The following is a 71,760-nucleotide window of genomic DNA, read 5'->3' as shown; positions in this document are numbered from 1 at the left end:
GATCCCAAATTAGATAACATAGCATTGGAACAGGTATTTACTTGGAAAAGTGAAAGTAATTAGCAGTACAACTAATGGGGTCATGAAATAGAGAAATAAAAGTAAGTGGTTGTTAATTATTGAATTCTTATTGTCTTCTGTCATTCTGTAAAATTAAAATATATATGAATAACCTGGATTTGTTTGGCTTATTGAAGGAAGTAGCAGAAAATCTGAATGAATGAGCCCCTGCTCACTGGCTCATTTATGCCCAAGACCTTCATGGAGGCTGTGCTCTGTGGAAGGCCCTGTGTTAGCAGTGGGGACACTGGGAGAAGCAGGACACCCCCACACCTAGAGCGATGGTTTAAGAACCGCAGTCACAGAAGGAAGATGGAGAGATGTCCCCTAACTCCACAGAACAGGGCTATATGGGGCGAGGTGGTGGGGCTCCAGAAGGAGCACTGGAGTGTTGGTGCCAGAGCCAGGGTGGTTTGGGGCTTTAGGAAGCTGGAGTTCCTGTTAGAGGTGACTATGAGAGGTGATTGTGATGAAGTTGAGTGGTGGCAGCCCTCAGGCCTGCAAACTGTGTGTCTTGGGGGTGAGGGGAAAGTCCGAAATGGATCATTGCTATGAGGTGTCCTTTTGGAGGGCTTCCTTGTGGCTCAGCTGGCAAAGAATCCACCTGCAATGCGGGAGACCTAGGTTCGATGCCTGGGTTGGGAAGATCCCCTGGAGAAGGGAAAGGCTACCCACTCCAGTATTCTGGCCTGGAGAATTCTGTGGACTACAGTCCTTTTCCATCCTGGGTAAACCCCAGAGAGGTCTCGTCCTGGGGCAAGAAGGAAGAGATCCTGGCTCTTGTCGCATTGCTGTTGACCACAGGGACAAAGTAGGTGTTTTCTACCCTCCATCTGCTAGGATTTCTTCTTGGTATGTGGTCACACTCCTTGAGAGTGATGCCAAGAAGTTCGTGGACAAGCACTGTTCTACCTGGTCTGGAAGAGCCAGAGTCCATGGCATTATTATTAGGTAGTCTTAAGAATATTAGGGGCAACCCTTGAGTAGTGTATAGATTTTTGGTGGAGGTGGAGTTAGTGAAAATCCTAGTTTGGATGGAAGAGCAGCTGGGAGGGAGAGAAGGAGTTGGTTCTTGACAAATTGTAGAAGCTTTGAGTTATGTCCAGCTGGAGAAGACTCCTCCATGCCTGAATTAAAAAGTAGATCATCAGGGAAGGAGATTGTGCTGAGTTTTATTGATAAAACAAAGCTTCTGGCTAAATTAGCATTCTCTATCATATTGTGTTGCATGCTGTCTGAGATATCTTAGGTAACAGCAAGAACAAAATTTCCCAGAGCCCAGAGTTGTGAAATTGAGATCCAAATACTAGTACAAATAACTGCTAATCATAAAGATCAAACCAGGTTCTGCATGAAGTGCTTTATTCATATCCGTGCAGTCGTACAGCCAGGGCTCCTCATACCTGCTTGCTTCACAGATGAAAACCTGGGGCCCCGGGGCTTGGGCATCTTCCCAGGATCACATGCTATTAAGGATCAGGAGGGGGTCAGGCTGCCATAACAGATTATCATAGGCTGTGTGTAGCTGACGCAACAGATGTTTATTTCTCACAGTTCTGGAGCCTGGGAAGCCAGAGATCAAGATGGCTTGATGGTTGCTACCGGGTGTGAACTCTCTACCTGGCTTTACGTGGCCACCTTCCCACTCTGCCCTCACATGGCAATAGGGGGAGGGGGAAGGGGAGGGGGAGGGGGAGGAGAAGAAGAAAGTTCTGTGGTGTCACTTTGTATAGGGGCACTGACCTCATATTGAATGTCCTACCCTCATAACCTCATCTAAACCTCATTACGTCCCAAAGGCTACATCTCCAAATACATCATATTGGGGGTTAAGCTTCAACATATGAATTTTAGGGAGACACTATTGAGTCCCCAGCATTTCCCTTGTAGATGAGGAAAGACCATGAAGCAAACATCTACTAAGGCTGAATTCCTAAAAGTCTAGAATATTCCTAATAGGTGAAAAATGCTTCCTTAAGGGACATGCCAGCTTCAGTTTAAAAGAGTAAGTAACCATCCTCCTTCTGTCTCTTGTCTGGTACATGCCTCACAGGAAATCCCTGATTTTCAGCGTGCCTAATGGCACCTGTGCAGCTGTTCAGGCAAGTTCAGCCATGTGGAGGGTAGCAGAGACTTGGGCTGAGATTGTTCTTGCATCAGAAGAAAGAACATTCTTGCTTAATGAGATTATAAACAGAAATTGCCATAAGTCAAGGCGCAGGCCTGACCCTGGCCCCTCCCATCCTTAGCAGCCTTCTTAGGCACTAGTCAGAGCTTAGTACATAGTAGGTACTGGTAGAGCTGTCTTTAGACTCTTCTCTGGAGCAAAAAAACATATCGTGACTCTAACCTCTACTTTCTGGAGCCCTTGTGCTTAAGGTGAGTGGGCAGGCACCTGGCAGGCCATCCCATGATATTTTCAGAGGATGAAGCACCTCAGAGAAAATCCCAAGGTTGAAAGTTATAAGAACAACACATAAAATTAACTGCAACTGCAACTTTAAAAATTAAAAATCAACACTTTTAAACACCATTTTCTGATGAGTTATGATGCATATTATTTACTGATTTCTTTATTTTAATAATTTATTTATTTTAATTGGAGGCTAATTACTTTAGAATATTTTAATGCTTCTTCCATACATTGACATGAATCAGCCACGGGTATACATGTGTTCGAATGCTGGGGTGTTTCACATTGTCCCAGAGGTCCCTAATGTTGTCCTCATTTCTTTTGATTTTTTCTCTTTTTTCCTCTCTTCTTCATTTCTTTCCACCATTCTATCTTCTACCTCACTTATCCTATCTTCTGCCTACGTTATTCTATTGTTGATTCACTCCAGAGTGTTTTTGATCTCATTTCTTGCATTATTCATTATTAATTGACTCTTTTTTATTTCTTCTAAGTGCTTGTTAAACATTTCTTGCATCTTCTCCCATCCAAGTACTAACCAGGCCCGACCCTGCTTAGCTTCCGAGATCAGACGTGATCGGGCGCGTTCAGGGTGGTATGGCAGTAGACTTCTTGCATCTTCTCAATCCTTGTCTCCAGGCTATTTATCGGTAACTCCATTTTGTTTTGAAGATTTTGGATCATTTTTATTATCATTATTCTAAATTCTTTTTCATGTAGATTCCCTATCTCCTCCTCTTTGGTTTGGTTTGTTGGGCATTTTTCATGTTCCTTTACCTGCTGAGTATTTCTTTGCCTTTTCATCTTATTTAGACTGCTGTGTTTGGGGTAGTCTTTCTGTATTCTGGTAGTTGTGGTTCCTCTTTATTGTGAAGGTTCCTCCCTGTGGCTGGGGTTGGACGATTGGCTTGTCAAGGTTTCCTGGTTAGGGAAGCTTGCGTCGGTGTTCTGTTGTGTGGAGCTGGATTTCTTTGTCTCTGGAGTGCAATGGAGTGTCCAGTAGTGAGTTTTGAGATGTCTATGGGTTTGGTGTGACTTTTGGCAGCCTGTATATTGACGCTCAGGGCTATGGCCTGGCGTTGCTGAAGAATTTGCATGGTATGTCTTGCTCTGGAACTTGTTGGCTCTTGGGTGGTGGTTGGTTTCAGTGTAGGTATGGAGGCTTTTGGATGATCTCTTATCAGTTAACGTTCCCTGGAGTCAGGAGTTCCCTGGTGTTCTCAGGTTTTGGGCTTAAGCCTCCTGCCTCTGGTTTTCAGTCTTATTCTTCCAGTAGCCTCAAGACTTCTCCATCCATACAGCACTGATAATAAAACTTCTAGGTTAATGCTGAAAAGATTCTCCACAGTGAGGGACACCCAGAGAGCTTCACAGAGTTACATGAAGAAGAGGAGAGGGAGGAAGGTGATAGAGGTGAGCAGGAGGAGAAAAAGGGGGAATCAAGAGGAGAGAGACAGATCTAGGCAGTACTCTGTTCCCTAAGTGTTCTCCGCAGCCCAGAACACCCACAGAGATTCACAGATTTGGATTGAAAAGAGAGTGGGGAGGGAGGAAATAGAGGTGATCTGGGGGAGAAAAAGGAGAGTCAAAAGGTTTGGAGAGCAATTAAGCCAGTAATCACATTCCTGAGTAAAATGGGTACTGAAGACTGGATTCTTAAATGTACAAAATTGACATCAAATACTAAAAAACAAAGGTTAAAAATCTGGAGAAGTTAGACTCTTATAAATACAATGTTAAAAAAACAAAAACATAAAATATAAGAAATATATATGAAGTTCACTTTAAATATATGGTCTTTTTTTGCAAGGTAATAGTGGGTTATAAAAAAATTAAAGGAGTAATAGAGGACTTAAAAAAAGAAGAAAATATTTTAATTAAAAATATAATAATAGTAAAAATATATCTAGGAATTTCTCTGGAGTTGTTGCAGACAGTGTGGGTTCAGTTCAGTTTCAGAGAGTTCCTTGTTCCAGCTTATACTTTTCAGTATCTATAGGCCCCTTCCAGTGTAGTCGGTGTTAACTACAGGTATTCTACAGGGATTTTAATCTGTTGCACCTGTCACTGCTAAAGCGGTTCCCTTTGTTTATTTGACTTCCCTTTGCAGGTCTCTTCAGTGTCTAATTTTCGCCCTGACACAAGGTGGTGAAGGTGGTCTCTTGTTTAGGCTCACTTGTTCAGCTGTGCTGTGGGGAGGGAGGGGCACTGCAGACAAATATCACCGGTGTGTGTGGGGAGTGCTCGCAGTGTCTTGGCCACACTGGGTTTGCCCCCACTCACGGCGTGTGTGCTTTCCCCGTCTACACTGCACAGGCTTCAGGTTGCTCTACAGGGAGCGGGCCCTGAGGTGTGTGCACTTCCCAGGTCTAAGCCGCTCAGGTTCAGGTTCTTGGGTACTCCACAAAGCCGCAGACTCGGTTGGGCCTCAGTTTTGTGCCCTTCTGGGTCCGAGCAGCTCAGGGAACCAGGAGCTTGATGAGCGCACTCTCTTCAGGTGCAGCGCAACTTCTCCCCTCCCCGTCCCAGCCTCAGTTTCTGCGCACGCCCTTGGGTGCGCCGTGTGTCTGTTCTGGGGAGCGACCCTCTGGCTGCGACCCTCCTAGCGGATGTCAACCATCCAGAATTCCAGGAAGTCTTTGGTTAGAAACTGGAAGCCTGTTTGCACTTTGATAGGGGATGCCCTCTCTGAGGCCAAGTTTGCCCCTTTCCGGCCTGGCGCCCGCCTCCCCCCTGCCTCCGGCCGGGGATGGGCCGGTCCGCAGCTGGCTAGCTCTTTGCTGGTATTGCTCAGTCCTTTGTTTTGTGAACGGGCCTGCAGTGCCTTACATTAGGGCTTTTCGCAGGTTAATTCTCTCTCTCTCTCTTGCTCTCCCACAGTTTAGGTTGCTATCTCACATTACCTCCCTCAGATTGCCCTCAGGGCACTCAGGCCCAGTCCTTACCCTAAGCAATGCTGCCTGCTCCTCTCCGTTCAGCCCCAACTTGCTGGTGGCGGATGCGAGCATCTGGGGTACTTTTCTGCTGCGAGTTGCCTTTAGGTATGTGATCTGTGGGTTTTATTTATTTATTTTTCCTCCCAGTTAGGTTGTTCTCTGAGATTCAAAAACTTCCCCCAGACCTGCCGGTGAGAGGGTTTCCTGGTGTTTGGAAACTTCCTCTATTAAGACTCCCTTCCCGGGACGGATCTCCATCCCTAACTCTTTTGTCTCTCTTTTTATCTTTTACATTTTTTCCAACCTCCTTTTGAAGACAATGGGCTGCTTTTCTGGGTTCCTGATGTCCTCTGCCAGCGTTCAGAAGTTGTTTTGTGGAGTTTGCTCAGCGTTTAAATGTTCTTTCAATGAATTTGTGGGGGAGACAGTGGTCTCCCCGTCCTAGTCCTCTGCCATCTTAACTCCCACTGCCTCTTTCTCTTTCTGACTTATTTCACTTAGCATAATATCCTCAAGGCCCATCCATGTTGTCTCTACATCTTTTTTAGCCAGCCATCCATTGATGAAAGCTTAGGTAGGTTGTTTTCATGTCTTGACTCTTGTTAATAATGCTGTGATGGACATATGATTCCATATATATTTTCAAATTATTGTTTTCTTGCTCTTTGGATGGGCTTCCCAGGTGGTGCTAGTAGTAAGAACCCACCTGCCAATGCAGGAGACATAAGAGACACAGGTTCCATCCCTGGGTTGGGAAGAGACCCTGGAGAAGAGTATGGCAATCCACTCCAGTATTCTTGCCTGGAGTATCCCATGGACAGAGAGGCCTGGTAGGCTACAGTCCAAAGGGTCACAAAGAGTCGGACATGGCTGAAGTGACTTAGCATGTTCTTTAGATAAATATCCAGAAATGAAATAGCTGAGTTATATGGTAATTCTATTCTTAACTTTCAAAGGAATTTCTGTACTGTTTTCCAAAATGGTTACACCAATTTCCATTCCCACCAACAGTGTGAAAATGTTTCCTTTTCTTTAATTCCTCTCCAACATTTGTTATTCCTTATCTTTTTGATAATAGCCATTCTAACAGGTGTGAGATGATGTCTCATTGTAGTTTCGATTTGCGTTTCCTTGATAATTAGTGATATTGAACATATTTTCATGTGCCTGTCACCATCTGCATGCTTGTCATCTTTGGGAAAATGTCTATTCAGATACTCTGCCTATTTTTAAATCAGGTAGCTTGTCTTTTGTTGCTGTTGAGTTATGTGAGTTCTTTATATATTTTGGATATTAACCTTTATCTGATATGTCTTTTGCAGAAACCTTCTCCCACTTGGTAGGTTGACTTTTCACTTTAATGATTTCCTTCATTATGCAGAGGATTTTTAATTTTTGTAGTGGGGTGCTCTCAGCTTTTTTATTGAAGTGTAGTTGATTTACAGTACTTTTTCCTTTTCTTTCTTTTCCTTTTTTAAAATTAATTTTTATTGGAGAATAGTTGATTTACAATGTTGTGTTATTTTCTGCTGTATAGCAAAGTGAATCAGTCATATATATACATATACCCACTCTTTTCTAGATTCTTCTCCCATATAGATCACTACAGAGTATTGAGTAGAGTTCCCTGTACTATACAGTAGGTTCTTATTAATTATCTATTTTATATAGAGTAGTGTTGTTATATGTCAATCCCGATCTTTCAATTTATCCCTCGCCCAACCTTCTTCCTTGTAACCATAAGTTTGTTTTCTACATCTGTGACTTTATTCTTGCTTTGTAAATAAGTTCATTTGTACCATTTCTTTAGATTGTACATCTAGGTGATGTCTGTATGTGTGTGTGTGTGTGCGCACGCACACTCAGTTTGTATTCCACTCTTTGTGACCCGATGGACTATCACAGGCTGCCAGGCTCCCCTGTCCATGGAATTTTCTAGGCAAGCACATTAGAGTGGTTTGCCATTTCCTATTCCAAGGGGACTTCCTGACCCAGGTATCAAACTCACATCTCTTGTGTCTCCTGCATTGGCAGGTGTGTTCTTTACCAACTGAACCACAGGGAATCCCTCCATCTAAGTGATATGATATGATATTTGTCTTTCTCTCACTTCATTCAGTATAACAATTTCTAAGTCCATTCATGTCAAAGCAAATGGATTTATTTCATTCTTTTTATGGCTGAGTAAAATTCCATTATATATATGCACCACATCTTCTTTATCTACTCATCTGTTGATGAATAATTAGGTTACTTAGATGTCCTGGCTATTGCAAATAGTGCTGCTATGAAAATTAGGTGCACGCAACTTTTTGAATTATGGTTTTCTCTGCATATTTGCCCAGAAGTGGGATTACTCAATCATGTGGTAGCTCTAGATTTGGTTTTTTAAGGAACCTCCAAAAATTTGGAAAGGAGTATGTCAAGGCTGTATATTGTCACCCTACTTATTTAACTCATATGCAGAGTACATTATGCAAAATGCCAGGCCGAATGATGCACAAGCTGGAATCAAGATTTCTGAGAGAATTATCAATGACCTCAGATATGCAGATGACGCCACCTTTATGGCAAAAAGCAAAGAGGAACTAAAGAGCCTCTTGATGAAGGTAAAAGAGGAGAGTGGAAAAGTTGGTTTAAAACTCAATATGCAAAAAACGAAGATCATGGCATCCAGTCCCATCACTTCATGGCAAATAGATGGGGAAACCATGCAAACAGTGACAAACTTTATTTCCTTGGGCTCCAAAATCACTGAGGACTGTGACTGCAGCCACGAAATTAAAAGACACGTGTTCCTTGGAAGAAAAGCTAAGACAAACCTGTTAAAGTGAAATTGTTAGTCTCTCAGTTGTTGCCCACCAGGCTCCTCTCTCCATGGGATTCTCCAGGTGAGAATACTGGAGTGGGTTGTCATTCCCATCTCCACGGTATCTTCCCAACCCAGGGATAGAGCCCAAGTCTACCACATTGCAGGCAGATTTTTACCATCTGAGCGACCAGGGAAGTCCATGACAAACTTAGACAGCATATTAAAAAGGAGAGACTTGACTTTTCCAACAAAAGTCCGTCTGGCCAAAGCTATGATTTTTCCAGTAGTCATGTACCGATGTGAGAGTTGAACCATAAAGAAGGTTTAGCATCAAAGAATTAATTCAGCTCATGCAGCTCAATATCAGAAAAACCAACAACCCAATCAAAAAGTGGGCAAAAGATCTGAACGGGCATTTCTCCAAAGAAGACTTACAGATGGCTACTAAACACATGAAAAGATGCTCAACATCAGTCATTATTAGAGAAATGCAAATCAAAACCGCAATGAGGTATCATCTCACACTGGTCAGAATCAGTTCAGTTCAGTCACTCGGCCATGTCCGACTCTTTGTGACCCCATGAATCGCAACATGCTAGGCCTCCCTGTCCATCACCAGCTTCCAGAGTCCACCCAAACCCATGTCCATTGAGTCGGTGAGGCCATTCAACCATCTTATCCTCTGTCGTCCCCTTCTCCTCCTGCCCTCAATCTTTCCCAGAATCAGGGTCTTTTCCAGTGAGTCAGCTCTTGCATCAGGTGGCCAAAGTATTGGAGTTTCAGCTTCAACATCAGTCCTTCCAATGAACACCCAGGACTGATCTCCTTTAGGGTGGACTGGTTGGATCTCCTTGCAGTCCAAGGGACTCTCAAGAGTCTTCTCGAACACCACAGTTCAAAAGCATCAATTCTTCTGTGCTCAGCTTTCTTTACAGTCCAACTCTCACATCCCTACATGACCACTGGAAAAACCATAGCCTTGACTAGACGGACCTTTGTTGACAAAGTAATGTCTCTGCTTTTTAATATGCTGTCTACGTTGGTCATAACTTTCCTTCCAAGGAGTAAGTGTCTTTTAATTTCATGGCTGCAATCACCATCTGCAGGGATTTTGGAGCTCAAAAAAAATGAAGTCTGCCACTGTTTGCATTGTTTCGTCATCTATTTGCCATGAAGTGATGGGACCAGATGCCATGATCTTAGTTTTCTCAATGTTGAGCTTTAAGCCGACTTTTTCACTCTCCACTTTCACTTTCATCAAGAGGCTTTTTAGTTCTCCTTTACTTTCTGCCATAAGGGTGGTGTCGTCTGCATATCTGAGGTTATTAATACTTCTCCTGGCAATCTTGATTCTAGCTTGTGCTTCCTCCAGCTCAGCGTTTCTCATGATGTACTCTGCATATAAGTTAAATAAGCAGGGTGACAATATACAGCCTTGATGTACTCCTTTTCCTATTTGGAACCACTCTGTTGTTCCATGTCCAGTTCTAACTGTTGCTTCCTGACCTACATACAGGTTTCCCAGGAGGCAGGTCAGGTGGTCTGGTATTCCCATCTCTTGAAGCATTTTCCACAGTTTATTCTGGTCCACACAATCAAAGGCTTTGGCATAGTCAATAAAGGAGAAATAGATATTTTTCTGGAACTCTCTTGCTTTTTCAATAATTCAACAGATGTTGGCGATTTGATCTCTGGTTCCTCTGCCTTTTCTAAAACTCATAATAAGCCTCACTTCATATTAAGCCTCAAAATTTCTTCCCTCTTTTACAGTTTTTAGCTATGGAGGTTCTATCCATTTCAATATGAAAGTTAGAATCAAACTGCCAATTTCTACTTATAATTTTTTTGATTTTTAATTGGGAATTGCATTAAGCTAGCAACAAATTTGGAAAGATTTTATATATTAACAATATTAAGTATTCTAAACCTTGTACAAGACATCTACCTGGACTTCCCTGGTGGTCCAGTTGTTAAGACTCCACACTTCCACTGTAGTGGGTGTAGGTGGGATTCCTGGTGCAGCAAAAAAAAAAAAAAAAAAAAAAGATATTTAGTTTATTAGTTTAAATTTTATATTAGTTTGACTAACTTATGTCTGCAATGTTTTGTAGTATTCAGGGTATAGATCTACATATTTTTTGGATTTATCTCTGAACATTTCATATCTTCTAAAGCTAATTTAAATTTCATTGTTGCTTATTTCAATTTCCAAATATTTAGGATAAACCACTAAAAAAAAAAAAAAAAACTAGAATGTCTAGCTTCCAAACTAGTAGGAGGGGCGAGGAATTAAAATTTTTTAAAAAAGGACTTAGATGACAGGAATGAAGGACAAAGATCAATAGAAAGAGCAAGCCCAAAATAAATAAGATGGTAGAAAGAAATCCAGATATACCAATAATTACAATAAATGGAAACAGAAGAAAGGCAGAGAGCAGCAGTTTCTCCCTCGGCAAAATCTGTGCCACTCCAGACCCGGTCTGTCATTCTGTAGTGTGCTAAGTCCTAAATCAATGTCCCTGGACACTGCTGCATGCTTTGCAGATGCCTATGATAGATCTATGAAGGCCAGGCTGTGGGGACTGATCCCCGAAACTTGCCTCATACCTTATTCTGACTTCCACCAGCAGAAGGGATAGAAGAGCATCTCTCTTCCCTGCTCTGGGCTCAGCCTACTTTAGCCCATCCATGATCTCCCAGGGTCCTGCCACCTGGGCAAGACTGCTCATGAGAAGGCAGGTGAACTGGGTTATTTAGGCCCACTGGTATGCCTCATGGCTGTCAGAGCACCTTTTACAAATTTAGAGGGCAGAAGGGACACAAGTTTAGTCTTGGACTTTATACTTTATTTGAAGCATGGCTCCTTATCTGTTCTTATGATTCTTCCTGTGTCAAGTAGCAGATTTTTGATACATTTTAGTTAAACAAATGGATGAATGAATGTAAATTCAGCCTCCACTGTCTCTATTTTGCTAAATAAAGTAGAGAGTTTGCAGTCCTTTCTCCATTGGATAATTCTGCAGAATATGACAGTGATGGCCAGAAATAAAAATCACAAAACTTGGCAAATGGTGTCCCTAGAAATGCGTGATTTGCACTTTCAACTGAGCCCACAGTGCTGGAGATAGGAAGCAAAGTTTCTGCAGGAGAGCCTGGGAAGACACGTGAGGCAACTGTCTGGATAAAAGGGAGCCTCTTCCTGAGGGTAAGGCCACATTAGGTGAGAGAAGTGGCAACATTTATATCTCCCCCGAACCTCCTCACTTTTAGTCACCTGATTGCCTCTGCCAATAAGGCCCTTGCTGGCCAGCACCCCTGCCTTACAGCAGTCTGTCCAAGGAGAGACTCCTTTGCTTTCCCAACTGGCCCTCTCAAGAGCCCCTAATTGTCCAAGCCCACTGGGAGCCCCCTGCCCTCCCTATGGTTACTAGTTTGCAACTGATGCCTGAACCCTGACTCCCACTTCCAAATCAGGAGCACAAGCCCACCTGGAAGAGGATGGCAGGCTGTGTCTCAGCTGGTGCCAAGTAAGCCCATGGGGCTGGGGCCTCAGTTCTCTTACCTGCCTCTAGTGGGGAGGGCTGTGCAAGAGCCTCACACTCACAGCCTGTATCTGTTTTGCTCTCTATACAGTCATTAGACAGATCTTAACTAAAAAATAAATTAGATAACATTTCTCTCCTGCTTAAACTTTCCCAGTGACTCCCTGCTTTCCTCAGAGTAAGTTCCAAATCCCTTCCTCCGGCTCACAGGGTCCTGCACCCTGAGGATGTTGGCCCCACAGCCAGCCTTGCATCTTGCCACTCTCCCCACTTGTTTGAAATCTGAGGCCAAGGGTCCCCCCATCCCTCAAGCAAGGCTCTTACCTGCCATGCTGGGGGCCTCTAGGGACACAACCTGTGTGCCCTTGAGCTTCTCTGGCTTGTGAGAGCAACCTGGTGCAGGCACTCCACCCTTCTGATGACTCAGTTGTGGAATTTGGGGGCAATGCCTCTTCTTGCTTCATTTCCCCAGGTGTTTGGCTAAGAAACCAATAAGGCTGCGTCGGTCTCAGCCCAGTCTACAGGACTTGAGGAGCTGAGAGTGAGAAGTGTGGAAAACCCGAGAGTTTCAAGTTATTGACAGATCCCTCAGGGCCCTCCAAAGACTTCCTTGTAGCAGGCATCCTTCTCTGATGTCCCATGAGGCAGTTGTGTTGTACAGTTTGTCTGTCCCAAATACTGGCTCACTCATCAGATTGCAGGACAATGAAGAGATGCTATTGATTTCCTGTTGGTCCGCTGCCAGGATTCATGGGTACCTTTTTCCCTGACAAGGCATTCTCAAATCAAGAAGCTGCCTCCTCCCTTCCCTCAAATGTTTCCAATTGTGGTAATATATATATAACATAAAATTTGCTATCATGACTGTTTTTAAGCATCCAGTTTAATGGTATTAAGCACATTCATGTTGTTGTTCAGCCATTACCACCATCCACTTCTAGAACTCTTTTCATCTTGCAAAATTGAAATTCTGTTCCCATTAAACACTAATTCCCCAGCCCCTCCCCCAGCCCCTACAAACACCGTTCTACTTTTCTGTCTCAATGAACTTGACTACTGTAGGGACCTCATAGAAGTAAAACTATACTGCATTTGTCCTTTTGGGCTTGGCTTCTTTCAATGAGTATAATGTCCTCAAAGTTCATCCATGTTGTAGCAGATGATAGAATTTCCTTCCCTTTAAGACTGAATGCTATTTAACTGTATTTATGTATCACATTTTGTTTATTCAGTTATCCATTGATAGTCATTTGAGTTACTTTCACCTCTTGGTTAATTATGAATAATTCTGCTAAGAACATGAGTGTGCAAATATCTCTTTAAGACCCTTCTTCCAATTATTTGGGATATGTACCCAAAGAGAAATTGCTGAATCAATATGATAGTTCTCCACATTCTTGCCAACACTTGTTATTTTCTTTTTCTTTTTTTCATAGTTGCCATCCTAATGGGTATGAGGTTTTTATTTGCATTACTCTAATGACTAATGATGTTTAACATCTTTTCATGTGTTTATTTGCCCTTTATATATCATTTGGAGAAATTTCTATTCAAGTCCTTTGCCTGTTTTCAAATTGGGTTGTTTGTTTTGTTGATATTCAGTTATAAAAGTTCTTTATATATTCTGGAGAGTAACCCTGTACCACGTGTATGATTTGCAAGTATTTTCTCCCATTCCATGGGTTGCCTTTTCACTCTGTTGGTTGCTTCCTTTGTTGCACACAAGTTTTAATTTTTTATGTAGTCCAACTTATCTACTTGTAATTTTGTTGTCTGTGCTTTTAGTGTCATATTCAAAACACCACTACCATATCTGATTTCATGAAGTTTCTCCTCTCTGTTTTCTAAGAGTTTCAGTTTTAGCACTTATGTTAGGGTTTTTGATCAATCTTGAGGTAATTTTTTATATGGTTAAGATGACAGTCTAACATTCTTTTGCCTGTAGTTACCCCATTGTTTTATTCCAAGCCATTTGTTGAAATTCCTTAGCTCTTAAAGGAAGCAGGGTATCTGAAGGTAAGTAGATCGCTGTGCTACTCACTTGCTCAAGGAACCTGGAAAATTTACTCAGCTCCTATTTTTTATCACCTGTTCATGCATTCATTCATTCATTCATATAGCATGCAGTGTTAAAAATTAGAGCCCACAGCCTAGTAAAATTTAGGAAGTTCTGTGGTATTAGATGGGGGGAAGAATATTCTTTATTTTCACTAGTGCAGACAACCAGCTACAGGAAGATTAGCAACTTTGTCACCAAGAGAAATACCTGGTATTTTCATATCATGTCTCCATGGCAGCAGCTCTCTCCAAACATTCTTTACACTTGTCACTACTTCCTAATTACAATAATTACTAGACCTATCATTCAATCATATTATTTAATGCATCAATGAAGATGCACTTATATTTTACAAAATCACAATTGTGTTTTTTAATATTTTGATAACTGTATTTCAATAAAATTGCTTTCCTTTGTACCCCTTCTTATTTTATTTAATACATTCAGAAACATTATTCTGAGACAGGTGCTACAGGCTTCCCTAGATGAGCAAATAGGTTAAGATGCCCTGCCCTACATAGGGCCCTGGGGACACAGTCTCAGTAAGATCCAGCCACTAGGAATGGGAGGGCACACAGATATGTAGATGCAACATACTATGCTGGGACCCCAGCAGACTACTTAACATCAAGTTGAGTACCATTTTTTGGAGGTCTGTGTAAAAAGAGAGATCAGCCATTTGTCAGTCTTGAGGAGTGATCCTGTCCCTGCTGATGACGTTTTTGCTCCTCTTTGTGCAGGTAATGAGATTCAGAAGAACGAGCCCAGGCCCCCTTGGCAGCAGAACATCAGCTCTCCTTTCTCCTCTTCTGCTGACACCAAATATATTCAGCTATGGAAATGGAGATGCTCAGTGAGCTCTCGGTAACTATGGAAATCCCAGGGTTTCCCTAGCAACAGCTCTAGTTCAGCCTTGTTGCTAGGGAACACTGGGATTTCCCAGGCTGCCACAAGAACAAGACTGCTCTAGCCCAAGGGCAGAGGCATGAGCACAGCTGTGAATCTGAGCCCCAGGAATGGATGATGTGTACCCCTTCACTCTGATCCTTTCAGATTGAAGGACCTGGCCAATAGCCAAGTGAAAGGGGGCTGCATACTGGGCAAGAGGTCTTGAGAGGATGATGAGGAAGGAGTGCAGTAGAGTACACAGACTAATGAGAAAAGTCCAAAATGAGCCCCAAAGATACCAAGAACGAGATCATGCTGGGCTTCAGGAAGCTCTTCAATCTTCAAGCCCAGAACTTGGCAGTTTGTAAAGCAGTTTCCCCAAGATGATAACGTAGTACACACCTGTTTGGGTTAAGGAGCAGGCCCAAGGTTAGAACTAAGCTAGTCTCATGGATGAGAGTGTACAATGTAGGTGGTCCCAAAGGGCCCTACGCTTAGAAGTGCTCTGCATGCTTGGTGTGATGCTCTGTTCTCACCATTTTGAAATTCAATTTTTAAAGAAGCAGCCCTGAATTTTTATTTTGCAATGTGTGTGTGCATGCTAAGTCACTTTAGTCATGTCCGACTCTGTGTGATCCCATGGACAGCAGCCCACCAGGCTCCTCTGTCCATGGGATTCTCCACACAAGAATACTGGAGTGGGTTGCCATTCCCTCCTCCAGGGAATCTTCCCGACCCGAGGATCAAACCCATGGCTCTTGCATCTCCTACATCAGCAGGCAGGTTCTTTACCACTAGCACCACCTGGGAAGCCCCCACAGACACATGCATACATAAACACATTTTCAGAGCCTTTTAATCTATAGGTGTTCCCTCTATCTCTTTTATTCCCTTCCATAATTTGTTTGTCAAAGGAATCAAATCCTTTGCCCTGAGGAGTTTCCCTTAGCAGCATTCCATCAATTGCATACTCATGTCATAGTTTAACAGGCCAAGTATCCTGAACATGTGTTGCACATTGGCAGTTGGATTTAGAGGTATAATCAGAATCAAGTTTGATATTTCATGGGGAAGACTACATTGTAGGTGGGACAGCATTCTTCATCAAGAGGCACATTGTATCTTGTTGTCTGTTGTTGTATTGTCAGTACCCACTGATTCTTAATGCTTAGATCTTTAATTTATTAGAGGTTGCAAATAGTAATAATCCAAGGCTATCTTACTCCTTCATTTCTTTGTTGGAATATTTCTATAAAGAAACTCTTTCCCTCATCTACAGTTTGTATAAGAAAGGACTGACAAATGCTTGAATCTTTCCCTTTATTTCCCAATTTCCAAAAGAATGTATTAATCTTCTAGTATCCTCCCAAAATTGTCATTTTAAAATATCATTTTGAGCTTGTATATTTAGACAAATTTTGTCCATCTTAATCAATTACAGTTTTAATTCTTACTGATCATGAATTGGTCTCCTCTGTGGCCAGTATGAGTCCCTTTCAGGTAGTTGGGATCTTAAGACTTTCGAACACCACCCTACTAATCTTCATTTTGCAGTATGACAAGATGTTCCATGCTTATCTGTTATGTTCCTTGCCCCATACTTGGAACAAGCTATTTTCTCAAAGACCTCCATTTTTGTTTTTGCTGTTGTTGTATTTTAAGTGGGAAATCGAATTTCAAGAAGGCTCATTGCTGCTGGGCTGATTTCTAGATTGCATCAGTGTTTGGTGCTAGGAATTATATACACACAAAGGTTAAAAATAAAATATCTCATAGTTCATAGTGATAATTTCCATTCATATTGAAGATTACAGAGTAAGTTTATTTAACACTTTTTTATGCACACACGTACACACATTGAATTAGAATATAACATACTTGCTCGTTTCTTTTATCCCACACTATACATTTGAGCAAACTCAGGGAAATAGTGAAGGACAGGGAAGCCTGGTGTGCTGCAGTCCATGGGGTTGTAAAGAGTTGGACATGAGTGAAGAACTGAACAACAACAACCTGTTCGCCAAACCCTGGGATGATATGTGCTCTAAGCTGAATTTCAGTCCCCCAAAATTCCTATGTTGAAGTCCCAACACTAATACCTCAGAATGTGGCTGGATTTGCAGATAAGATCTTTAAAGGGGTGATTAAAGTTAAATGAGGTCATTAGGATGGGCCCTAACTCAATATGACTGGTGTCCTTATGAGAAGAAGAGATTAGAACACAGACAGGCAGAGGGAAGACCACATGAAGACACAGGGAAAAGATTGCCATCTACATGCCAAGGAGAGAGGCCTCAGGAGGAACAGCTGTACTGACCCGTTGATCTCAGACTTCCAGCCTCCAGAAGTGGGAGACAATAGGTTTAAGTCCCTCAGTCATTGGTATTTCATTATGGCAGCCCGTTTAAGCCCCTCAGTGGTTGGTATTTCATTATGGTGGCCCCAACAGATAATAGGGGGCTTCTCTGGTAGCTCAGATGGTAAAGAATCTGCCTGCGATGCAGGAGACCCAGGTTTGATCCCTGGGTCAAGAAGATCCCCTGGAGAAAGAAATGGCTAACCACTCCAGTATTCTTGCCTGGAGAATTCCATGGACAGAGGAGCCTGGTGGGCTCCAGTCCATGGGGTCGCAACGAGTCAGACATGACTGAGTGACTAACACACACACAACAGACTAATGTGTCCTTCAATGCTCCCACTTGTGAGAGGTACAGACCACAAGTATCTCACAGAGCAGGTACCTGCAACTCAGAGGGATTAAGTACCTTGCTTGGGGTCATGCAAGCTACCAAGCAGCCCAAGCCAGGATTTGAATTCAGCTTAGTCTGACACTCAAGGCTGTGTTGATATCTCAGGCAGCCTGAGTGGGTTGCACTGCAGCTTATCCAATTCAGAATATCTGGATCTGTTTCTCTCTGCTGTCCCATGGGCAAAGGGTCATCTGACATGACTCTCCTGTCCCACGGCCCGTGACCAGCACATTTCTGCCCAAGATTCCAGTTTCTCAAAGCTTCCTGGTCGTTGGCACCTGTGCTCCAGGCTGAGATGATCACCCTGGAAAGATCCTTTCACAGAAGGACACTGAGGCCATATTGACATTTTCTGTCCAGAACACCAAACAAAAGAGTGGACATGAAAGGCCTTTGAAAAGTGTCAGTAGCAATGTAGCAGTCTCATGGGGTCCCTAAGCCCTTCAACACTAGAGGATACTTTTCTTTAGTGTTAAAGAGACTGTACCAGGAAAATGCAAATTCTGTTGCCTTCATGCAGGGGTGGGGGTGGCGTGAAATTCAGCTCTCTGTGACTCTCCCCTTTCATCCCCAAGGCAGCCAAGTATCTCCCTAAGCAAAGAACTACCTACCCAGAGAAAACCATGGCTCTCCCCTGGAAAGCAAATTCAACTGCAGCTGGTTAAGAGAATGGATTTTTTTGTTAACAGTGCTTTATCAAGGTACAATGTGCATACAAAACCACAGGAAAAAAAATGCACAGATATGGCAGCCTGGATGGAAGGGGAGTTTGGGGGAGAACAGATACATGTATATGCATGGTTAAGTCCATTCCCATTTACCTGAAACTATCATAACATTGTTAACCACCTATACCCCAATATAAAATAAAAAGTTTTTAAAAATTAAGAAAACAAAAACATTGCACAAATCAGAAGTGTAACACTTGAGAAATCTGTGATCATCAGGCAGGTCAAAATGATAGTTGTAGTTGTCAAGTGGAAATCCCCACCTCTCTATAACAAAATTTCCATGCATAGTGTGACAACTCTGATTGTGCCAGGTATTGGGCCCCAAGGATGCAGAGTTGAAGGTCAGTGGAGTAGATGACCTTGCTAACCTAGTAGAACCAGAGCGATGACAGAGATCAGGGGCTAGGGAAACACAGAGAGGAGCATAGATCCAAGTCAAGCCATCATGAAAGATTCCCTTTGAGTATGTGACAGGTAAGCTGGATCATGTAGGATAAGAATGAGTCTGCTGGGGAAGAGAAGAAATAAATGGACATTGTAGACATAAGAGTGTGTGGAGGCTTAAGGGTATCAAACAGTTTAGGAGAAAGACTTCAGGGTAAATACAGCATAGGATGGCTCACTTGGGGTCAGAAACAAGATATAATTATAGAGAAATGAAAGCAAGATTCTTGTGTGACATAGAAGCTGTTTCTGAAGCCAGAATAGTTAGTGCCTAATGTTCATGTCAGATTTTATTGCTGTGGTCAAAGGCTGTTACAGAATACACAGGGCGAAGAGCAGGGACTGCAGGATTCTCACAGCAACATTCAGAAAAAATGTGAGTCTCTGCCTGACAAGTGATATTGCAGAGCAAGTTATATAAATGGAATTACTCATCTAATCGATCACAGCACAAATTGATCAAGTTAGCTAAAATCAGCTCAGCACTGATGTTTAAAATAGTCAAAGATGTTTAAACTTAACAAACCTAAATGCATGTTTCGCCTCATTGTCCCAGCATATCATTTTCTCCTTCTTTAATCATTTGTTTTACTTTGTCACCAGAACGTATCTTTTAACTGTCCTTAAATCCTTTCTGAAAAAAGAAAAATAAACACCTAGATAGCCTCATACATATGTACATCAGAAACTGTCCATCCTTTCCCAGCATCCCTGACATAAACCAAACTGTTATATACACTCAAGTCTGTTTCAAGACCATTTCTTCTGTTCCAATAATCAATTTTTTTTTCCTGGTTTTACTTACTATGGTTATTTCCAACTAAATGTTCAAACATTCTCAACTGTCTCCCAGTAAAAACAAAATAATAAAAGTTCATTCCTATGACACTTCCACATGACCACTAGGTACTATCCTCCTCTTCTTATCCTTTTATAGTCAACTTTCTCAAAAATGTTATATGTACATTCCTCTACTTACCACATTTCACCCTAGGCACCCACATTTTGGTTTCCACAGAAATCTTCTTGCCAAGGTCTGTCTCCTGACACACCCTCCCCTTGCTTTTATGACATTTCATTCCCTTAAATTTTCTGTAGTTACTTTCCTTATTTTCCGTCTCTTTACTTTGCCTCTCCTCCTCTTTCCATTTCTTAAACACCGAAGCTCCCAGGACTTTAGTCCTGGGCAGACTTCTCTTAGCATGCACACTACACAGTCACCTTAGGAGGGCTCCCCACATCTATATTATCTGTGACACAGGCGATTCTACATGTTCATCAAACACCATTTCCTTTTCCTACTTTACTTGTGGCTAGGATACATTTCCCAGAATCCCTGCTGATTCAGTATAGACATGTGACTGACTTCTCACCAAATGAATGTAGGAGAAAGAGACTATGAAACTTGCAGGTCTGGCCACTCAAATCTCACACGTGGTCCTCCAAGATCTGTCTCTGTACTCATCTTCCAGCCATGTGCAAAGAAGTCAGTGGAGATTTTGAAGTGCCTAGGGGCCTCTGGAGCTACTGGACAGAAGGAAGTTTGGTCCCTGATATCCTGTACAGAGTCAAGCCTAGGCAGCACCCCAAACCATCTCCAGTGATTTGAACTATGACATGAGTGAATAATAATCCTTTATTGAATTAGCTCACTGAGACACAGAGATTGTTTGATATAGCAGTTAACTCTCACTAACTGATATACCATCTTTATGCTAACGACAACCAAATATATGAATTTCAGGCTTGTATTGATACTTCTTTCAGTGCATCAAATAATTGACAATTGACAATGGTTGCCCAAATGAGAAGACAATTTTTTAAGTTTATTAGTCATTTATTTATCATGCAACAAGTATCTATTGAATACCTACTGTGCACCAGCACGGTACTAGGCTCTACATTTGCAATGATGAACAAACACAGGTCCAGGCCTCGCTCTTAAGAATTGTTCTGGTTGCTTTACTGCAGTGAAATATACATAACATAATATTTGTCATTTTAACTGCTTGTAAGTGTACAATTTTGTAACATAAATAGTTACCATTGCAACTATCTATACTCAAAAACTTCATCATCACAAGTGAAAACTCGGCCCCCATTAAATAATATCTCTCCCTCCTCTCCCCTCAGCTCCTGGTAACTTGTATTCTATTTTTTCATGCTTGTGCTCAGTCACTTCAGTCATGTCTGACTCTTTGCAACCCTATGGACTGTAGCATGGCAGCCTCCTCTGTCCATGAGATTCTCCAGGCAAGAATACTAGAATGGGTTGCCACGCCCTCCTCCAGGGAATCTTTCTGACACAGAGATTGAAGCTGCATCTCCTGTATTGCAGGTGGATACTTTACCACTGAGCCACCAAGGAAGCCCATTCTACTTTCTATCTCTATTTATCTATTCTAGGTACATGATACAAGTGGACAAACACAGTATTTGTCTTTCTGTGTCTGACTTTTCTCTCTAAGCTAAATGTTTTCAGAGTCCATCCATATTATAGCATGTATCAAATTTTCATTCCTTTTTACAGCTGAATAATATTCCATTGTATTATATAAACCATGTTTTGTTTATCCATTCATCTGTTGATGGACACTTAAGTTTCCACCTTTTGGTTATTGTAAATAATGTTGCTATGAACATGAACGTGCAAACTCTGTTTAGGTCTGTATTTCAGTTCTTTTTGTGATACATCTAAGAGTGGAATTGTTGGGTCATATGGTAGTTTAATGTCTAATCTTCTGATAAATCGCCAAACTATTTTCCAAAATATCTGTACCATTTTAGACTCCTATCAGCAATGAACCAGGGTTCCAATGTTTTCACATCCTCCCCAACACTTGTTATCTTCCATTTTTTTCTGGCCATCCTAGTGAGTGTGAAGTGTTATTTACTAATATTTTTAAATAGAAAAGTCATATAAGATTTATACAATCTTGTTTTAAGAAATTCAAGCCCAAAGCACATTAAAAGGAAGAAGTCCATTTCCGTATAGCCCCCTCCTTCTTCTCCCCAGTGAAAACCACTGTTAAAAGTTTCGTGTGATGAGTCAGGTGCTCGGGCCTGGTGCACTGGGAGGACCCTGAGGAGTCGGGTGGGGAGGGAGGTGGGAGGGGGGATCGGGATGGGGAATACATGTAACTATATGGCTGATTCATGTCAATGTATGACAAAACCCACTGAAATGTTGTAAAGTGATTGGCCTCCAACTAATAAAATAATATTAAAAAAAAAAAAAAAAAAAAAAAAAAAAAAAAGTTTCGTGTGCATCCTTTCAGAACTTGTTCTCTGCATTTATATTCTTATATAGGCATGAATTTAAAATTATATATAATGTATATACACATTATGTAATTAATATCAATTTCCATCCTTCTTTCCACCCCTTCCAGTGTTCTTTCCACCCCTGAGATCTTACCCTATAGCTTACCCCACTGGTTATAAAGTGGTTATTGATGTCCTGGAAGAATAAGCTGTGTTGACTAGTTTTATCACTAGCAGCAGAATTTTAGTATCTTTCTCATGGAGAAGGAAATGGCAACCCACTCCAGTATTCTTGCCTGGAAAATCCAATGGATGGAGAAGCCTGGTAGGCTACAGTCCATGGGGTCGCAAAGAGTCAGACACGACTGAGCAACTTCACTTTCATTTTCATGCAGAACATATCACCAAGGAAGTCTTGGGTCTGTTTTGGAATTACCTTTCCCTATCACATATACTAACAATTCTTTATGCTCCTTTCCCTCTTTGAAATTGCTTCCTTTGTCTGGGAAAAAGAAAATAATTAGAAAGATTTTCTCCCTCTTAAAGAAAACAAATGTCCAACAGTTTCAAATGGGTAACAGGTAGTGCTTGAGAAGACATTGCCCTCTGCTGGCAGTATTAGTTGAGGTTCTCCAGAAGAGAAGGTTTTCTATATATAAATCATCTCTTATTGGTTTTGTTTTACCTACATATATATATATATATATATATATATATATATATATATATATATATATATAGAGAGAGAGAGAGAGAGAGAGAGAGAGAGAGAGAGAGAGAGAAAGACAGACAGGGACAGATTAGCTGGAAGGATTACAGAGGCTGACTTGTCTCAAGATCTGCAGGGTGAGTCAGCAAGCTGGAGACTCAGGAGAGCTGATGGCATAAGTTTCAGTCTGAGTATGAAGATTTAGAAATGAGGACAGCCAGTGGTGTGGTTCCAGTCTGAAAGCTGGCAGACTCAAGACCCAGGAAGAGCCAGAGTCCCAGTTCAAAGCAGAGATTCTTTCTCCGTGACTCAGTGGAATTGTCACCCTTTTTTGATCTACTCATGCCTTCTACTGATTGAATGAGGCCCAACCATGTTAAGGAGAGCAATCTGCTTTTCTCACTCCATAGATGTAAATGTTAATCTCACCCAAAAATATCATCATATAAACACCAAAATAACATTTGACACCCCATGATTCAGCCAAGTTGATACATAAAATTAATAATTGAACTGGTCATATGAACTGCTTTGGAGACCAAACCAATAGCAGGAAGCTGTGGTGTATTTAAGCAATTGTGCTGATAGATGTTATAAGCAATCAAAGTTTTAAGTAAGAAATTAAGAATAGAAAAACATGTTAATCAACCCAGAGAGAAAAAGAATAGGCTCAACCATCTAGTTTTCACTTAAAAGTATTTAAGCTAATTGAAACAAGGAGCATGTTGTCTTAGACAGCAGAGTGATAGAGTAGAAAGATCATGAACTCTAGAGCCAGAAACTCTGAACTTGACTCTTGGCTGCTGTGCTTAACCTTTCTAAGCCTCAGGTATTTTATCTGTAAAATAGGGTAATAATAATTCCTGCCCAATGCTGATTATTCAAGGATCAAGATTGCCCCAATTCTTTATGGTTTAGAAAGGACTAAGAGTTTGGGAAATCATGGGTCTGGGAGTTATAGACCACTGTCTGTAGAATGATTGATTAAACCTGACTATGGATGAGGAAATGACCAGAATTTGGGAGAAAAATAATAATGACATTTTGAGGTTTATAACAATGACAGACAAGCTTGGGTGGACATCAAACATGAACTTAGATTAGAGGACCTGAGAAAGCAGACTCAGGAAGAGAAAGGCAGAAAGCAACACAACACAATCTGCAGCACTACTGCTAAAGACTCTAGAAGGGAAGATGCCTCTGAAACAGGAGGATTGTAAAAAGGAGAAATCTGCCTTCATTACTTCAAATTCCACAGCAAAAACTATTCCAGAAATTTCCCAATCTCAGATAATCCAAATGAGACTTTTAAAAGTCAGCCATGTGGCTATGCAAGGAAGTGAGCTCATATTACAAAAAGATATATGCTTCCACCCTTGCTTCTATACGCAATTCTCAACACAGCTACCAGTGTGATACTTTCCAGTACAATGCAGGTTATCTTCCTGCTCAATTCTCAGTGATGACAGTCCACCATCTGCAAAATATAACCCTTACTTATGGGGTTTATGGGACCTTACCTTACCCAACCCCTGCCTTATGTAACCTGACATTTTTCACTTTGTTCACTTTGCTGTAGCCACATGGACCTCCTCATTGTTCCTCAGGCCTTTGTACTTGTCTTTCTCTCTGCTGCAGTACTCTTTCCCCAAATCTTCTCATGGTTTCAGGTCTTTGTTTGAATGTCATCCCCACAGTCAATCCTACAGGAAATCACCCTGAATATTCATTGGAGGGATTGATGTTGAAGCTGAAGCTCCAATACTTTTGGCCACCTGATGCAAGGAGCTAACTCACTGGAAAAGACCCTGATGCTGGGAAAGACTGAAGGCAGGAGGAGAAGGGGATGACAGATGATGAGATGCTTGGATGGCATCACCCACTTGATGGACCTGAGTTTGGGCAAGCTCAGGGAGATGGTGAAGGACAGGATAGCCTGGTGTGCTGCAGTCCATGGGGTTGCAAAGAATCAGACATGATTGAGCAACTGAACAAGAACATCCCCACAGAGAGTCCTTCCCTGACCATCCTAAAATAGCAACCCTTCATCCTTTTCTATCTTCTTTTCTCGCTTTATTTTATTGAGATCGTTTTTCTGTCTCCTTCACCAGATTTTAACCCCATGAGTCTGTTTACTTAAGGGCCTGAGTCAAAATAGATGCTCATTATTGCTGAATAAATGACATGTTGTGCTGTGCTGTGCTTAGTTGCTCAGTTGTATCCAACCCTTTGCAGCCCCCATGGACTAAAGCCCAGCAGGCTCCTCTGTCCATGGGGATTCTCCAGGCAAGAATACTGGAGTGGCTTGCCATGCCCTCCCCCAGGACCTTTCCAACCCAGAGATTGAACCTAGGTCTCTCACACTGCATGCAGATTCTTTACCGACTGAGCCACCAGGAAATCCCAAGAACACTGGAGTGGGTAGCTTATCCCTTCTCCAGCAGCTACCAGGGAAGTAAATAAATGATAAATAAATTGAAAAGATAGAATGAAATAAAAGATATACTGCTTGATTTTTTTTTCATAAAAGCAATGGTATGAATCCCAAAGAATCATTTCAGGAAGGCTAAACCTGAAAATGGATTGAGACTTTCAAAAATTGCTGAAGACAGATAAGTAAAAGGCCTTTTAATCAGTATCAGGTGGAGAAAGAAAAACTTCTTAAAGAAAATAAATTGTCTTTTGTTAGTATTTTCCTTCAAGAAGATTGACTTTCAAGCTAATAAAGGCTAAAAGGGTTGGGAGAGGAGGTCTAGACAGGGACAGAGACTGCGTGGTAGAGATTCCCAGACCCCAGGGTGGCAAGAAAGCATCAGTCTCAGGCTCTGCATGGAAATGATGCTGGAGCTCACCCATGTAAATACCAGGGTAGAACCAAGAAGCAGGCAGATTTCAGGGAATAACTGTGTGGACAGAGGACAACAAACCAGGTCTCACACACTATGACTATTACTACTATTACACACTGATCACTAAGTCGCTGAGTCGTGTCCAACTCTTTGCGACCCCATGGACTATAGCCGACCAGGCTCCTCCGTCCGTGGGATTTTCCAGGCAAGAATACTGGAGTGGATTGTCATTTCCTTCTCCAGGGGATCTTCGCAACCCAGGAGTCAAACCCAGGTTTCTCGCATTGTACTACTACACAATTAAGGGTTAAATAATCCAATACATATAAAGAGCTTAGAACAGTGTATAGCACATGGTATGGATTCAAAAAAAAACATTTAGTGAATGAAGAAATTCAACACAATGTTATAGGTTTATGTATTTCCCTCCACACACCAAATGGCAATGCCCAATTCTGAGGCAGTGTGTCAGAATCTCTTTAGTTCTGATGAAAGTTGCCCATCTGCCTGTACCTGCAAATCATGCATTTTATTTAAGAGGTTTAAGAACCTCCTTGGGGTAATTCATGGACCTCAGAAGCATAAGTGTCCCAGGTTAGGAATTCTAGTTCTAAAGGTATCTCCCTAAATTGTACCACTGGGATAAATGGTGTAACTACCAAACCCTATAGTTGAGGGTTTTAGCCAAATTCTGAATTTCCTTGTTCACCAAATGTTTTTTTGAATGCCTACTATGTGCTATGTATTGTTCTAAGCTCTTTAGATATATTGGATTATTTAATCCTTACAAGTGCCCTGGAGGTATATTCTATTAATTATCCCCCTCTGAACCCTCCTACACTGTTGTTAGGAGTGTAAATTGATGCAGCCACTATGGAGAATAGTATGGAGGTCCATTAAAGAACTAAAAATAGAACTACCATGTAATTCAGCAATCAGATTCCTGGGCATGTATCTAGAGAAAAGTATAATTTGAAAAGGTACTTGCACCCCAATGTTCATGGCAGCACTATTTACAACAGCCAGGATGCAGAAGCAACCTAAATGCCCATCAACAGAGGAATGAATAAAGAAGATGTGGTATACATATATGGAATATTACACAGCCAATAAAAAGGAACAAAATTGTGTCATTCGTAGAGACCTGGATGGAGCTAGAGACTGTCATACAGACTGAAGTATGTCAGAAAGAGAAAGATAAATATCATATGATATCACTCACACAGGAATTCTAATTTTAAAAAAATAATATCAATGAACTTATTTACAAAACAGAGACAGACTCACAGATTTTGACAATAAACTTATGGTTACCAAAGGGCAAACATGGAGCAAAGGGTAAATCAGGAATTTGAGATTGACGTATACACACTACTACATATAAAACAGATCACCAACAAGGACTTACTTTATAGCACAGGGAACTCTACTCAATATTCTGTAAGAATCTATGTAGGAAAAGAATCTGAAAAAGAATAAATACATGTATATGTATAACTGAATCACTTTGCTCTACACCTGAAACTGAAACACCTGAAACAACATTGTAAATCAACTATACTGCAATAAAATAAAATAAAAACCTTTGACAGATGAAACCAATGAAGTACTGATGCTCTAGATAACTTGCCAGAGGTCACATAATGGAATTTCACTTGTCCAGCTCCAGAGACATTTCCCCACTACTTCACAGTGCCCATCATGAGGTTTGTGTCTGTTCTCCTGAGAGCCAGATTCATCCTGAAAGTATTGCTCTTAAACTGGAGATAGCAGGTGAGAATCAACAATCCCAACAACATCTGAAATTCTGTCACACTGCCTCTGGTCACTCATTTTTCCTCAGGCTCAGCTTGTAATCATTGGACTTATTTGTATGAGGGATTACACAAATATTCACCCACGTACAACATCTCCCAAGGAGATGGACTCCCATACATGTACAAGCTTACACTCTAAATTAAGGCAGGGGGAGTTCCTGCAGGTGGGGGGTGAGGCTTCATACCTCCATGTCCAATTTCTGTTTCCTTGACACCACCATGTGCACTTCTGGTAAAGACACTTGGAGAAATAAAGGAAGTTTTTCAGTGAGAGAGACATGCATGAGCTTGCTGGGGCTGAAACAACAAAGTCCCACAGATTCAGGGCCTTAAACAACAGACATTTACTGTCTCCCAGTTCTGGAACCTAGAAGTGCAAATCAAAGCGTTGGCAGAACTGGTGCTGTCTAAGGCTGTGAGGAAAGGATCTAGTCCAGGCTTCTCTCATTAGTTTACAGATAATTGTCTCTGTCTCCTCATTGGTTTCCCTCTATGCATGCCTGCATACAAATTTCCAAATTTCCCTTTTCCGGTCAGATTGGATGGGGGCCTACCTTAGTGAACTCATTGTATCTCCAGATATAGTCACATTCTGAGGTCCTGAGGGCTAGGACTGCAACATATCTTTTAAGGAAAGACAATTCAGGCCATAAGAAGGCACAATGAACAGAAGAAAGCCACAGAATGTTGGAATCCTCAATCAGTTAATAAACCCTTGCTCCAGGATCAACGCTAGCAAACAAGGAGGACTGACTGTGAATAGAGCGTTTTGCCGGGCACAAAGCACGGCTATGAAGAAGCCAAAAGCACATTTGTGCTCTTCCCTTGAGAAACGTTCAGTGTAGCTGGGGAATCTCAATAAGGCCATGTAGGAGATAAACAATTTTCCCCGCAAACACTCAGAAATTCAAGCATGTCATTTTATTCTCTTTTAATTAAATTTACTCAAGTATCCAACCAGACAAGCTATCATCCCATCAGTGTTCACACCTGGTAGCTTTTCTGAGGGGTCCACAGCCCTGCCAGGATTCTAGACACTGTGGCATCCTCTCCATCACACTCCAAGGCTGGGTGGAACCACAGGCCTCTCAAGGCACCTGAGAAGATCCAGCTTAAATCATCGGGCTCCACAGGATAACGTTCCTTGGAGCCTCTCTGTCCTGGGCTCCACCTAGTGGCAAGAGACATATCTGCAAGGCTGTTGTCTAAGAATTTTATCTAGGAAGCAGCCCACAAGTCCTCCTCAATTCAGTTCCGTTCAGTCGCCCAGTTGTGTCCAACTCTTTGTGACCCCATAGACTGCAGCACACCAGGCTTTCCTGTCCATCACCAACTCTTGGAGCTAGCTCAAACTCATGTCCATCGAGTCGGTGATGCCATCCAACCATCTCATCCTCTGTTGCCCCCTCCTCCTGCCTTCAATCTTTCCCAGCATCAGGGTCTCTTCCAATGAATCAGCTCTTCACATTAGGTGGCCAAAGTATTGGAGCTTCAGCATCTGTCCTTACAATGAATATTCAGGGCTGATTTCCTTTAGGATTAACTGGTTCGAGCTCCTTGCAGTCCAAGGGACTCTCAAGAGTCTTCTTCAGCACCACAGATTGAAAGCACCAATGTAGGAACCCCTGCTCCCTCCTCTTCCCTCTTTTCCCCTCCCGCAACTCTCGTACAGCTCTGTAGTCCATCCTCCTGTGAACCAGTCTCTGTCAAAATCTTGTATCATAAAAATTCCACACCCACTCTCCCACAGCTCTCCAGTCCAACATGAACTGAACTCTGTACTCTATCCCTCCCCATCACCTCTGATCGCACTCTAGTTCTCTGTTCCAGCTGAACATGATCTCATACCTTCCCCTCAGCAACCCCCAAGCTCCTACAGCCCTGATCCATGTACACAGAAACCAACCCTTGCTCCCTCTCCCTCTCCTTTCCCCTCCCATCACTTTATCCTACTCACATGGATGGACCTCAGTCCCTTACTCTCCAGTCTCCTTGTACTCCCCAATATCTTTCTGACCCATCCCCAGTTGATTTGACCTCTGTTACCCCCTCCCAGTCCACCCTGTCCTACTGCCCCTACATCTCTCTGGTCACTCACAGGACAGACCGCTGTTCACTCTCTTTCTCTACCCATCTCCACCATCCCCCTCCAGCTCTGTAGACCATCCTCTGGAACTGAGCTACCTTGTCTCTCCCTTCCTATTCACCCCCACACTACCCAGAGTTTACCCAACCACTCCCCCTACACCTCTTGGGCCAGCCTCGCATGAATTAACCTCTACTCCCTTCTCCTTTCACTGGCCTCACCTACCATCCCCTCCAGCTGACTCTAGCCTCCTCTCTGTCCACATCTCCCTATCCCCTTGCAGCTCTCTTCTGCCATGAACTGGCCACAGATCCTTCTCCATCCCCATCTTAGTGACCCTCCACTGAGCAACTGCACAGATTTGGTAAGAACATTTTGTGTGTCCTTATCCTTAGAGCTTCCCTGGTGACTCAGAGGTAAAGCCTCTGCCTGCGATGCAGGAGACCAGGGTTTGATCCCTGGGTCAGGAAGATCCCCTGGAGAAGGAAATGGCAACCCATTCCAGTACTCTGGCCTGGAAAATTCCGTGGGCTACAATCAATGGGGTTGCAAAGAATCAGACACGACTGAGCGACTTCACTTTCACTTTCACTATCCTTAGGGATAACATGTTACTTGCCACTCTCCCTTCCTCCAAGAAATTCTGACTTTTATTTAATTTAGGAGAACATTAAGCAGAAGGAGATAAGAATGTTTCTTAGATAAGGGTGGCGGTTAACAGTGAAATGGCAAGGGGGGCCTACTTTTTTCACTCCTTTCCAATACTGTGTGTTTTTAATCAGATCACATGCCTCTTATTAAAAAACAGCAATATGACAAAGGTCAAATCCTCACAGGAAATGCTGTCAACTCAACTGTGGGGACAGTAATTATAAAAGTTTCACGGGCCCACATTTAACAAAAAGCTTGTGACAAACACAGCAAAGGAATGAGTGAGAATGAATACTTCTGAAATGCCTCCTTCTCGGACACTGTAAATCCAGGCCTTTGTTGTTAAGTTTTCATTGAACCCCCCAATGATTTTGAGTTAAGCAGAACTCTTCTCCCTACAGACAAGAAGCCTGGGCTGCCCAGAGAAGTAGCCTGCAGCAAATTACACAGCCACGAAGAGGTGGAGCCCACGTGAGAACTCTGCTCCAAGGCTCCCCACACATCTCAATGTTTCTCAAGGAGCAGTCCCTCCAGTATGCTATGGTCCAGAGACAAGGTCTGGGGTCACTCCTCTTTAACATACAGCACACATAAGGTTTCTAGTTCAAATTTAGGACACCCAGGTAAATTGATCTGAATTTCAGATCAATGATGAATAAGCAACTAAATGGCCAAATGGGATATACTTATACTAAAAAAAAAAATTGATCGGAAATTCAAATTGACCTAGGTGTCCTCTTTTTATTGGCTAAATCAGGCAACCCTCTCCAGGATTAGGATGCCCTACCAGAAGTCTGAAACCCACGTGCAAGTGAATGTTGGTCATTTTTCATTCCTCCTCATCGCTTCTTGCTCCCCACCTTCAGTCTGGGGCAGAGACTTTAATGGCATCTGCCAGGATTTCTCTTGTAGTTCATCCCAATAGGGCCAAGAGGGAGCTGGACAAGGTCACTGGACCCAACCCACACTGTGATTCTGAGACACCACCCAGCAAATCAACTGACAAGAGGTTGGCTAAGCTCTACCTACTGTCATAATCACCTGACTCTCACCAATTTGTCCCAAACACAAATTACCAGGAAGACCCTTTTCCAGCTGTACACTTTGCCAAAACTATGTTTAGGGCATCATTTAGGCTGATGCAAAATGATCAACTAATTTCACAAACTGACAGGTTCCCAAGGCAAAAACCAATTCATGTCAGTAGGAAAGTGTTATTTTGTTTTCTGTTCTTGGGCTGGCAAGGAGTTTGGGATCTACCAGGTTGCCTTCAACAAAATGATTTAGAAGCTGAATTCATAGTCAAGGCTAAAGAACTCATCCTTAGAGAATAAGAGCTCAAATAAGAAAGGCTTTATTTGAAGATAAAACAAATAGCTCATACATACACACACACACATCCAAAAGAAAGTAAGAGTTCACTGGGTTTTATAAAAGAGAAAGCTGCACTCAGGTGTCAATTAAAATTGGAACCATTGAAGAGATGCTCCCTGCTTGTGGTGACATGGGTACAACGTGTGCTTGACAAGAAGTTGTTTGGCGGTGGCATAAATGTGGGAATGCAGGACAAGAGTTAAGCGATACAAGGCAGAATGGCAGGTGGGCAAAAGCTCAAAGACCCTTTTCTCCATTCTAACATGCTTTTGTTCTGCCCTGGGGAATTAAAGCAGTCACCCGGTCACCTTACAAAGAACCTCAATTTCAAAGAACACTTTCAAAAGTTGAAAATAGATTTAGAGTTCTTACTAAAGTTATACCGAGATGTCAGTGGGGAAAATAATTTACATTTTCAAAAACCAGGCTTCACACAACGGCAGGCACTAAACTGAGTTCCCTGTGCTCATGGTAGAAAAGCTGAGACTGATCTTAATAAAGGCTCGTCTTCTTCATGATGCGCAGGAACTCCTGCTCATTGACTTCTCCATCTCCATCTCGATCAGCTTCATCAATCATTTCCTGCAGGACAGGAAGGATTCCACTTAGAACAATTCATAAATGGAACGAAAGTGTGACTAAGTAATCAGCTTTCATAATGATGCACAAATAGACCATGTGGTCCACCTGCTGCAAATGGGCTGACTTTTATAATAAGCTTGGTTCCTGAAAAGTCATTTGAAAACAAAGTCATACTTTGCCACATGTGTATCGCCTAGAAAGCAGCTCAAAAGCTGCCCTGACTAGGGAGATTCCTAAAACCTAAATCTATCCACGGGTATATTTTTCTGGGGGCAGTGTCCATTGATTTGTCTCACTAGGAAAAGAGAAATTAAAGTAGTCAGCAGAGTGACAAGAGAACATTCGTTTTTCTTCAAATGTAACCAGAGAAAATGGAACTCAAAAAAGTCACACGGGGCTCCAGGCTGAGCATCACAAACCTGCAACTCCTCATCAGAGAGGTTCTCACCCAACTCCTTGGCCACACGTTTGAGGTTTTTGAACGATATCTTCCCAGTCTCATCATCATCAAAGAGCTTGAAGGCTTTCAGGATTTCTTCTTTGGTATCCTTCTCAGACTTAACAAACAGAACATAAAACACATGACAACAGGGAGACACTTGTGATTCATACTGACTTGTGTCCCGCAGCCCCACCACTGCCAATCCCCTCTGCCCTGCCCGGATGCCACAAGGATCTTGGTGACAGCTTCCATGACTACAGGTGCTGGGTCACAGAAGATCACACAGTAACCAGGGCAGAAAAAGAAGATAAACAATGAAATTACTACAAACCCAGAGGCTAAAAAGGAAATATAAAGGTTTGCATTTAGAACATTTTCTGTACAAACCAAAGAGAAAGTAGATTTGTTTTTAAATTATGGGAACAGAAGGTGAAGCTAGACTTAGGGGAAATATACTGTTTAAGCTGCTAGAAGAGGGATCTTCTTGGTGGGGATGGAGGGGGAGGAAGGAAAGAAAAGGCTATTTCACTTATTATGAGATCAGAAAGTGTTACTGGTATCCCCAGTACTCTAACAGAGGAAAAGAGTAAAATCTCCAAGAGCTTCAACTTCAAATTCCTGAAAGGTAGCTAAAGATAGTGAGGGCCCCTAATAAGAGCAATCTGGGAACCAACTCTGAATGCAGGACAGCTTTACTATGTTGTTTCAGAATGTTAAGCTTCCTGAACGCTTAAATCAGTCCCTGAAGAAAAATATAGATGTAATTAGATGATTTCAAAGCAACAGGCTTATTAGAGGGGGAAGAGGCCTGTGCATTGGGAGGCTCATCTAACTGATGGAGCTACTTTTCCACAGGCCAGTAGAATGTAGATGAGCCAAACTAAGGAGGAGCCAGGAGGCCAAAGAGAAATGGACCAAAAGGAACACCTTTCCTATGTGGGACACTTAGGGGACTGAGGGTGACAGGTGCGGTGACATCTTAGCACCTCTATGGACCATTTGGAGACTAGAGAATGGGTGAATTCAACCTTGGAAGTGGTGAAAGACCAAATCCTCACTGCGGTAAAAAACACAGCCTCAGGCTGAGGCTATCCAGAATACTAACAAATGGGAGAGGAAAGAATTTCAAACTTTAAAGTACAGGGACTTTGCCTTGTCAAAGTGGGAGACACTGTAATATTACTGGTCCTATTAAAGGTTTTACTGCTTGTGCTTATCACACTGACATACTGGTTGGAGAAAGAGCAAAAAAAGTGACACCCCATCCCCTCTGCCCTGTCTGGATGTCACATGGTCTTGGTGACGGCCTCCATGACCACAGGTACTGGGTCACAAAGATCACACTTTTACTTCTTTTCAGAGGGTAAAATGACTTTGACTTTGTGGCCTTGAAAAAAGTCAAGTAGAACCTAAACATCCTAGTTCTCAGTCACAGATACTCTCTTTTATCAGCTGAACTCTCCAGTCTGCATTAACTTTTTTTCAGTGAAGACATTTTCATATCTAGATTCAAATTTGCCCACCATTATTGGTGGAAAATAATGCTGATCATTTTAGCTAACTTACCATTTTCTGAGTCATTACAGTCAAAAAGTCACTAAAGTTCATTTTTCCTGTCCCTTCCTTATCGATTTCACTTATCATTTTCTTGATCTCTTCTTTCTTCGGTTCAAAGCCCAGCGCCCTCATTGCCACCTACAATGAAAATAGGATGATCTTAACATGCACATCTAAACCCAGGAGGAACCAATGACAGTGCTGACAGCATTAAGCCAGCCTCTGCTACAATCCTGTTAAAATGAATAGGAATCACTATAACATCAAGCAAATTGATATGTGCATTTAATTTTATTTAATAATTCTTGAGGTAAATAAAGACAGGAAAACACAAAACAGAAGACAAAGAGGCAGAGTAAATTAGAGGCAGCAGAGCAGGAATATACAGAGCTTGCCTTAAGTTCCTTAACATCAATTGTCCCAGTTCCATCAGCATCAAAGAGATCAAAGGCTTCTCGAATTTCCTGTTTCTGCTCTTCGGTAAGCTCAGGTTTAGGACTCATCCTTTTTCGCTGGGTAGTTGATGCCATGTTTGCCTTCTTAAAGTTAGAGGCCTTTATAAGTTTTACAAACACAGAAGCAAAATATTATGTAATAGAGTCACATTTTATAAAAAAGCAGTTACAACCACATCTATTTAAAATAGTTTATACCAACGTATTTCAAAACTTTGCTTAACAGGAGAGATATCAGGGTTTGCTGGAAAGAGCAATAAATCTATGCACAGTCTGTCCCTTCTTCTTCTTTACTATTGTTTGTACAAGCGAGGATATCCCTTGTTCTTTTGGACCTTTTTTATTGAAAATCATCCCCAAAGAGAGCTAGCCAAGGAGCTGACTGGGGACAACTGTATGGATAATCAGTTCTCCCAACTTGGGGATCCTTAATTATAAAAAGGTCCTAGAACGCTGATCCGCTTTGCTGTAATTTCTCCGATTTTCTGATTACTTCTAGATTTGGCCAAATATTACTAAGGTAAGGTATATATTCTGTCAATATAGAATAATAAAATTCAGTTCTCTTAGTACACCTGAGCCTTCTCCAAGAAACTCAACGCGTTTCCCTAAGTCCCTATATTTAACATTTTAAATACACATTAACAACCAAACATAATAAACTCCCCCCCATCTCCGTGTGGAAACTTTTGGTAGAAGCGGCCAGGAGACCACAGTCTGAGACTGGTCGCGGCCTCCGAAGAATCTGAGTCTTTTTTGCCCAGGAACGGTCTCCGAAGGGGCTGGAGAAGGCCAGGGGAACCCGAAGGGTGGGGGGGGCGGTTGTGGCTGAAGGGGAGGTGGTGGCGAATCACAGGCCTAGCAGGACGGCAGGCGTCTCTACCCTACCCTTCGGCGAAAGCTCTCAGAGAAGCCGAGAACGGCGCAGGAGAGGCGGCGGGGCCCTGCAAGGCCTGAGAAGGGCACAGCCTCTGAACGCGGGGCTCGAAACCGAGGCAAGCACTCACCATCCCGGACGGACTCCACTTCCCGTTGTTACGGCAACAGACTTACACACCGACTCGGCGCCGTTCCCACCGCCCCGCGCGCGTGGCCTCGTTCCCCATTGGCGGACCGCTAGCCGCCGCTCCCCATTGGCCCAGGGCTGGGGTGGGTGGGGCTAACCCGACGAACACCCGGCACAGGGCGGGGGGCGGTACCCTCGCGGCACGGCCTCATTGGGCAGGATCACGCCGCGAGCGCAGATTAGCGGAGCCAGCACCAAACCAAGCCAATCCGCTTGGTGGAGGAGCCTCGGCAGATCCTCGGCTCACGCGGGCGGGGAGGAAAAGGTGGCTACCTTCAGCTCGAGCTCTAAGGGTGTAGGCTGTGGACACACTGGGGCCAACCAGCGGAGCGCCTACGGACCGGTAAGGGTTGCGACCTCACTCTTGTGTCCGCGACAGGACTAGAAGGCAAGGGGTTGGGTGGGACGATCCGGGACGGGGACTTCCTGGTCTGACCTGAGGCTTGAGTTAGGGTCCGAGGGGCCAGAGAAGACCTAAGCTTTCGTGTTGGAGCAAACGCTGTACCCACGGGGCATCTGAGATCCAAAAAAGGGAAGGGACGTGCTGAACCTTGTCGCAGAGGTTCGAACGTCTGGGACTTAGAAGCCTAATCCAGCCGAGGCTCTTTCTTTGAGCGTGTGCGTTCAAGAGCACTCCCCACCCCCAAAGTAGGTTCCAAGACAGGATCACTTTAGTTCTTACCTGACTAAAAGCAACCCGGGAAGGTGACCTGGGGGCCTGAGAACGGACTTTGAAGGGAGTGAAGGAAGCATGAGTGCGCGTGAAGGGGCAGATCTCTCAGCACTTACCTGCTTCCCCACTGGGCATTGGCACAGTATTTAGGGAGACAGCGAACCAGAGCAGACGTTTCTCAGGCTGAAAAAAAGCCTGAGGTTTATTGACATTTTTTAAATGAAAGTGTTCTCTGACCTTCTGCCCTTTACCCTATTCGAGCATAAACCAGGTTCACAACCTTTCGGTCATATTTGACTCTTTTCCTGCCCCTTTCCCATATACCGGCCTTCAAGTTCTATCCATTTTTCCACCTCTGCTGCTCCTCTCCCACTTAAGGCCTTCAGCAGCAGCCACCCTGTGAGTGCAGGGCAGTGTTCAGATCGTGATCCGCAAGGCCCTTCCTGAAGGACTTCCTCTCCCCTGGCTCCCTTCAGCCCCTGAATGGATTCAAATGTACAGACTTACTCCTGTCTTCAAAAGTTTGCTCCAGCTGCCCCTTCTGCATGCTTCCTCCACTTCTTTTCCTCCTGTAGGTCTTTGCTCTATTATCACCTTTCCCAGTGAACCCCCACTGAGCACCCTGTTTAGCATTGCAGCCCCCAGGACACCCAAACTCTGCACCTTCTTCTACTTTTATCCTGAAAAATGAAATATTTCCTGCCATATCAAGAAACAAATGATGTCATGGGTTGGTGAACCCTGAGGGAATTTAGGAAAGAAAGAATACCTGCCTTCTAGCAGCCATCAGACTGCAGCCACCCTATGGTGAGCCTTGAGGAAACAGGAAACCAGCCCCAGATTGCTGAGGTGCAAATTGAAAGAATGATTTCAGTGAGCCCAGATTCTTTCATGTCTTGCATATTCCCATACACAGAAAAGCGCTAAATTCCTTGAGTTTTCTAGTTTTCTTTAATTAACAACAATCTTTTGATATTCAGACTACCTGCCCTTTGTTGCAGAACTTTTATATAACCTGGCTACCCTTCTTGCCTCCTAGGACCAGTTCTCTCAGTTACTTGAGGTGCTGTCCCGAGGCTTGAAGTCCTAAATATTCCCACCAAATAAAACGTAACTCTGAACTTTTAGGTTGTGAGTGTTTTTTAAGCCCACAATCCCATACTGCTTGTCACTGTGTATTTTACTTGTTTATTTTGCTCTTTACTGCCCATCCAGTGAGGGGACACACACTAGGTACTCAGTAAATCTTGGTTGAATAAGCGATGAGTGGTCCCCCTGTTTCCTGCTTCTCACCTGTCTAGTCCACCCCGCTTTACCAGGTTAATCTGACTGAACAGTTCTGGTCAAGCCACCCCCATGCTCTTAAACCCTCAGAGGGTTCCCATCCCTGCAGACTGAAGTCCAGACTCAGCCTGGCATCTGAGCCTCCTGCCTAGTTTTGCCCCTGCTGGACCTTCCAACTTTGTGTCATTCCACAGCCTGTTTCCCAGTGGGTCTGCAGGGTGACAGCCTGGCAGTGTAGGAGCAACCACAAGTTCTGCCTTGGCCTTGTACCAGCAGTGTGACTTTAGGCAAGTCACTTGACCTCTCCGAGCCTCAGTTTCTTATCTGTTGAGTGAGACCAGTACTGTGTTCCCAACTGCTTGCTTTTTGGATCTTAGTGGTATAATATACAGTCAGCCCTTCATATCTGCAGGTTCCATATCCATGGATTCAATTGTTATAGCCATGCATTCCAGGAACAAACTGACTGAGAAGGACAATGCAGATAGTGGAGTGCAGTTTATTACACTGGTGGGCCCAAGGCAGAGTCTCCTCTTAGCCAAGGACCCCAACCATTTTTTGTGAAAACCTTATATACCCTAAGTGTACGTGCTCAAACCCACCTCCCCAAATTCTCTGAAACTAGTCTGAACAAAGGAAAAGAAAGATACAATCAAAGTTAATCCGTGATTCATATGCCTATGCCTTAAACCCGTGATTTCTATGCCTTAAGCCTAGGTAGTTAACAGTGGGCAATTATCAATAACCCTGTGGTCATACCCCAATAAACATAATAGAATTTATGATTCTATTTGGTTACACAGATAATTAGGGTATTCTTTTAGGCGATGGAGAGTCTAGGCACCAACCATGGGGCTCTTCCATCCGGGGGTCTGGTTTTCCAGTTGGTATGTCATTTCCATAGATACTGGGCATATAGCTCAAAGTCCACAGTCTGGCCCAAGATGGAGTCCTGCTTTCAAGATGGAGCCTGTTCTGTTTTCTCCTTCACAACCATCCATGGACTGAAAACATTGAAAAAAAAACTCCAGAAAGTTTCAAAGCAAAAATTGAACTTGCTGCATAGGCAGCAATTTATATGGCATTAACATAGTATTTACAGCTACTTACATAGCATTGGCATTGTATTAGGTATTAGGAGTAATCTAGAGATTGTTTGAACTATATGTGAGATTGTGCATAGGTTATATGCAAATACTGTGTCATTTTATCTAAGAGACATTGAGTCTCCTTGGATTTCGGTGTCTGCAGGGGCTCCTGGGACCAATGCCCCATGGATGCTGAGGAACTGTTGTGCTCATTTGTAAAAGGTTCTGACATTTAGCCAGTTTTCAGGCATTGTTAATTCTTTTCTCTGATTCACTCTTGTCATTCCCCTTATATGACACATGCAGAGCCTCAGACTCTGTGCTAAGTCTTCTCCACGCTGTAGCCAGAGTGATCTGATACTTACCCTTGGTTTCAACTTCCAAAGCCTCCCACATCTCCCATAGGGTGACTCCTTAGCCCGACACACAGCACCTGCACGTTCTGAACTTTGCTGCCAATCTGACTTCAATCTCACTTTGTCACAACTTGTCGCAGAACAGGCTGGCCATGCCAACACCTCATGCTTCCCACTCCTGGCCTTGGAATATCTCTCAAGACACCCACCTCTTCTTTGACTCACACCTCCAGGGCTTTAGAACTTGACTCAGGAATCGCCTCCCTGCCTGGGCTTACTCTCATCCGAACTCACGGGCACTTCTGCAATGTTCTGCTAAGTCTGTGTCCCACCCCAGATGCTGGGCTCCCTGAAGGTTGGTGCTGTGCCTTCAGCAGGTTCTATTTGGCAGTGGCCTTGTGAAGGTGGAGGAGTGAGCTGATACCAGAGTGCTTTTCTACAACATTTTTTTTACAAGTTGCAGCTCCCTTTTTATCCTTGGGGCTGGTACCTACAGCCACTGAGGTCAGCAGAAGGATTCCTGCTCTACGGTTGAGGCCTCTCAGACCAGCCGCTGAAGCACAATTCCACCAATACTCCATTCCAGACTTCTTGCTGGCCCTCCAGAGGCTCACCCCCAGCAAGTCAAGATGGACATGGGGCAGAGGCTGCGGGGAGCCTAAAACTGTGCACAGTGTTAGAATGAAAACAGAAACCAATGCTGAGGTGTTGAGGAGGCTGCTAGTCTTGCCTGGAAAGGGGGAGGAAGTTTCCCAGGGGTGACAACTGAGCGAGGCCTTGAAGGCTGCAGAGCTGCTCACCATGGAGGGGACAGGGAGCAGCACCTCCAGGTGGAGGGAACAGCAGAAGCTGAAGCTTTCAGATAGGCTGCTGATTTTGTCAGCAGATTCAAAGCCAGGGCCTTTCTGTCCTGAAAGTCAACAGACTAGTGGAGAGATGAATGAGTGACAGAAAGGACAAGATGGAGCTGATTGAGTCCTTTGGAGAAGTAGGGGGAAGCCTTTGATCCTGTTGGCCTTTTTCTTGTGCAGACAGGCATCCTCTTGCCACAGAGGATGGTATCGAGTCTGTGGCGGCCACATTGGAGCCTCCTGCACTGACCAAGCACAGGAGCAGGTCAGGCCCTGACTACCTCAGCGCACTCCTCTGAGCTGTTCTGGGTTTCCCCTTTACAAAGAGCCTGGTCTCTCATGTTTGTGAAGGAGAGAGCACTTGTCTCTCTCTCTCTTCCTGGTTGGAAATGGACAGACTCTCCTGTCCTTTTGTCTCCAGGACTTGGTGACTGGGGACTGGCCCCAGCAGGAAGGCAGCCATGGGCTCACTCCCTTCTCTCTGTATTTAATCCCAGAAGTAGAGCCACGTGCTTGGGTTTCACTCTTAAAAGGTGAGTCTCCTTTCCTAGATGCCTTTTAGCCTAAGACCTTGTCCCAGTGTGTCTAGAGGAATAAAGGCATGCATACTTGTTTTAATTCTGAGATCTGCAATTTTAAAGGATGGTTTTAATTCAGAGACCTGAAATTTTAAAGTTAAAAGACTTGAGGCTTCTGTTGTGTGATCTGTAACAATCCCAGCTCCTAGAATGTTGCCCTTTAGGGCCTTATTTTTCCATTCACAGTATTCTTGTGAGTATATTTATAATAAAATAGAACTGAAAATTTGCCATTTTAAACATTTTTGAGTGTACAGTTAAGTGGCATTAAGTAGGTTCACATTGTCATGCAACCATCCCAGCCATTCATCTCCAGACTTCTTTTCATCTTATAGAACTGAAACTCTATACTGACTTAGCATCACTCCCCAATTCCCTGCCTCCTTCCAGGCCTGGCACCCACCGCTGTACTTTCTGTGTCTAAGAATTTGACTACTCTAGGGACATCATGCAAGTAGACTCCTCTTGTATTTGTCCTTTTGTGTCAGGCTTCTTTCACTTAGTATAATGTGTCCAAAGTTCTTATTTCACTTAGCATAAGTTTATCCGTGTTGTAGCCTATATCATAATGTCTCTTTTTTGTTATTTTATTGTTGTAAGAACAGGGCTTCCTTGATAGTTCAGTTGGTAAAGAATCTGCCCGCAATGCAGGAGACCCTGGTTTGACTCCTGGGTCGGGAAGATCCACTGGAGAAGGGATAGGCTACCCACTCCAGTATTCTTGGGCTTTCCTTGTGGCTTAGCTGGTAAAGAATCTACCTGCAATGCAGGAGACCTGGGTTCAATCCCTGGGTTGGGAAGACCCCCTGGAGAAGGGAAAGGCTACCCACTCCAGTATTTTGGCCTGAATAATTCCATGGACTGTATAGTCCGTGGGGTCGCAAAGAGTCAGACACAACTGAGTGACTTTCACTTCCAAGAACAGGTAAGATGAGATCCACCATATTAACAAATGTTTGAATGTACAATAGATTGTTGATTGTAGGTACAATGTACAGCAGACTTCTAGAGGTTACTCATCTTGCTTTACTGAAACTTTCTACCCACTGATCAGCTCCTCCTCTTCCCCTCCCCCAGTCCCTGGCCATTCTACTCTTTGATTCTGTGAGTTTGACTACTTTAGATACTTCATATGAGTGGAATCACACAGTATTTGTCTTTCTGTGACTGGCTTATGTCACTTGGTATAATGCTCTCAAAGTTCATCTGCGTCTCATATTGTGGAATTTCCTCCTTTTTTAAGGCTTCATGATATTCTGTTGTATTTATATACCACATTTTCTTTATCCATTCATCCATCAATGAACGCTTAGATTGTTTCCATCTTGGCTATTGTGAATAGTGCTGCAAAGAGTTTCAGTTCAGTTCTGTTCTGTTCAGTCGCTCAGTTGTGTCTGACTCTTTGCGACCCCATGAATCGCAGCACGCCAGGCCTCCCTGTCCATCACAGACTCCCGGAGTCTGCTCAGACCCATGCCCATTGAGTCAGTGATGCCATCCAACCATCTCATCCACTGTCATCTCCTTCTCCTCCTGCCCCCAGTCCCTCCCAGCATCAGGGTCTTTTCCAATGAGTCAGCTCTTGCATCAGGTGGCCGAAGTATTGGAACTTCAGCTTCAGCATCAGTCCTTCCATTGAACACCCAGGACTAATCTCCTTTAGGATGGACTAGTGGATCTCCCTGCAGTCCAAGGAACTCTCAAGAGTCTTCTCCAACACCACAGTTCAAAAGCATCAATTCTTCGGTGCTCAGCTTTCTTCACAGTCCAACCCTCACATCCATACATGACCACTGGAAAAACCATAGCCTTGACCAGACGAACCTTTGTTGGCAAAGTAATGTATCTGCTTTTTAATATGCTATCTAGGTTGGTCATAACTTTCCTTCCAAGGAGCAAGTGTCTTTTAATTTCATGGCTGCAGTCACCATCCGCAGTGATTTTGGAGACCAAAAAAATAAAGTCTGACACTGTTTCCACTGTCTCCCCATCTATTTCCCATGAGGTGATGGGACCAGATGCCATGATCTTAGTTTTCTGAATGTTAAGCTTTAAGCCAACTTTTTCACTCTCCTCTTTCACTTTCATCAAGAGGTTTTTCAGTTCCTCTTCACTCTCTGCCATAAGGGTGGTGTCATCTGCATATCTGAGGTTATTGATATTTCTCCCAGCAATCTTGAGTTCAGCTTGCGCTTCTTCCAGCCTAGCGTTTCTCATGATGTACTCTGCATATAAGTTAAATAAGCAGGGTGACAATATACAGCCTTGACGTACTCCTTTTCCTATTTGGAACCAGTCTATTGTTCCATGTCCAGTTCTAACTGTTGCTTCCTGACCTGCATACAGGTTTCTCAAGAGGCAGGTCAGGTGGTCTGGTATTCCCATCTCCTTCAGAATTTTCCACAGTTTATTGTGATCCACACAGTCGAAGGCTTTGGCGTAGTCAATAAAGCAGAAATAGATGTTTTTGCAAAGAGTTTAGGAGTACTCATATCTCTTCAAGATTCTAGCTTCGGTTCTTTTGAATATATACCCAGACTTGGAGTTGCTAGATCATATGTACTTCGGTAGTTCTATTTTAATTTTTTGAGGAATCTCCATAATGTTTTCCACAGCAGCTGCATTGTTTTTGCATTCAGTGTACAGAAGTTCCAATTTCTCCACATCCATGCCAACACTTATCTTTTGACTTTTTGATAATAGCCATCCTGACAGTGGTGAAGTGGTATCTCTTTGTAGTTTTGATTTACGTTTCCCTGATGATTAACGCCATGGAGCATTTTTTTCATGTACCTGTTGGCCATCTATGTGTCTTCTTTGGAGAGCTGTCTCTTCAAGTCCTTAGCTTGTTTTGTAACTGGAGGGTCACTACCATACTCTGACCACTTCCCAGGGGGGTTTCTGATGACCCAAGACACTCTAAGTTCTATATGTGGTCAAGATGGCTTTAATTCCATCAAGGAGGAGAGCTCCATCTCCTCTTATTCTTCCTCCTCCTAGCATCCCATGCCCTGGCATCATGGGGATGAGCAGTGAGTCTGTTTTATTGAGCTGCAGCAATGAGAAATGGCTTGAGCAGATTGATATACTTTCTGCAGTGCTGGGACTGGAATCCGGGCCTCCATTTTGTGCATTTCTCTACTGATTGACACTAGAGAAATAGAGAGTAATTGAAGTGCATGAGTGCCGTGGGAAAAACTGTGATGCCAGAGATAGTCTTTTCATTGTAACTGATGAATGGGGTTATTTAAGTGGCTTCCCATTCTGCCTCTAGTCCAAGTATATGGTAGTGAGTTATGGGCCCACCCAGGCCCATCTCAGAGGACAGTCTGCATCCCAGGAATGTTCACTGAGTGCTTCTTTCAGCAGCTGCAGCTACAGTTGAGTACTCTGCGAAAACTCAGGGGTGGGAGGGATGTTATCCACACAACACACTAACAGCTAAAATATATTTCAATTTATATATCATAAATGTCTGCCTCTAAATATGTTTTTAAGGAGACAAACGTTGATTGCAGAAAGGGCCACGTTTGGAATGAAAATGGAACAAGCAGCTGGTGAGCCAACAAGGACATGTTTGACAGAAGACATTCCAAAAGTGAGTACTGACATAAAAAAGGTTAACCAAAACCAGATAAGGGGAAAGTCTGGCACATACATAACAGCACACCAATGAAACATAGCTCTGGGTTACCCATATTAAATTAATTAGTGTTGAGTAATTGTTTCTTTATAGAAGATATGTCATTATTTAAGTCTTCAATTACTGCTCTGTAACAAACCCTATCAGAACTTAGCAGTTTAAAACAACACCCATTTCTTTGTTCACAATTCTGCAGGTTGGGCTGGGCCCAGCTTGTGGTGAGGAATGGGGTTTCCTTCACTGGTCTGCCCTGGGCTCACACACCCAGTTGCAGTCATGGGATCCCTGAGGTATATGTTCCAGGCAGCTCACTCACACATGTCAGTAACTACTGCCTGTCACCTAGGTGCCCTCATGTGGCCTCCAGCAGGTTAGACTGTGCTTCTGGGTATAATCGCAGAAGTCTTCCCAGGGCCAGAAGGGCACTAGCAAGGCCACCTAAACTCTAACCTCGCCAGTGTCAGAAGGAACTTGAAGGAATTGTCAGGCCTCCTGGAGATGCTTTACAAAGATCTGTGAAGGGAGGGTTCACTACGCTTTCAATGAACTAATACTTCAGACATGAAATCACACCGAGGCAAAATGTGTTCATATCAGATGTTACTTAATCGAAGCTTCCCAAGAGGTTGCCACAGGTCACCAAATCACATTGGTTTTAGCATACAGCTCAGAGTAAGGCCTTCTCTATGCCTCTGTAATTGAGGATTAATCTGAGATTCTAGTGCTTAGACAAACCACCAGAGGTCTTTGCCATCTGTAGTTCATTTGTGTGCATCACGGTTTTACTGATACTCAGCAACTAAAAACAGTCTGGATTAGGATGGTGTTTTTTTCTCACCAATTGACTTTATAGGAAGTAAAAGTTACACATTTAATCTACTATAATAAAAAAACAGTTTCATCCTAACTTACACATACATTCTGTGTAAGACTTCTCTGAGGAAAGGGCCCACTGCTAATGAAAAGGGAAAACAGAAAAGATTGTAAGAAACCCAGGGACCTACAATATTCTGTTATCGCCAGATCATTTTGCAATGAAATATTTTTTCTAGATGGCTTTCTTCCCTATTCTTAAAACTGTCTCCAAGGTGTTGATTGTATGACTCCCCACAATAACCCATTCTTGAGTCTCACTACCTGTTTTCAATCTGGAATTTCATTCTTATTTATTAGTACATATTCCTTCTTGTCTGTTGGACCCACTTGAACCATATCATCTTTCATGGCCTTGAATAGTAAGTGATGATTTCACATAAAACCTATAACTGAGGACCGTGGCCCCATCACAGTCTGACTTCTCTGGGGTAAATGCCAGCTCTGTTCTCATCATTATAAAACTCTCTCTGGCATACCTGCTGACCCATGCTTTCCAGGCAATATGGGTGCAACATTTCAATATAAGAATCCACATCACTCTGTCAAAGAGAGAATTACTTTAAAATCATGAAATGAAATTGTACTGAACAAACACAGCATTATAAAGCAACTGTACTCCAATAAATGTTTTTAAAAAATAAATCAATAAAAAAGAAACTGCACTAGATATGATAGCAAGGTTATTTTATTTTTCTTAAATTAGACTGTCAAACTTTTGAAGCAATTCGTAACTTTTGACTCCAAATACTATAAACAAGAGACTCTGAACTCCTTTGGAGTTATTCTAAAAAGCTGCCTTTGCCTGTGCAGCTGACTTGGGGAGAGCAGGAAGAGAAGGAATTGCCAAAAGGGAGATCGAGTGGGATTTGTGGATTTCATTTGCCTATGCTTTGGGCATGTGTTAGAAATTTTAGTAAAGGTGTGAATAATGTAGCATGCTATGATATATGGCAGTCATCTAAGCATAGACAACAGTGGCCTTAAAAGATACTTTGGTGGGGAGGGTAGCATAGTGAGGCTGTCTCTGTCAGGAGATTATGAATGCCTGAACAAATGATGCTGAAGCTTCAGAGCCATCTCCATTGCAGGTGGGATGCCAGGTTGAAAGGGGCAGATCTATAGAAGAAGCTCTGGCTCCCCTACAGTCTCCTGAATATCTCAATTATATAGGTATTTAAGGAATACATAGCAGGTTGGTTGGTTGGTTTTTTAATCAGCAGAATTTCTTTAAAATCTCTATTTTCTATCCCCAACTTTGATTTACTATACATAAGTTCAGAAAAAAATTGGAGTTTGTCATCTTAAGGAAGCCCAGATATGGTTTTAGAAAGACCCCAAGTAGGAGAGGTATAACAAGTCCTCCTCCAGGGCCCCTTGTAGCCAGCTTCATCAGCATGCACCAGCTACAGTTTTGCATCAGCTCCCTGGAGTCAGAATATTTAAGTCCTGCATGTGGTGCTCTGTCCTTCCATTATCCCCAGTTAACAGAGTTGGAATTTAGCCAAAAGAGTACATGGGTTGTTGTTGTTCAGTCACTCAGTCATGCCCAACTCTTTGTGACCCCATGGACTGCAGCACGCTTGGCTTCCCTGTCCTTCACTATCACCCGGAGTTTGCTCAAACTCATGTGCACTGAGTCACTGATGCTATCCAGCCATCTCATCCTCTGTCGTCCTGTTCTCCTCCCGCTTTCAATTTTTCCCAGCACCGGTGTCATTTCCAGTGAGTCAGTTCTTCACATCAGGTGGCCAAAGTATTGGAGTTTCAACTTCAGCATCAGTCCTTCCAATGAATATTCAGTACTGATTTCCTTTAGGATTGACTGGTTGGATCTCCTTGCTGTCCAAGAGACTCTCAAGAGTCTTCTCCAACACCACAGTCTGAAGGCATTTTGCATGATGTACCTTTGTTGCAGAGCTGAAATGCAAGCATCATAGTTCTCACCTAATATGTCAACTTCCTTAGAGCTCAGAGAAGGGAAAGCAAAGCCCTGGGCCTGGCTGATGAACAGCTCACTGATCCTCCCTACATCCCCACCAGGAGATCCCATCAGGCAACAGCACAGTCTTAGATGGATGTGCTAAAGGGAGAAGGGTTTAGGTGATGAGTCCAAAGCCACAGAACCCAGCCCTGTAGTGGTTGGAGAGCCCCTGCAAGTATGGAAACTCTACTTTCTTTTTTCTAATGTTCTAAGTGCACACTGTCAATTGAGTGGATGGCATGTTTGGATTTTTTTGGGGTGTGTGTGTGGTTTGTTTTATGCTTTAAACGTGCCCAGGGATCAGCTATCGAGAGCAAGAAGGTATCACTTTGGTGGGGGTAGGGGGGTGGGCACACCATGCAGCTTGTAAAATCCTAGTTTCCTGATCAGGGATTGAACTCAGGCCACCACAGCGAAAGTATCAAGTCCTAACAACCGGACAGCCAGGGAACTTTCCTCAGGTCATCCAGTGTGACCAAAGTCTGCCTCAGTATCATTTGCTATCTCTTCCCTCCTTACTAATCCCAGGAGAGAAAGTTGCCATGGGCGATAAAACACCAGAATTATTTGAAACTTCCAACTTGACTCAATAAAAGTTTCAAACTAAGAGATGGACCTGCTATTTCAGTGGCTCATGGTGTGTGAATCCGGGCTCTTAGAGCTTCCAATTCTCAGCATATCCTTACCCCCTGCCATCCCTCTCTTTCTGCAGGCCAAGAGGTGCACGGTGATTGGAGGCTCTGGGTTCCTGGGTCAGCACATGGTGGAGCAGTTACTAGCAAGAGGCTATGCTGTCAATGTATTTGACATTCGACAAGGGTTTGACAATCCTCGCGTGCAGTTTTTCCTGGGTGATCTTTGCAGCCAACAGGTAACAGACCATTTAGCCTTGCCAATTGCCCCAGGCCCCTTGAAGGGAAGCCACTAGACTTCCCCTGCTCAGAGGCCAGCCAAGTTGTTTCCAAAAGAAAAAATTTTTTTTGAAAAATTGTGAAGTTATACGAAAGAATTTAACACACACACAAAACAAAGAATTTAACACACACACCTATTGTTACTAGTGAGAATCAATAACTGTTATCTGTGTCACTACTACTGCACTCTGCACAGATAGTTCAAAAGCAACCATGGCCAATACATAAATGAGTGGTGGCAGCTGCGTACCAATAAAACTTTATTGACCAAAGGTCCACAGGCTGTAGAATGCTGACTGCTACTCCAGAGTATATATCTAAAAGTGAAATTGCTGGGCTTTGTATTTTTTTGTTCTTATTTGTTTATGTGGTTATTTATTTATTTATTTATGGCTGTGCTGGGTCTTCACTGCTGCTCGGGCTTTTCTCTAGTTTTGGTGAGCAGGAGTTACTCCTCATTGTGGTGCACATGCTTCTCATTGTGGATTGTGGAACAGGGGTTCTAGGGTGCAGGCTTCAGTAGTTGCAGTTCCCAGGGCTCTAGAGCACAGACTCAGTAGTTGAGGCCCATGGGTTTAGTTGCTCCACAGGCATGTGGGATATTCCCACAACCAGGGATCGAACCTGTATCTCCTACATTGGCAGGTGGATTCTTTGCCATTGAGACACCAGGTACTACTCCCTGGGCTTTGTCTTTCTGCATAACACTTGGCATAGCTGATATATTCTGTGTCAACTTAGGTATCTGTTCCCCCACCCAGAGAACATGCGCTCCATGAAGGCAGCTCCCCTTCAAACAACTCCACCCAACTCCCATGCTGTGGTTGCTATTTTCCCCTCACTCACAAATGCTAGTTTTGCTGCAGGTGGCATTCTAGGGTTACAATCCTCCTCCCCCACCTCCTCCTCCATTGCTCAATCTGAGCATTTTATTTTTTTCGTTGCTCTGTGAGGGTCACAGAATCCTCATTCTCAGACCAGGGACTGAACCCAGGCTCCCTGCACTGGAAGCACAGAGTCCAAACCTCTGGACCAGCAGGGAATTGCCTCTTTTTACTTTTTTAATGTGGGTGCTACAAACTTAAAAGTCATGTCTATGCTTTGTATCATATTTCTAGTGGAATAAAGGGGTGAAGGCTGGATCTGATTCTGGTTTGGTTTTTTTCCTTTGGGGCATCATGGATCAATACCCCAATAGCAATAAGCACTTGTACTACTCAGATTTTACTTTCTATACACCATTGCCCATAAAATGAACCAGGGGTCCTTGGGAAAATATCCTATTCAGGAATCTGGGGCAGAGGTAGGTAGTACAAGGTGAGCCTGGGACATTTTTCTTAGGATGAAACTAACAAAGTACTCAAAAACTAATTTAGAACATGTTAAAAGGACACAGGAACCAATTTGAAGAGCCTCTACTGGCCAAATTTGGGACATTTTGAGCCTCACAAAAGATAAATGTAGTGGATTGTAATGAATTGAACAAGAATCCCTATATCCATAGAATTACTGAAGAAAAGATTACAGAGGAATGCCAAGTAAAGAAGTAAAAATGAAAGCTAAAATTAAAAGTTCACCATTTTTGTTTAGTCACTAAGCTGTGTCCAACTCTTTTGCAACCCCAAGAATTGTAGCCCACTGTGTGATGGGGTTGGGGGAAGGCTTAAGAGGGAGGCTATATATATGTATAAAATTATGGCTGATTCACATTGTTGTATGACAGAAACCAACACAACATTGTAAAGCAACTTATTCCAATTAAAAAATAAAATGTAAAAACATTTTATCAATTTGCAAGTAGCATGTTAATAAGTTGTTCCAAGCAAGGATCACCACTGAATGCTGAAATCAATTGATGGAAGGTTGCTGGGGAATAAGATATTCACAGGATCTCTAATGATCACCCCATTACTTTTTGATTGCTCAGAGAGAAAGATACCTTTTTGATGACCCAAATCTGGCAGCCATCACCTTAAGTAAATGATTGGATCAACATTACCAACAATGTGACAAACTGCCATCTTGATTCTCCTAGGGTGATGCCCTGAGAAGGCATGATGTCACTGGTGTGATGTTCTTGCCAAAAGTATTAAGACTGAATCTAATCCTGAAGAAGATTACCAGTTCTTAGAACAGGCCTGGGGTAGGCTTGAGAGGCAGAGTGGCATGCTATGTGCAGCTTACTCTCAAATGGTTTCAAAGAAAAAATCATGTCTACATAGAGAAAGTTGTGGTAAAATGCTAATAATCAGTGTATCTAGGAACATAATTCATGGTTTTCTTTTGGCGATGTTAGTATCTATTGATCATTCCTAGATTTTACTATTAATACTTTAAGATTTCATGAAATGATAGTAGTAGTGTTAGTCGCTCAGTTGTGTCCAACTCTTTATAACACCACAGACTGTACCCCACGGTTTCCTCTGTCCGTGGAATTCTCCAGGCAAAAATAATGGAGTGGATTGTCATTCCCTTCTCCAGGAGATCTTCCTGACCCAGGGATCAAACCCAGGTCTCCTGCATTGCAGACAAATTCTTTAATATCTGAGCTACAGGAAAGCTTCACAAAACATTACAAAATGGTAACATGCTATTATTTTCTCTTTATGCCTTAGCCTAAGTCTCTGTAACTTTTTTCAGTTCAGTTCAGTCACTCAGTCATGTCTGACTCTTTATGACCCCATGGACTGCAGCACACCAGGCCTCCCTGTCCATCACCAATTCCTGGAGTTTACTCAAACTCATGTCCATTGAGTTGGTGATGCCATCCAACCATCTCATCCTCTGTCGTTCTGTTCTCCCGCCTTCAATCTTGCCCAGCATCAGTGTCTTTTCCAGTGAGTCAGTTCTTCACATCAGGTGGCCAAAGTATTGGAGTTCCAGCTTCAGCATCAGTCCTTCCAATGAATATTCAGGACTGATTCCCTTTAGGATGGACTAGTTGCATCTCCTTGCAGTCCTAGGGACTCTGAAGTGTCTTCTCCAGCACCACAGTTCAAAGTCATCAATTCTTCAGTGCTCAGCTTTCTTTATAGTCCAACTCTCACACCCATACATGACTACTGGAAAAACCATAGCTTTGACTAGATGGACCTTTGTTGCCAAGGTAATGTCTCTGCTTTTTAATAAGCTGTCTAGGTTGGTCATAACTTTTCTTCAAAGGAACAAGCGTCTGGAAATTTTATGGCTGCAGTCACCATCTGCAGTGATTTTGGAGACCAAAAAAATAAAATCTGGCACTGTTTCCACTGTTTCCCCATCTATTTGTCATGAAGTGATGGGACTGGATGACATGATATTACTTTTCTGAATTTAGAGTTTCAAGCCAACTTTCCATTCTCCTCTTTCACTTTCATCAAGAGGCTCTTTAGTTCTTCGCTTTCTACCATAAAGGTGCTGTCATATACATATCTGAGGTTATTGATATTTCTCCTGGCAGTCTTGATTCCAGCTTGTGCTTCATCCAGCCCAGCATTTCTCATGATGTACTCTGCATAAAAGTTAAATAAACAGGGTGACAGTATACAGCCTTGACGTACTCCTTTCCTGATTTGGAACCAGTCTGTCGTTCCATGTCCAGTTCTAACTGTTTCTTCTTGACCTACATACAGATTTCTCAAGAGGTAGGTCAGGTGGTCTGGTATGCCCATCTCTTGAAGAATTTTCCAGAGTTTCCTCTGATCCACAGTGAAAGGCTTTAGTGTAGTCAATAAAGCAGAAGTAGATGTTGTTCTGGAATTCTCTTGCTTTTTTGATGATCCAACAGATATTGGCAATTTGATCTCTGGTTCCTCTGCCTTTTCTAAATCCAGCTTGAACCTCTAGAAGTTCAGGGTTCGCGTACTGTTGAAGCCTGACTTGGAGAATTTTGAGCATTACTTTACTAGCATGTGAGATGAATACAATTGTGTAGTACTTTGAAAATTCTTTGGCATTGCCTTTCTTTGGGATTGGAATAAAAACTGACCTCTTCCAGTCCTGTGGCCACTGCTGAGTTTTCCACATTTGCTGACATACTATGTGCAGCACTTTCACAGCATCCTCTTTTAGGATTTGAAGTAGCTCAACTGGAATTCCATCACCTCCATTAGCTTTGTTCCTAGTGATGCTTCCTAAGACCCGCTTGACTTCAGATTCCAGGATACCGAGCTCTAGGTGAGTGATCATACCATCGTGGTTATCTGGATCGTGAAGATCTTTTTTGTACACTACTTCTGTGTATTCTTGCCACCTCTTGTTAATATCTTCTGCTTCTGTTAGGTCCATACCATTTCTGTCGTTTATTGTGCCCATCTTCACATGAAATGTTCCATTGGTATCTCTAATTTTCTTGAAGAGATCTCTAGCCTTTTCCATTCTATTGTTTTCCTCTATTTCTTTGCATTGATCACTGAGGAAGGCTTTCTTATCTCTCCTTGCTATTCTTTGGAACTCTGCATTCAAATGGATACATCTTTCTGTTTCTCCTTTGCCTTTTGCTTCTCTTCTTTTCTCAGCTATTTCTAAGGCCTCCTCAGATAACCATTTTGCCTTTTTGCATTTCTTTTTCTTGATGGTCTTGATCACTGCCTCCTTTACAATGTCACGAACCTCCATCCATTGTTCTTCAGGCACTATGAGATCTAATCCCTTGGATCTATTTGTCACTTCCACTGTATAATCATAAGGGATTTGATTTAGGTCATACCTGAATGGTCTAGTGGTTTTCACTACTTTCTTCAATTTAAGTCTGAATTTGGCAATAAGGAATTCATGATCTGAGCCACAGTCAGCTCCCCGGCTTGTTTTTTCTGACTGTATAGAGTGTCTCTACCTTTATCTGCAAAGAATATAATCAATCTGATTTCGGTGTTGACCATCTGGTGATGTCCATATGTAGAGTCTTCTCTTGTGTTGTTGGAAGAGGGTGTTTGCTATGACCAGTGCATTCTCTTGGCAAAACTATTAGCCTTTACCCTGCTTCATTCTGTACTCCAAGGTCAAATTTGCTTGTTACTCCAGGTATCTCTTGACTTCCTACTTTTGCATTCCAATCCCCTATAATGAAAAAGACATCTTTTTTGGGTGTTAGTTATAGAATGTCTTGGAGGTCTTCATAGAACTGTTCAACTTCAGCTTCTTCAGCGTTACTGGTCGGGGCATAGACTTGGATTGCGGTGATATTGAATGGTTTGCCTTGGAAACGAACAGAGATCATTCGGTCCTTTTTGAGATTGCATCCAAGTACTGCATTTCAGATTCCTTTATTGACCATGATGGCTACTCCATTTCTTCTGAGGGATTCTTGCCCACAGTAGAAGATATAATGGTCATCTGAGTTAAATTCACCCATTCCAATCCATTTTAGTTCACTGATTCCTAAAATGTTGATGTTCACATTTGCCATCTCCTGTTTGACCACTTCCAACTTGCCTTGATTCATGGGCCTAACATTCCAGGTGCCTATGCAATATTGCTCTTTATAGCATCGGACCTTGCTTCCATCATCAGACACATCCACAACTGGATGTTGTTTTTGCTTTGGTTCCGTCTCTTCATTCTCTCTGAAGTTATTTCTCCACTGATCTCTAGTACATACTGACCAAGAGTTTATCTTTCAGTGTCCTATCTTTTTGCCTTTTCATACTGTTTATGGGGTTCTCAAGGCAAGAATACTGAAGTGGTTTGCCATTCCCATGTTTTGTCAGAACTCTCCACCATGACCATCTGTCTCGGATGGCCCCACATGGCATGGCTCATAGTTTCACTGAGGTTGACAAGGCTGTGGTCCATGTGATCAGATTGGTTAGTTTGCTGTGATTGTGGTTTTCTGTCTTTCTGCCCTCTGATAGTGAAGGATACAAGGCTATGGAAACTTCCTGATGGAAGAGACAGACTGAGGGGGAAACTGGGTCTTGTTCTGATGGGCAGGGCCATGCTCAGTAAACCTTTAATCCAATTTTCTCTTGAAAGGGGGGACTGTGTTCCCTCCCTGTTAGTTCAGTTCAGTTCAGTTCAGTTCACTCACTCAGTCGTCTCCGACTCCCTGCGACCCCATGAATCACAGCACGCCAGGCCTCCCTGTCCATCACAAACTCCTAGAGTCTGCTCAAACCCATGCCCATCGAGTCAGTGATGCCATCCAGCCATCTCATCCTCTGTCGTCCCCTTCTCTTCCTGCCCCCAATCCCTGCCAGCATCAGGGTCTTTTCCAACGAGTCAAATCCTCATATGAGGTGGCCAAAGTATTGGAATTTCAGCTTCAGCATCAGTCCGTCCAATGAACACCCAGGACCGATCTCATTTAGGATAGACTGGTTGGATCTCCCTGCAGTCCAAGGGACTCTCAAGAGTCTTCTCCAACACCACAGTTCAAAAGCATCAATTCTTTGGCACTCAGCTTTCTTCACAGTCCAAATCTCACATCCATACATGACCATTGGTAAAACCATAGACTTAACCAGACGGAACTTTGTTGGCAAAATAATGTCTCTGCTTTTTAATATGCTATCTAGGTTGGTCATAACTTTCCTTCCAAGGAGTAAGCGTCTTTTATTTTCATGGCTGCAATCACCATCTGCAGGGATTTGGGAGCCCAAAAAAATAAAGTCTGACACTGTTTCCACTGTCTCCCCATCTATTTCTCATGAGGTGGATGGGACCAGATGCCATGATCTTAGTTTTCTGAATGTTAAGATTTAAACCAACTTTTTCACTCGCCTCTTTCACTTTCATCAAGAGGCTCTTTAGTTCTTCTTCACTTTCTGCCATAAGGGTGGTGTCATCTGCATATCTGAGGTTATTGATATTTCTCCTGGCAATCTTGATTCCAGCTTGTGCTTCTTCCAGCCCAGCGTTTCTCATGATGTACTCTGCAAATAAGTTAAATAAGCAGGGTGACAATATGCAGCCTTAATATACTCCTTTTCCTATTTGGAACCAGTCTGTTTTTCCATGTCCAGTTCTAACTGTTGCTTCCTGACCTGCATACAGGTTTCTCAAGAGGCAGGTCAGGTGGTCTGGTATTCCCATCCCCTTCAGAATTTTCCACAGTTTATTGTGATCCACACAGTCAAAGTCTTTGGCATAGTCAATAAAGCAGAAATAGATGTTTTTCTGGAACTTACTTGCTTTTTCGATGATCCAGCAGATATTGGCGATTTGATCTCTGGTTCCTCTGCCTTTTCTAAATCCAGCTTGAACATCTGGAAGTTCATGGTTCACGTATTGCTGAAGCCTGGCTTGGAGAATTTTGAGCATTACCTTACTAGCGTGTGAGATGAGTGCAATTGTGCAGTAGTTTGAGCATTCTTTGGCATTGCCTTTCTTTGGGATTTGAATGAAAACTGACCTTTTCCAGTCCTGTGGCCACTGCTGAGTTTTCCAAATTGCTGGCATATTGAGTGAAGCACTTTCACAGCATCATCTTTCAGGATTTTAAATAGCTCAACTGGAATTCCATCACATCCACTAGCTTTGTTCATCATGATGCTTCCTAAGGCCTACTTGACTTCACATTCCAGGATGTCTGGCTCTAGATGAGTGATCACACTATTTTGATTATCTGGGTTGTGAAGATCTTTTTTGTACAATTCTTCTGTGTATTCTTGCCACCTCTTCTTAATATCTTCTGCTTCTATTAGTCCCTACCATTTCTGTCCTTTATTGAGCCCATTTTTGCATGAAATCTTCCCTTGGTATCTCTAATCTTCTTGAAGAGATCTCCAGTCTTTCCCATTCTATTGTTTTCCTCTATTTTTTTGCATTGATTGCTGAGGAAGGCTTTCTTTTCTCTCCTGGCTATTGTTTGGAACTCTGCATTCAAATGGAAATATCTTTCCTTTTCTCCTTTGCTTTTCACTTCGTTTCTTTTCACAGCTATTTGTAAGGCCTCCTCAGACAACCATTTTGCTTTTTTGCATTTCTTTTCCATGGGGATGGTCTTGATCCCTGTCTCCTGTACAATGTCATGAATCTCTGTCCATAGTTCATCAGGCTCTCTGTCTGTCAGATCTAGTCCCTTAAATCTATTTCTCACTTCAACTGTATAGTCATAAGGGATTTGATTTACCTGGGGCCAAATTATGGTGTACAGACTTGGAGTACAGAATGAAGCAGGGCAAAGGCTAATAGAGTTTTCCCAAGAGAACACACTGGTCATAGCAAACACCCTCTTCCAACAACACAAGAGAAGACTCTACACATGGATATCACCAGATGGTCAACACCAAAATTAGACTGATTATATTCTTTGCAGCCAAAGATGGAGAAGCTTTATACAGTTAGCAAAAACAAGCCAGGGAGCTGACTGTGGCTCAGATCATGAGCTCCTTATTGCCAAATTCAGACTTAAATTGAAGACAGTAGGGGAAACCACTAGACCATTCAGGTATGACCTAAATCAAATCCCTTATGATTATACAGTGGAAGTGAAAAATAGATTTAAGGGACTAGATCTGATAGAGTGCCTGATGAACTATGGGTGGAGGTTCATGACATTGTACAGGAGACAGGGATCAAGACCATCCCCAAGAAAAAGAAATGCAAAAAAGCAAAATGGCTGTCTGAGGAGGCCTTACAAATAGCTGAGAAAACAGGAAAAGTGAAAAGCAAAGTAGAAAAGGAAAGATATGCCTATTTGAATTCAATGTTCCATGAATAGCAAGGAGAGATAAGAAAGCCTTCCTCAGCGATCAATGCAAAAAAATAGAGGAAAACAATAGAATGGGAAAGACTAGAGATTTCTTCAGGAAAATTAGAGATACCAAGGGAACATTTCATGCAAAGATGGACTCAATGAAGAACAGAAATGGTATGGACCTCACAGAAGCAGAGGATATTAAGAAGAGGTGGCAAGAATACACAGAAGAACTGTACAAAAAAGATCTTCATGACCCAGATAATCATGATGGTGTGATCACTCACCTAGAGCCAGACATCCTAGAATGTGAAGTCAAGTGGGCCTTAGGAAGCATCATGATGAACAAAGCTAGTGGATGTGCTAGAATTCCATTTGAGCTATTTCAAATCCTCAAAGACGATTCTGTGAAAGTGCTGCACTCAATATGTCAGCAAATGTGGAAATCTCAGCAGTGGCCACAGGACTGGAAAAGGTCAGTTTTCATTCCAATCCCAAAGAAAGGCAATGCCAAAGAATGCTCAAACTACTGCACAATTGCACCCATCTCACACGCTAGTAAAGTAATGCTCAAAATTCTCCAAGCCAGGCTTCAGCAATACGTGAACTGTGAACTTCCAGGTGTTCAAGCTGGTTTTCAAAATGGCAGAGGAACCAAAGATCAAATTGCCAATATCTGCTGGATCATCAAAAAAGCAAGAGAATTCCAGAACAATATCTACTTCTGCTTTATTGACTATGCCAAAGCCTTTGACTGTGTGGGTCACAGGAAACTCTGGAAAATTCTTCAAGATATGGGAATACCGGATCACCTGACTTGCCTCTTTAGAAACCTGTATGCAGGTCAGGAAGCAACAGTTAGAACTGGACATGGAAAAACAGACTGGTTCCAAGTAGGAAAAGGTGTACGTCAAGGCTGTATATTGTCACCCTGCTTATTTAACTTATTTGCAGAGCACATCATGAGAAACACTGGGCTGGAAGAAGCACAAGCTGGAATCAAGATTTCCGGGAGAAATATCAATAACCTCAGATATGCAGATGACACCACCCTTATGGCAGAAAGTGAAGAAGATCTAAAAAGACTCTTGATGAAACTGAAAGAGGAGAGTGAAAATGTTGGCTTAAAGCTCAACATTCAGAAAACTAGAATCATGGCATCTGGTCCCATCACTTCATGGCACTTTATTTTTTGGGGCTCCAAAGTCACTGCAGATGGTGATTGCAGCCATGAAATTAAAAGACGCTTACTCCTTGGAAGAAAAGTTACACTTTGTCAACAAAGGTCTGTCTAGTCATGGCTATGGTTTTTCCAGTAGTCATGTATGGATGTGAGAGTTGAACTATAAAGAAAGCTGAGCAGCGATGAATTGATGCTTTTGAAATGTGGTATTGGAGAAGACTCTTGAGAGTCCCTAGGACTGCAAGGAGATCCAACCAGTCCATCCTAAAGGAGGTCAGTCCTGAGTATTCATTGGAAGGACTGATGCTGAAGCTGAAACTCCAATACTTTGTCTACCTGATGCGAAGAGCTGACTCATTTGAAAAGAGCCTGATGCTGGGCAAGATTGAGGGCAAGAGGAGAAGGGGACAACAGAGGATGAGATGGCTGGATGGCATCACTGACTCAATGGACATGAGTTTGAGTAAACTCCGGGAATTGGTGATGGACAGGGAGGCCTGGCATGCTGCAGTTCATGGGGTTGCAAGGAGTTGGACATGACTGAAGCAACTTAGCAGCAGCAGCAGCATGTCCATTGATCAGTGATGCCATCCAACCATCTCATCCTCTGTCGTACCCTTCTCCTCCTGCCTTCAGTCTTACCCAGCATCAGGGTCTTTTCAAATGAGTCAGCTCTTCGCATCAGGTGGCCAAAATATAGGAGTTTCAGTTTCAGCATCAGTCCTTCCAATGAATGTTCAGGACTGATTTCCTTTAGGATAGACTGGTTGGATCTCCTTGCTGTCCAAGGGACTCTCAAGAGTCTTCTCCAACACCACAGTTCAAAAGTATCAATTCTTCAGTGTTCAGCTTTCTTTATAGTCCAACTCTCACATCTGTCCATGACTACTGCTGATCAAATTGTCCTGTCTTTCTTTTGTCAGTGGGCATGTCTTCAATTTGGCTCTGGAGTCCTTTTCATAGGACTTACTTTTTGGTGCAACAATGTGTTCTTGGCTTATCTTGTATGTTTCTGGCACCAGATCTGCAATCAATGATTTCTCTCAGGAGCTCTGCTTCCCTGTAGCAATCCATCTCTGATTACTCTTTGTTGTATGTCTAGTTTCACAGAAAGGATTACTCCTGTGTATAGGATATTTACACTGTCTTTTGCTGTATGGGACTTTCATATGATGCATAATCTGTATCTATGGGCTCATCTTCCCCAAGAGTTTTAACTCCAGGTGCGCTGGATTTTCCCAGCCACCTGGCACCCACCATCCACCACCCATGAGGCACAAAGGCACAGGTGTTGACTTTTTCTGGATCCTACAGGCTTCTTATGCCCCAAACCAGTTTTTATTGGGGCCGAGGTAGTGGGGAGGGAGGTGGTTAAAGGGACAGTATGGTTTCTACCTCATATACTTCTGTGTCTTTGAATCTTTTACAGTAAGAATGTATTTCTGTGTTGACTGGAGATTTATAAAAGGGCAAGACACCTTCATAGCCCAGATTGGAGCCTGGGAATGTGAGGAGGCTGTTTACTTGTATAAAGCAGGAGTGATTTTTTTTTTTTGTCTTTGTTTGCTTTCCAGGACCTGTACCCAGCTCTGAAAGGTGTAAGCACAGTTTTCCACTGCGCATCACCCCCACCATTCAGTAACAACAAGGAACTCTTTTATAGAGTGAATTACATTGGCACCAAGAATGTCATTGAAACTTGCAAAGAGGCTGGGGTTCAGGTAAGGGGAAAGCTGGGATGAGTGCTGTCAAGAATGTGTGATGGCTTTTCCCAAGTGCGTGGGGGCCAGGGCTTTTGTTCACTTCCTGGTCTAGCTAAGCCTGCTTCCTAAAGTGTTGCAAAGAGCCTAAAGTTTCGGCCCTGGGAGCTGCTGAGCAAACCATATGAAGACCCTAAGCCTTATTAGTCTTTGGTTAAAGAGTGACAAAATTTAGAAATTGCTTGTGTTTTTTGTTGTGCTTTAAAAAACATGTTTTTAATATAAATAATATATATAAAACATAAAATTTACCATTTTAACCATTTTAAGTGTACAGTTCAGTGGCATTAAGCACATTCACATTGCTGTCAACCACCACCATCATCCATCTCCAGAACTTTTTCATCTTCCTAAAGAGGCTGAAATCTGTACCAATTAAACCCTAACTCCCCCTCTCCCTGCCCCTGGCACCCATCATCCTGCTCTCTGACTCCTCTAAGGACCCCACACAAGTGCAATCATAGAACACATGCCCTTTTGTGTCTGACTTAACTTTACTTGGCATAACACCTTCCAGGTTCATCCAGGCTGTAGTGGAATCAAAATTTCCTTCTTTTTTAAGGCTGAATAACAGCCTATTGGAGGTCTATGCTGCATTTTGTTTGTTTATTCATCCCTTGGTAGATTCCTGGGCTGTTTTGACTATTGTGAATCATGCTGCTGTGAACATGGGTATGCAAGTAATCTGCTCCACTTTCTGCTTTCAGTTCTTTGGGGTAAATATCCAGGAGTGAAATTCCTGAATCATATAGTAATTCTGTGTTTAAGCTTTTATTTTTTTAATTAATTTATTTATTTTAATTGGAGGATAGTTATTTTACAGTACTGTGATGGCTTTTGCCATACATCGACATGAATCAGCCACAGGTGCACATGTGTCCCTGATCCTGAACCCCCCTCCCACCTCCCTCCCCACCTCATCCCTCTGAGTTGTCCCAGAGCAGTGGCTTTGAGTGCCCTGCTTCATGCATCGAACTTACACTGGTCATTTATGTTACTTATGGTAATATACATGTTTCAATGCTATTCTCTCAAATCATCCCCCTCACCTTTTCCCACAGAGTCCAAAAGTCTGTTCTTTACATCTGTGTCTCTTTTGCTGTCTTGCATATAGGATCATCCTTACTGTCTTAAGGAACTGTCATATTATTTTCCAAATATTGCCTGTTCTTGTTGTGCCAACTGATGATGCCAGAGGCTGGGCAACAGCTCTCTTCTCTTGTTCGCAAAGCATCTGTGGCATATGTCATTGTCACTGCCCCAAGCATCAGGGGCTTGGCTGATAGGTGCACTGTTTTTACTAGTGGCTGGTACCCCATTATGGTGATCCAGAGAACCAGGGTTTATAACAGTGCAGCAAGCTACATTATGGTGGATATTGTACCTTCTCAGTTCTGAGTTACTAGCAGAGAGGCATCCAAATCTGGTTAGTGCTCCAAATCTGGTTCCTCACCTATTAAGCAACATTAGTAGCCCCTGGTTACTTGTGGAGGAGCAAATCAAGTGACAGTTGTAAATCTCACACTCCTTACTACTTTCTACTGTGCCTGTATTAACTGGAGCTCTGTGAATTGCACTCTGCTGTTTTTTCATTCGACCATCCCAGGCATACAGAAAAGATCTGAGAATAATATAGCACCCATACACTCATCACAAATTTGAGGTGACAGTGTTACTCAGTGTCACCGCTGTCCTCCTGCATGCTATGTGGCACAGCCAAAACAGAAATTCTAAAACTTTGTAAAAATAATATACTGAATATACCTTCCTGCAACTTGCTTTTTTCCCCCTCAACATTGTTTTTTTTTTTTTAACCACAAATTAGATCTTTTATTGTCACCATTAAAAGTCTGCATTTTAAGCAAATTCTTGAACTGGTGGCTCATATCCATCAGCTCGTTCAACTTTAGCACCTGTCTTGTCCCCAGTATCTTTTCCAGAGCTACCACCTTTACCATGTAGCTCCATGAGTTTTCCCAATTCAAATTTGGGCTTCTTCAGCATTTTTACTTTTCTAACAAAGACATCATGGAGTGGATAAATAGATTGGCAAGCCTTTTCTATGTCTTTTCCAATGCTATCTGAGATCAATTTATTGACCACCTCTTTCAAGTCATTTGTTTGCACCTCTAAGGTTATGATTTCTATCATCTTCTTGCAGATGGAGTAATAGCAGATGGGGGGCAGCTGGTGCTCAGGTCATGCAGGGAGACTCAGGCCAATTCAGTGTTAAGCTTTGCTTGCATATGTACTGGCTATGAAAGGAAACCTAAGTGGGTGCGGTCCACTACCAACACCTGGGAGAGTCACTCACAGCTGCCCAACTGAGGTAAGCACCCTGCTGGTGCTGGGCTTAAGAGGTCTTGCTGAATCTGATTGTTGCGTTTTTTAGTAGAACCCACACAGAACAGATGAAGCAAGTAACCATCAGTAGTCTTGACATCAACAAGAGCTTCAGTCATGGTGTGCTATTTTTTGACCATGGAGCACATTTTGTCACGAGTAAGATCCATAGCATGGAAATTAGTCAGGCAGTTTTTGCCCTTAACATCCTCAGTAATTAGCTTGAATTTATTAAATGCTACTTTGTCATTCTGTAGATAAGTAAGACTCACTTCACGACCTTTGAGGCCATCAGATGCGATTTTGGTTCCTTGAGTCCTCATGACCAGTGTTTTCGCAATATTCCTTATATTGAACATAGCTGGTGCTTTCACATTGTACCAGTCTTTTTTAGATAATGGGTCAACCACTTTCTTCTTGGTTCCTTTTTTGCCTCCTTTCATAAGGCACTTGTTCTTGCTGCAGCATTATGTTTTTGAGATTTCTTTGTCTTGAAATACAGTACAGTCTGGTATAGTCACTGAAGTGGCAGGATAGCTCAGTGGGTAGCAGTGCAGGAAGTGGGGGTTTTATGTGGTATTTAGGGAATCTGTTTCAACAGAGATGAAACAATCATTGACTGCTTTTCTTCTCAAAGGCTTAAAGTGTTACTTCCCACATTTACATCTCTAATCCACCAGGAATTTCTGTCTGTATATGTTCTGAGGATGTTTGGGTACTCAGCAGCATGTACTGTACCATCGTCCCTTCCCTGATGTTTAGTGCCCTATGCAGCATGTCTCTGTGGTCCTGTTCCCGGCTCTCGTGCTCCGTGGCCCTGTCTGTGCCCAGGCCCCTGTGCCCTGCCCTAGGATGAACCTCAGTATCTAGTGTAGGACAAGTCACTCCCTAACTCTGTTCTGCTTGACTATTCCTAGCCCTTTGCTCATTCATACACATTTTAGAACCAGTTTGTCAAGTTCTTGATAAAGCCTATTGGAAATGTCAGTGTAATTGCATCAGACCTAAAACTAATTTGGGAGAGAATGGACATCTTTTCCAATATGGAGTCCTGCTATGTATTTCCCTCTCTCTTTAATGCCTTTCATTAGACCTTTTACTTTACTTCATAAAGGTTCTGTATATCTTTTGTTAAATTTATTCCATATACTTCACTTCTGGTGATTAAAATATCTTTCATTTTCCACTGCTACTGCATAGAAACACAGCTAATTTTTGTGTATCAATTTTGTACTCTGCAACTTGCTGAAGTCTAACATTTTCTGTATGTTTGTAGTGTTTTGTATATAGACATTTCCAACACTTGCAAATGGTGATAGTTGTTTCTTCTTTTCAAATCATTATATTTAATAGTTTGTTGTTTACCTTATCCTACCATGCTGGCTAGGACTTGCAGGACCATGTTGAATAAAAGTGATAGAGATGTGATTTAAGCTAATGGTGTTCTGTTTAGGATGGGCTTCCCATAACCAGATAGCTGAAAGCTGGGGACCCTCATAAGAAAGCACCTTCCTGTCAAATAGCATTTCACCATGCCTGTGTGTGTATACTGATGTGCCAAGGTTGGGAGCAGAAGTGTCTTCTATCCTTCAGTTGTGATAAGATGAGGGAAAATGTAAAATCCACTGTTTTAGAATGTCATACCATAATGTGTCTCAAATTCTCATACCTGCAAAAGATAGTGATCTTTTCTTTGCATTGTTTAAAGAAGGCCTGAAAAGGGAAGGCATCATGGTAAAGAAAGTGAACATGTGCCATTTGATTTCCTTTCCTACATGACCTTCATTGTTTTTATATAGTGATCATTCCTGACTCATTTTTTTTACATCTAATTTTCTCCTCTGCCAGAAACTCATTTTAACCAGCAGTGCCAGTGTCATCTTTGAGGGTGTTGACATCAAGAATGGAACTGAAGACCTCCCTTATGCCGTGAAACCAATTGACTACTACACAGAGACAAAGATCTTACAAGAGAGAGTATGTACCTGACAACTGGTTGAGTCAGTGACAAACGAGTTCCATGAACATTTGCAGGATTTAGATTCTTAAGTAGAATGTTTATGAACATAGAATGTTAGTATTCTGAAGCCTAACTACATAACTTGTGAAATAAAATTTGTAGATGAAATTCAGTTCTAAAGATGACAACATTGTAAAATAATTAGCCTCCAACTAATAAAAACAAATGAAAAAAAAAAGATGATAACAGAAAAAATAGTAACAGAATAGCCTAATGTAGCCAGATGCTACTCTGTGTTTTATGGGGAATTGCTTCATTTAAGCTTCATAATGACCCCTTAAGGCAGGTACTATGATCTTCGCCAGGTTACAGAAGACAGTTGAGGACAGCTGATACACAGAGATTCAGAAGCTTCCTTAGGCCATGCAGCTCTAGAGCCTGCACTCAACCTCTGCTCCAGAAATCAGACAATTTATGATAATCCAAAGCGGCAAGCAAAACTCAGCTAAACACTCAAGTGTGTTTTCATTTGAATACACCTTCCTAGTACTCTTGCACCCCCTCCTCTTTAAAAAAAAAAAAAACAAACAAACAATGGAAGGATCTTGCTTTATTTTAAGGGAAAGTGGTTTTCCACTTGGCAAGTCAGCTTCACTAGGGAGCTCCTGGTTTTAGCAGTGGTCTGGGCCACATAACGGGGACTCTGACAGTCGCCAGCTCCAGGACTAATGTCCAGGAGAATATTACCGGAAGGACACCCTACACTGCGGACCATGGGTGTTCATCAGTCACGGGCAGCTTACTTTAGCTGGGCAGCTGTGAGTGACTCTCCCAGGTGTTGGTAGTGGACCGCACCCACTGAGGTTTCCTTTCATAGCCAGTACATATGGAAGCAAAGCTTAACACTGAATTGGCCTGAGTCTCCCTGCATGGTCTGAGCACCGGCTGCCCCCCGCGTCTGTTTGCTGTTACTCCGACTTGGAATGTCCCAGAAGAGCTCCTCTGCTGGGAAACCCACAGGCCTCTCAGTGCAGAGATGGAAGCCTCGCCATTTGCAAGCTCCAGTCCTGGGTCTGTCCCCTTGCTCCTTGGAGCACGGAGAGCCTCCCAGAGGCATTTATAGACTTACCTTATTTCCAGCAGAGTACCCAACAAGTCAACACAAATGAGACCCCTTTGGGTAACTCCGATCATTGTGAGCAGTCGGCAAGTAACTTGAACTCGCTCAGACCAAAACATAAGCAAGGAATTTGCCACCGTAGAGTAGAAACCCTCAGTGAGGCAGTAGAATGAGTTGACATGGGCCATCTCGCTTCATCACGATCTCCATTTTTAGCAACAACCTAACAGATCTTTGGGAAGTTTTGTTCCTTTTGAGACAAATCCTCTTTCTCTGTACTTTAAGGCCAGTCCTTTCTATTGTATCTTACTGACTTTGACCCAGCTCTCTGTTCTGTGTCTTCAGATGTGGGTGTTGGGGTGGAGAAAGGGTCAGAGAAGTAGTCTAGAATTCTTCAGTATCTGCAACCCACACCCTCCCTTCACTCTTCTGCAGGCAGTCCTGGGTGCCCATGATCCCGAGAAGAATTTCCTGACCACAGCCATCCGCCCTCATGGCATTTTTGGCCCAAGAGACCCCCAGTTGGTCCCCATTCTCATCGAGGCAGCCAAGAAAGGCAAGATGAAGTTCGTGATTGGGTAAGTTGGCCCCTGACTGCCCCCTTCCATGCCCCCCGGCCCCTGAAGCAAGAGTCAATCACCATCGGCCCTTTGCTTCTGTGAGCTTATCTTCTGCCTGTTGTCCATTTCCTGTGGCTGCCACAAGAAATGAGGCTGAGAATAACAAAAATGGGTTGGTTCACTCCCTGTGCTGGAGTCCAGGACTCCCAAAATCCAGGTGTTGGTGGGGTTGACTCCCTGCGGAGGCTCTGAGGGGGTCTGTTCCAGGCCTTGCTCCCAGCCTCACATGGCTGCCAACAAACCTTGGCTCGTAGACATGTCACTTCAATCTCAGCCTCCATCTTTACATGACATGCTTTTCTCTGTGTGTCTTTTCCAAAAGATCTCTCTTCTTATAAGAACACGAGTCATTAGGTTTAAGACCCACCCTACTCTAGTGCAACCTCATCTTAACTAATTATATATTCAAAGACCTCATCTCCAGATAAGGTCAAAGTCACAGGTTCCAGGGAGACATGGATTTCTGCCCCATGAACCCTCTCAGGCAGGCCAGAAAAATATTTGTATCCGTGTTTGGAAAGTCAGGAAACTGACTCAGAGGAGAAACAATTGTCCCAGGGTCAAGGGCTTGACTTTCCTTGCATCTAGGAAGGCAAGGGGAGGTGTTAACATTCCTCCTCTGGGCCTCTGCAGGTGATGAGAGTGGTTCTGTGTCCCTAGTACATCTTTCCTTCCGTCCTTCCTTCTATTCATCCATCCATCCATCCGTCCTTCATTCTCTTTTCTTCCTTTCTTTCCCCCCTTATCCATGTGCTTTGCCACCTTGCCTCCCTGCCTCTCGCTCAGCCTCTTGCCACAGGACTAGAAAGAGATAGTAGAGAACCCTTGAGGCCAGAGCAACGCATTAGGCCACAGTGCCCTGGAGGGTGTTGAGAGCTGCTGTCCAAACTGGGGCTCAGAGAAGACACCACCAGCATAGGCCATGTCAGGATGGCGCAGGCAGGGCTAGGGGCTTTCAGCTTCATGGCTTGGCCCCTAAATATCCCTCTGGCCCTGAAGGCCCAGGAGCCATGGCCTCCAGCACATCCTCATGGATGCCCAGGTGTCCCTGGGCTGGCATTGCCAAGGTGGGTCGTGGGGCTCTGCCACGTGTGCAGCTGAGTGCTCCAGGCACAGGATACTCATTCCTTGTGCCCCTGCAGGAACGGGAAGAACTTGGTAGACTTTACCTTTGTGGAGAACGTGGTCCACGGACACATCCTGGCTGCGGAGCACCTCTCCCAGGACACCGCCTTGGGTGGGAAGGTAATGCACCTGCTTCCACCCACTCAACAGTGGCTGGCCCTCCTGCCCCTGTGTGTCCCTGTGATGCCATCTGCTGGCACACTGCTTCTCTGACCCTGCTTCCTGGCAGATCTGCCTTAGGATCCCACTGGGCCATGGTCAAGCCCTCTGACAAGGGAAGGTCAGCTCTTACACAGAGATGGGAGAGCACACTCTTAGGTCCCCCTTCCTTGTTTCTCACTCCCACTTTTGGAATCCCCTCCCCATTGGGGTCTCATTTTTCTCTCCTGGATTTCAGCCCTTTTCCGACTCAGAATTCTCAATGTGGTGGGGGGAGGGAGCACATTTGAGATAGGTCATACGACCCATTCATAGCATCTGAAGATAAGATCCTTTACCATGATTAACAGTTATTAAAATAACCAATGTACCTTCCCAAGTACAGTCTAAGCTTCACTTGAAATCCTGGCCCACAGCTAAACTTTCATCACCTTCCCCACTACCCCGGAAAGTTGCCTGTAGCTGCAAACCCAAAAGGCCTGTCACTCACTGGCTGACATTTGCAGACTTGAGGACCACGAGAAATGCTGCACTCTGTGTGGGCTTAATCTCCACCTTATTTTTGAGCTGCCCTATGAAGGAACTGGGGTGGGTAGGCAGGGAGCGGCCCCTGGCTTCTCAAAATATTGGTCTTGGCTGAGCCAGCAGGCTACAGCTGAGCTGCAAGCATGGCCCGCTCCCCACACTGCTGGGACGCAGTTCCTAGTTTCTGGTTCTCTCTGCAGGCTTTTCACATCACCAATGACGAGCCCATCCCCTTCTGGACTTTCCTGTCCCGAATTCTGACAGGCCTCAATTACGAGGCCCCCAAGTACCACATCCCCTACTGGCTGGCCTACTATCTAGCCCTCCTGGTGTCCCTCCTGGTGATGGTGATCAGTCCTGTCATCCAGCTTCAGCCCACTTTCACGCCAATGAGGGTCGCACTGGCCGGCACGTTCCACTACTACAGCTGCGAGAAAGCCAAAAAACTCATGGGCTACCGGCCGCTGGTCACCATGGATGATGCTGTGGACAAGACCGTGCGGAGCTTTCACCACCTGCGCAAGGTCATGTGAGGCGCCCCCAGCCCTGGCCCTTCGATGCATTCCCTAGCTGATAACTCTCTCCCCTGGAGACCAATAAACTAACCTCATCCCAGTGATTGTCTTCTTAGCTTAGGCCTCCCCTGGCCAGTTTGATGACAGCACATCTACCCTTCTGTGACCAAGAGAACAGTTAAATTAGCAGACACATCTTCTTCGTGGGACTGGATGTCGATTTCTTAAAACAAGGCAGCAGCTTCCTATTCTAAGTGTTTTGTGTTCTCTCCACCCCTGGGTTCCTTAATCATTCCAGTCCCCTGTGCACAACCAAAGAAGCTGTAGGGAAGAAACAGCCATTTGCTGATTGAGGAGGGGGTCCTAGATTTATTTCCATGTAGACTGTTCAAGGAGCCACAGATGACAAATACCCTAGAGAAAAGCAGAAGTTATGTGAGCCATCAAATGTACATTTCAAATAGATACAGAGTTGAGAGAAAAAGCTTAGAAAGCTTGAACAACTGTAAACCCCCAATCCCCGGGGGGGAAAGACTGCTGGTTGTTCACCTCCTTGCATGCCCCGAGTTCTCTCTCAGGTACAGCTGCTGTGCCTGCCTGCGTTATTTTTCATAAATCATTCTTTCATGTACACCTTTCTTATCATCCACAGAGCCCTCTTGTCCTTTTAATGGCAAGGTGGGACACTGGGCAGATGGACAGGAAGCCATGGGAAAGGTCAGAGAGAAGAGCCCCTCCTTTATCTGCTTGGAGATGATACAGATAGGGCTATTTCCTCACAGCTCATGCTCACAGAACCCTTTAGGGCCGTTCCTAAAAATCAGCACATGTAATGAATTGGCATTCTTTATTTCCTGTTGTTCTTACAGAACCTGGTTTCTTCTCAGACTCATTGAAATGTAATCTTAAAGACATCTGTTTTTTTTTTTTTTCCTCTACCTCTGTCCAAGGGTGGGGAGGCACCTGGGGAGATTGGAATAAACTGAAGGTATTGTCCATGCCATGCAGTGTGTGTGATACAAACTTCATCCCAACCTGGGGGGAAACTGAACTGCTAGGGTGAGGGAACACAGACAGATATAAGACAGGATCTTTGACCTAAGGCAATTAGAATAAAGGAGTTAAGATACATTCAGAAGGCCCTGTAATTCAAGGCAGGAATTAAGACCGGGTGGTGTAAGTTCTGAGGAGGGATACATGGCTTCCAGCCAAGACTGTGTAGGTTGAAGAGTCACTGGGTACAGGCCACTAGATGGTGTTTAAAGGTAAAAGGTCAGGTTCACGGGCATTGGTTTGTCATAGTTTCGTTAGCAGTGTGTTGTGTCTCTGAAGTATGGAAGCATCCTGTGACTAGGAGGAACATGGAGCAGTAGGAGTTTGAAAGTGAAAGTCACTCAGTCGTGTCTGACTCTTTGCAACCCCATGGCCTATACAGTCCATGGAATTCTGCAGGTCCGAATACTGGAGTGGGTAGCCTTTCCCTTCTCCAGGGGATCTTCCCAACCCAGGTGTCGAACCCAGGTCTCCTGCATTGCAGGCAGATTCTTTACCAGCTGAGCCACCAGGGAAGCCCAAGAATACTGGAGTGGGTAGCCTAGCCCTTCTCCAGAGGATCTTCCTGACCCAGGAATCGAACTGGGGTCCCCTGCATTGTAGGCGGATTCTTTACCAACTGAGCTGTCAGGGAAGCCCTAGTAGGAGTTTGGTCAAGCTAAAGAGGTTGGGTGAACTTTATCTTACCGGCCTGGGAAATCATTGAGAGTTCAAGCAAAGGGGCAAAAAGCCACCAACATTCTAGCCACCCTAAAAAGAGCCTGGGAGCCCAGATAGGAAGTAATACTTCAAGTAGTGATGCAGCCATCCATGGAACTAGAAATGGAGTCTTGGTGGAAGGCCCTGAAAAGGAGTCAGCTTGCTGTAGGATTCCTCTGCTGGGTGAGAGGGAGGAGAAGGCCAGGGCACAGAATGGAAGACTCCACTTTTGGAGCCACTGGAAGGAAGGTCTCAGGCCAGGAAGACCGAAGGTGGTGGACCTCACTGAGGAGCACCGAGGACCAAAATGCTCTGGACCCCCATCTGTTTGGGGAAAGTGTGACCACCAGGGAGCCATGGGCTCCGCACACCCTGGGGACTTGTCAGAAACTGGGGGCCCACCAAAGAACTGATTCTGTTTCACAAGCCCCGCCTTTGGTTCTGAACCACTGAAGTGGTCTCCCAGCAGGTCAGTGAGTCCAGCTTAAACCTCACCTCAGCCCCTGTAAGGCTGAACATGTCCTGTTTTCTTTACTGCCTTGGAGCACACATCCCTAAAATGACCCCTGGGTAACTGACCCAGTCTGTGCCTCTCCCCCGTGGCACCTCTGTCTGCAGAATCAGGCCTGAGGGAAGGCCCTTGTTTCCAAGCTTGGGAACAGCTACAGACCCAGTGCTGCATGTCCATTGGGGAACTCTCTCATTTCAGGCCCTCTCCCCTCCCCAGCCGGGCTGACCCATTTCCGCCCCTGGCCTGTCCACACCTGGGTCTGATATACTGAGACGGCTGAGCTGATTTATCTGCCCACTCTGGTCCAGACTCTACACCCATCCAGGTGTCCTCCCCTAAAACAGATCTACACCCTGCCTCTCTTCTGCCAAAAACACTTTAGTGGGGCCCAGTTTTCTCCTGAATCCATTCTGCGGCCTGTCCATAACAGCCTGTGCCCAGCCTACCTTGCCAGCTTCTTACCCTGGCTTGACACCTGCCATGCTCCAGCCAACCTTCTCTGCCCCTGTCATGCATGCTACCCTGATTCTCCTAACTGGAAATTGTCTTTCCTCTGGTCTCTCCACCCGGGCTGGGAGCTCCCTGCTGGCAGAGCCAACCAGTATCCCCACAGCAGAGAGCAGAGCTCAGGAAACAGGTCACCACCTGCCTGGCCTGGCGTCCTAGAATAACAGCTGCAAGCAAAGGAAGCAGCCCAAGGAATGGGGAACAGGGCAGCCGGCGGGCCTAGTTGGAGCAGAGGTTCCAGGCCTGGCACTCTTGTGTGGATTCGGGAGGTCTTGTGAACCCCATAAATTGGACGCAGCCATTGGGGCATCTGTGAGTGTGTGTCTTTTGGCAAGTGAGGCACATAACCGTCATCAGCTTTTCAAACATGACTGTGGCCCAACACAGAATTCAAGCCAGTGGGATGGGGGCCAGCAGCTGCAGAGAAGCCTGAGTTGGACTGAGGGTCCAAAGGGGACAAGCGAAGGAGGCAGAGGCCAGAGTGTGTGCCTGGGATGGGGGCTGCCTATGGCCAGCTCCTCCATCTGTGGGGTCCCTGACTCCAAACCGGGAAAGGACTGGAACCAAGGCAGAGGCTGGTTCGGCAGACAGCACAGGAATGGTTCAGGCCTTTGGCCACAACCCTCCAAACTCGTGTGCGTTTCTACCCGCTGACAGGAACTCTCAACCTCCTCTCTGCTTGCTGGGTGAGAAGGCCTGGTGTTAGAAGCTCTCCCTTCTACTGAACTGAAATGCCTCTCTCTGTGACCTCCCTCACCTTCTGTCCCTCCACCAACCCCAGCAAGTTAGGCTTGCAGCTCCTTGTGCTCCTGAGCAGCACTCTCCCCTGCACAACCGGGCCTGCAGCCTCTGCTTTCAATCCTCACCTCCAACATCATTTTCTCCACCGTGAAGGTGTCTCTTTTCTGGCTTCCCACAGAGACTGCCTTATATGCCATCTAAGCCCTTCCTCAGTCATACAGTACTCATGGCCTTAGCTGCCCATTCTCTTCTGAGCCAGGTGCCAGGGGCTTTTGATGCATTTCTCTGTCCCTCAACTCCTGGGTAGTGCTTACTCCTGAGAAAAGTGAAAGTCACTCAGTTGAGTCCGACTCTTTGTATAGTCCATGGAATATTCCAGGCCAGAATACTGGAGTGGGTAGCCTATCCCTTCTCCAGGGAATCTTCCCGATCCAGGAATTGAACCGGGGTCTTCTTCACTGCAGGCAGATTCTTTACCACTAAGCTATGAGGGAAGCATAGTAGAGAAGGTGATCAGTAATTGTCACTAGACTCATGGACATTGAGAGGAGAAAGGCGGTAATACCCACATTGACCACCTGGGGGAGCCTC

At 43.6% G+C, this 71,760-nt stretch overlaps 2 protein-coding genes and 1 pseudogene across 2 annotated transcripts; 1 reads left to right on the top strand and 2 right to left on the bottom strand.

The window, feature by feature from the left end:
• Positions 1 to 31,357: 31,357 nt before the first annotated feature.
• On the bottom strand, positions 31,358 to 35,554 carry CETN2 (centrin 2). Its single transcript, XM_065915371.1, has 5 exons — positions 35,429 to 35,554; positions 34,362 to 34,520; positions 33,976 to 34,104; positions 32,387 to 32,524; positions 31,358 to 31,967 (listed from the first exon to the last, which is right to left on the bottom strand). The coding sequence occupies exons 1-5, from the start codon at positions 35,429 to 35,431 to the stop codon at positions 31,878 to 31,880; spliced, it is 519 nt and encodes a 172-aa protein (XP_065771443.1). The 5' UTR covers positions 35,432 to 35,554; the 3' UTR covers positions 31,358 to 31,877.
• A 136-nt stretch (positions 35,555 to 35,690) lies between these two features.
• Positions 35,691 to 67,912, top strand: NSDHL (NAD(P) dependent steroid dehydrogenase-like). Its single transcript, XM_065915016.1, has 8 exons — positions 35,691 to 35,830; positions 43,816 to 43,915; positions 47,530 to 47,688; positions 59,106 to 59,252; positions 63,483 to 63,611; positions 65,150 to 65,292; positions 66,477 to 66,579; positions 67,344 to 67,912. The coding sequence occupies exons 2-8, from the start codon at positions 43,853 to 43,855 to the stop codon at positions 67,674 to 67,676; spliced, it is 1,077 nt and encodes a 358-aa protein (XP_065771088.1). The 5' UTR covers positions 35,691 to 35,830; positions 43,816 to 43,852; the 3' UTR covers positions 67,677 to 67,912.
• Positions 61,126 to 62,375, bottom strand: LOC136153830 (small ribosomal subunit protein eS1 pseudogene; annotated as a pseudogene).
• Positions 67,913 to 71,760: the final 3,848 nt, after the last annotated feature.

This window comes from Muntiacus reevesi, chromosome X (assembly GCF_963930625.1).
Source record: "Muntiacus reevesi chromosome X, mMunRee1.1, whole genome shotgun sequence".
In the NCBI taxonomy this organism is placed as follows: Eukaryota; Metazoa; Chordata; class Mammalia; order Artiodactyla; family Cervidae; genus Muntiacus; species Muntiacus reevesi.
This window is presented reverse-complemented; position numbering and strand designations above follow the sequence as displayed.

What these genes read in the sequence shown, in the direction of transcription:
- CETN2 (XM_065915371.1), bottom strand. An exon ending in CTGTAATGACTCAGAAAATG is followed by an intron (nt 32,525 to 33,975) that starts GTAAGTTAGCTA and finishes CTGTTTGTTAAG; the next exon opens with TCTGAGAAGGATACCAAAGA. An exon ending in TCTCTGATGAGGAGTTGCAG is followed by an intron (nt 31,968 to 32,386) that starts GTTTGTGATGCT and finishes CCTGTCCTGCAG; the next exon opens with GAAATGATTGATGAAGCTGA.
- NSDHL (XM_065915016.1), top strand. Translation starts at nt 43,853, where the DNA reads ATGAAAATGGAACAAGCAGCTGGTGAGCCAACAAGGACATGTTTGACA. An exon ending in TGACAGAAGACATTCCAAAA is followed by an intron (nt 43,916 to 47,529) that starts GTGAGTACTGAC and finishes CTCTTTCTGCAG; the next exon opens with GCCAAGAGGTGCACGGTGAT. An exon ending in CAAAGATCTTACAAGAGAGA is followed by an intron (nt 63,612 to 65,149) that starts GTATGTACCTGA and finishes ACTCTTCTGCAG; the next exon opens with GCAGTCCTGGGTGCCCATGA.